Source organism: Myxine glutinosa, chromosome 10, assembly GCF_964187855.1.
Source record: "Myxine glutinosa chromosome 10, kmMyxGlut1.1, whole genome shotgun sequence".
NCBI lineage: Eukaryota > Metazoa > Chordata > Myxini > Myxiniformes > Myxinidae > Myxine > Myxine glutinosa.
Window position 1 is genome coordinate 57,783,983 of NC_136270.1, and position 72,089 is coordinate 57,856,071.

Here is a 72,089-nt window from a genome sequence, read left to right on the forward strand (position 1 = left end):
CGCTGTGGTCCATATATGGCTGACGTGGATAGCCAGACTGTGAAACAGAGAACTCCCTCTTCAACTCCCCACACCATCCCCCAAAAATTCCATCCCCTCGTATTTTATTCGCCATTGTCCCCCATTATGTGCACTAAATGTACCCCCATATTTTATTCGCCAGTGCCCCCCATTATGTGCACTAAATGTACCCCCGTATTTTATTCGCCATTGCCCCCCATTATGTGCACTCAATGTACCCCCGTATTTTATTCGCCATTGCCCCCCATTATGTGCACTAAATGTACCCCCGTATTTTATTCGCCATTGCTCCCCATTATGTGCACTAAATGTACCTCTGTGGAGCTATGCTCACACGATAAAGCCGGACAAAATGGACGACACCAGGAACGAAGTTTCACTGAGCTATTTATTTTAGCTCAAACCGAAAGAACTCAAAAGCACTGAATAGCCTGTTAACACGGGCGGCAATTTATAACGAAAGTTCACCACACAAAAGCCACGCATCTCAGGCGGGGCGGGGTATGCAAATAAGTCAGCCACACCTCTCAACGGGGCGTGGTATGTAAATCGAGAGTCCGCCCGGGTGAGGCAAGTCCGGACATGTCCGGGCGAGTCCGGGCAAGTAACCGCCCGCCGGTTACATCATCGGCCCGTGCAAGGTGATTGTGCCATGCTTCCGGTAACCGCTACATGCGCCCCCCCCCCCCAGAATTAACTTGCACCGGGAGAGTCAGTTTGAGGGGGGTCTTGATGACCCGGCCGAAACGACCCCTGGCGATTCGTGTGGGGGTGGTAGGTGGCGTGGCGGTGGATGGTCGGGCGGGGGGCTTGGTTGACGGGGGACGGCCCCGTCGTGGAGGAAGGGCCAACCGTGGAGGTTGGTCGAGGTCCAAATGGACCGGCTTGAAGCGGTCCACGGAGATGCGGTCCGGTTTGCCGCCGATGTCAATGATGAATGACTTGTCGTCCCTCTTCAGGACCCGGAAAGGTCCATCGTACGGCGGCCGGAGCGGTCCGCGGTGTGCGTCGTTCCGGATAAAAACGTACTCTGCAGTGCGAAGTGCTGGGGGGACGTGGGGTTGGGGGCCGCCATGGTGGGACGTGGGCACGGGGGCAAATCTCCTGGCGGCCTCCTGGAGGACCGAGCATTGGCGAGCCGCGGACCAGGGGCCGGTGGCGTCAGGGATGAACTCGCCCGGCACGCGCAGTGGCTGGCCATAGACCAGCTCGGTGGTGGAAGCCTGGAGGTCCTCTTTAGGGGCTGTTCGGAGGCCCAATAGGACCCACGGGAGCCTGTCGGCCCAACCGTCGTCCTGGAGGCTGGCCTGAGAGCGGCCTTCATCGAGCGGTGGAACCGCTCGCACAAGCCATTGGCTTGGGGGCGGTAGGCCGTGGTGCGGTGTAGCTTGACCCCCAAGGCCTGGGCGACCGCGCCCCAAAGCTCGGAGGTGAATTGCGGGCCTCTGTCGGAGGAGATGTCCGAGGGGGCGCCGAAACGGGCAATCCAGGTGCCAATGAAGGCCTGCGCCATTTCGGCGGATGTTGTTGATGCCAGCGGGACTGCCTCCGGCCACCTGGTGGTCCTGTCCACCATCGTGAGGATGTGGGTGATGCCCCGCGAGGAGGGAAGGGGTCCCACCAGGTCCACATTGACGTGGTCGAAGCGCCGCGCGGGCACGTCGAATGGTGCCAACGGGGCCTGGGTGTGCCGGTGGACCTTGGTGCGCTGGCAGGCGACACAGGCGTTGGCCCAGTCACGGACATCCTTACGGAGCCCATGCCAGACGAACTTTGCTGCCACGAGCTTCTGCGACGCTTTCCGGCCCGGGTGGGAAAGGCCGTGGAGGGCGTCAAAAATGTGCCGCCGCCATCCGGTGGGCACGATGGGGCGAGGTTGGCTCAGGGAGACATCGCACAGGAGAACTGTGCCTGTGTCCTCGAAGGGGACGTCGGCCAACCGCAGGCCTGTGTCCGCTGTCCGGAGGGCTTGCACCGTGGGGTCGGCGGTCTGGTCGGCCGCCTTGTGGGCGAAGTCCACACCCAGGTGGACGGCGTTCGCGCCGGACCGGGAGAGGCAATCGGCCACAGTGTTGTCCTTGTCCGCGACGTGCCGGATGTCCGTCGTAAATTCGGACACGGCGGAGAGGTGGCGCTGCTGGCGGGCTGACCATGGCTCTGCAACCTTGGCCATGGCGAAGACCAGGGGTTTGTGGTCCACAAACGCCGTGAATGGGCGGCCCTCTAAAAGATGGCGGAAGTGGCGAACGGCCAGGTAAAGGCCGAGGAGCTCGCGGTCGAAAGCGCTATACTTGCGCTCGTTAGGGCGAAGCTGCCGGCTGAAGAAGGCCAGCGGTTGCCAAGCCCCGTTCACCCACTGTTCATGCACGGCACCCACCGCATAGTCGGAAGCGTCCGTGGTGAGGGCGATGGGTGCGTCGAGCGCCGGGTGCGCCAGCATGGTCGCGTTGGCGAGGGCCAGCTTAGCGCCCGTGAATGCCTCGTCCATCTCTTTGGTCCAGACGACGTCGTGCTTGGCCGGCTTGCCCCAGAGGGCTTCGTACAGGGGGCGCATGAGTTGGGCGGCGCGAGTCACTAACCGGTGGTAGAAATTTACCTTCCCCAAAAATTCCTGTAGGGCCTTGATGGAGTGGGGGCGCGGGAAACTTGTGACTGCCTCCACCTTGGTAGGCAGCGGGACGGCCCCGCGCTTCGTGATGAGGTGCCCCAGGAAGTCGACGGCCGTTACGCCAAATTGGCATTTCGCTGGGTTGATGATGAGGCCGTGCTGGCCGAAGCGCTCAAAAAGCGTGCGCAGGTGGATGAGGTGCTCCGCCCGGGAAGTGCTGGCGACGAGAATGTCGTCCAAGTCAATGAAAAGGAAGGTGAGGTCGCGCAGCATGCTGTGCATCAGCCGCTGGAAGGCCTGGGCCGCGTTCTTAAGGCCGAATGGCATGCGAAGGAACTCGAAGAGGCCAAAAGGTGTAATTACCGCCGTCTTCGGTACGTCGGCCGGCCGGACGGGTACCTGGTGGTAGCCCAGCATGAGGTCGACCTTGGAAAAGATCACCCGCCCCGCCAAACGGGCGGAAAAGTCCTGTATGTGTGGTATCGGGTACCGGTCGGGTGTGGTGACGTCGTTGAGGTGGCGGTAATCACCGCATGGTCCCCATCCGCCACCCGGTTTGGGCACGATTTGCAGAGGCGAGGCCCACGCGCTATTCGAGCGCCGCACAATGACCAATCGCTCCAGCGCGTCGAATTCCGCCTTCACCACGGCGAGCTTGGCCGGGTCGAGGCGACGAGCCCTGGCGTAGACCGGTGGACCTGTGGTCGGGATGTGGTGTTCGACGCCGTGTTTGACGGCGACGGCCGAAAACGTCGGCTGCGTGAGGGCGGGAAACTCGTTGAGCAGGCGGGTGAAATTGTCCGCGGCCAGGAGCGCGCAGGCTAGCTTGGTTGGTGCGGAGCCGCTCAATGAGCAAGCGAGCGAGCTGAAGGTCTCCGCGTTGATGAGCCGACGCCATTTGACGTCGACCAAAAGCCCATGCGCACAAAGAAATTCTGCACCCAGCAAGGCCATGGGCACGTTCGCCGTGATGAAGTCCCACCTGAAGCGCTAGCCCCCGAAGCAGAGTGTGACGCTGCGCAAACCAAAGGTGCGGATGGAGGAGCTGTTTGCAGCGACCAAAGCGGGGCCGCAAAGCGCGGCCTGTTTGACCTGCACCGAGGCGGGTATCACGCTCAACTGAGCGCCGGTGTCACACAAAAAAAGCCGCCCGGACGCTGTGTCCGTGATAAACAGAAGGCTGCCTGAATTGCCGACACTCATGGCAGGCAGCGAGCGCCGGCCTGGTCGTTTCCTGACCTGCCGAAAGTGCACAGTGGGCGGCACGTTCTGGCCTTCTGCCCGAACCTGGCGTGGTAGTAGCACATGGTCCGCTCTGGTGGAGGCTCCGGCGGTCGCGTCGGGTTCGGTCGACGGGGCGTCACGGCAGCCGCTGCCACCAGTGGCGCTGACTCGGCCGGTGGCGGCGCCGGCCGTGGCGCGGGCGTTGCCTCGTTCGGCCCAGGGTTCCAGGCGGCCGCTCCGACGTGTCGCCTGGCCGAGAAAAATTTATCGGCCTCCTTGGCCAAGGCACGAGGGTCTGTGATGGGCGAGTTAGCCAAAGCTAACAGTACCTGCCCGGGTAGCTGCCAGTGGAACAGCTCGCGGAAGAGGAAATCCGGGCTGTAGTCGCAGAGTAGAGCCAGCATGTGGTCCATGCGCTCAGATGGACGGGCCTCACCCAGGTCCGCGAGGTCAAGCAGCTGTCCCGCTCGTTCGGTCTCCGTGAGTCCAAACGCACCGAGGAGTAGGCCTTTGAGCACGCCGTATTTGTTGGCGTTCGGCGGGTTCTGTAGGAAGCTCAAGACCCGGGCAGCAGTGGAGGCGTTGAGCGCGGAGACCACATGGTGGTAGCGAGTCATGTCCTCTGTAATGTTCCACAGGGCGAATTGAGAATCCGCTTGGGCGAACCAGACGGCCGCGTGCGATTCCCAAAAGCCAGGGAGCTTCAAAGCTACAGATGACTCCATCGCCGTGCTCTTGAAAAGGGGTCACCAATTGTGGAGCTATGCTCACATGATAAAGCCGGACAAAATGGACGACACCAGGAACGAAGTTTCACTGAGCTATTTATTTTAGCTCAAACCGAAAGAACTCAAAAGCACTGAATAGCCCATTAACACGGGCGGCAATTTATAACGAAAGTTCACCACACAAAAGCCACGCCTCTCAGGCGGGGCGTGGTATGCAAATAAGTCAGCCACGCCTCTCAACGGGGCGTGGTATGTAAATCGAGAGTCCGCCCGGGCGAGGCAAGTCCGGGCGAGTCTGGGCAGGTAACCGCCCGCCGGTTACGTCATCGGCCCGTGGAAGGTGATTGTGCCATGCTTCCGGTAACCGCTACACCTCCGTATTTTATTCACCATTGCTCCCCATTATGTGCACTAAATGTACCCCCGTATTTTATTCGCCATTGCCCCCCATTATGTGCACTAAATGTACCTCCGTATTTTATTCGCCATTGCCCCCAATTATGTGCACTAAATGTACCCCCGTATTTTACTAGCCATTGCCCCCCCCCCATTATGTGCACTAAATGTACCCCCGTATTTTATTCGCCATTGCCCCCCCCATTATGTGCACTAAATGTACCCCCGTATTTTATTCGCCATTGCCCCCCATTATGTGCACTAAATGTACCCCCGTATTTTATTTGCCATTGCCCCCCATTATGTGCACTAAATGTACCCCCGTATTTTATTCGCCATTGCCCCACATTATGTGCACTAAATGTACCCCCGTATTTTATTCGCCATTGCCCCACATTATGTGCACTAAATGTACCCCAGTATTTTATTCGCCATTGCCCCCCATTATGTGCACTAAATGTACCCCCGTATTGTATTCGCCATTGCCCCCCATTATGTGCACTAAATGTACCCCCGTATTTTATTCACCATTGCCCCCCATTATGTGCACTAAATGTACCCCCATATTTTATTCGCCATTGCCCCCCATTATGTGCACTAAATGTACCCCCGTATTTTATTCGCCATTGCTCCCCCCCCATTAATATGTGCACTAAATGTACCCCCGTATTTTATTCGCCATTGCCCCACATTATGTGCACTAAATGTACCCCAGTATTTTATTCGCCATTGCCCCCCATTATGTGCACTAAATGTACCCCCGTATTGTATTCGCCATTGCCCCCCCATTATGTGCACTAAATGTACCCCCGTATTTTATTCACCATTGCCCCCCATTATGTGCACTAAATGTACCCCCATATTTTATTCGCCATTGCCCCCCATTATGTGCACTAAATGTACCCCCATATTTTATTCGCCATTGCCCCCCATTATGTGCACTAAATGTACCCCCGTATTTTATTCGCCATTGCTCCCCCCCCATTAATATGTGCACTAAATGTACCCCCGTGTTTTATTCAACATTGCCCCCCATTTATGTGCACTAAATGTACCCCCGTTTTTTATTCGCCATTGCCCCCCCCCCCCATTATGTGCACGAAATGTACCCCCGTATTTTATTCGCCATTGCCCCCCATTATGTGCACTAAATGTACCCCCGTATTTTATTCGCAAGGTGAACAGCCTCTGGTGCAGTTGGTGGTGATGGTGCGGGGTTGTTGTTGGTCAAGATGGCGTCGCCAGTTTTCTGAGTTCTTCCGGTATTTCGTATCAAATCTCTTCCTGTGTTCGTTTGACTTCTTCCGGATTAAAGTTCTCCCTCTGTGGCCCAGTGGCCCTTCTTAGATGAGTGAGGTAATTGAGCCTGTATCCGGCGATGGTGAGGGGGGCGGCTGTGCAGGGAGTCACGAGCAGCCGCATTGGGCCTGGAAAATTGATACAGCGGCTATTCACGTGACACTTTCTGTCGTACAATATTGTATTCGTGGCAACGACCCTCGGCTATTTGGGGTCGCCTTACCACGTCCATTATTTATTTACCATCTACTGTGTAGCTGTGTTAATTTATCCTACCCAGAAAAAGTAGTGCGCAGCGCCAGTAGGATGTGTTTACCTTGATGTGGACACAATAAACCAATCACAATACCACTGGAGATGAGACGGTGCGGAGTATTTAATGGAGCACAAAAAGACAGCCAACAACAGGCGCAAAAACCAGGAACACACGCAGACGGAGGATCCCCCCACAGTGGGTCATTCATATATAATGGCGTAACCTCTGTTTTTATCTCCCTTTCACATTAAATTTCTTGTTGTATCAACTAACCATGTTATAAAGGGATGAAAAAGGATACCAAGGCTGAATAAATGCAAACAGGTACCTCAACACAGGAGGTCTCAAGCAAATACAGGGGAGCAAAGAACAACAACATTAGTATAAAGATATAACCACGTGTGTGTGAAAGCAATCCAAACAGGCATGGGCATCACCAAACCACGTACATACAGGGCCTAACATTAGGACATACAAAAGCAGTTCACATGAGTGGATGCCAATGGAATAAGAAACAAGTATAAATTGTCCGTGTGGAAAATACATTGTTGGTGCAACAGATGTTAGATACCGGGGGTCATTACAGGGGCACTATAGGGGTAGACTATCCTCACGAAACTGGGGTTTATTCTGCCCCCAAATTATTCACATCATTACTGAAGTATGTAATCTGTTAGATGTTTTGGAAGGTGTCTCTGTCGAGTTAAGTGCCTCAGTGGGTGCTGATGAAACCGGGCGAGAGGGACAAGCAAATGGCTGGGTAGGTGTTGTAAAAGCTATTGTTGTGGGATCAGGGGCCTGGACCGGAGTCTGCAGCACATGACTAGGCGAGGAAGACCCAGGCTCTGAAGCAGGTATTGGCATCTCGACACCAAGAGGCAACTCAGGGATTTGTTCCAGAGCCAGTGATTGGGGCAGAACTGGTGGATCCATCGTAGGCTGGGGAGTTTGCATAAGGGGCTCCATAGTCGCCAGCATTGGAGCGGTGGACGGGGTAAACAGCTCAACTGGTGTATTAGGGTTGATAACAACAGAATCAGTCAGAGGGGAGTGATCACTGTGACGAAGGTCGGAAGTAGAGTAAACTGTCGGGTCAGCGTAGAAGGAAGGGACTTTGTAGCACTCAGATCTCTTGACTCGATAAGTTGTGCTACGTAGCTGGGAACCGATGAATTTTTTTTCCTTTTTTTTTTGTATACAGAATCGAGGCTCGTGAAAGAGCTAACATTTATCACAAAAAAAAAAAATCAAACAGACAAACAAAATATATAAAAAGAGGGAGCGGTAGACAAGATGGGGAGAGAAGGGGAAGCACACAAACACAACATTTGAGAGCAGGGACATCGGGAGATGTGTGGGAGGGAGAGGGCTTGGGGGGAGGAGGCGTGGGAAGGGGGAGGGGGTTGGTCCAGGACACCAAGGACAAGGACAAGTATGTGTGACACCAAGGACAGAAGGACACCAAGGACTTCCAGGAAAGAAGTTGGTATTTCCAAAAAGTGGATTTGGGGTGAAATTAGCGGGGGTAGAAAAGATCAAGCTTTTGGATGGGGGAAGAGAAGAGATGGTGGTGAACAGCTGTTTTAAAGACCTGGAGGAAGGAGTGGGATTGAAGAGAGTGAGGGAGTTTGTTCCAGAGGCAGGAGAAAAGAGGAATGAAGGAGTGAAGGTGAGCAGAGAGTCTTGATTTTGGCAGTTTAACCATAGGAGGGTTGCAGGCAGATCTTGTGCTACCTGTAGGAATATTTGGGGGACAGAGACCAGAGAGAGCTGGGGGGGGGGGGGCAAGGCCAGAGAGGAGTCGGTCGAAGACAAAGACCACCAACCTGCCTGCGGTGAGTAAGTGAAAGGCCTCGGAGATAGCTTCATCGTGGGAGATTCCAATGATTCTGAACGCTTTGGTTTCAACAGCGTGAAGACGAGCTAGGTGGGAGGCAGGAGCACCAGCCCAGAGGGGGAGTGCAGTACTCCATTGAGCTGTGGATGAAAGCCTTGTATGTGGTGAGGAGCTCAGGTGTGCCAAGGAAGGACTTCGCACGACGGAGGATGCCTAGTCGGCGACTGGCTTTGGAGGCCAGCTTGGAAATGTGGTTTTCTACATTTGGAACTTGGGAATAGTGCACCCGCCATCCTCGATAGAGGTAACCACGTAGTATTGGCGGGCCTGAGATTTGTGGCGATTGGCATGAAGGTAGACCAGATCACCAATAGCAACTGACGTCAGTGTTGGTTGAACTCCTAAGGGGGCTTTGGACGTCTGGCTAAACGGGTGATTGGTCCGGCGGAGCCAATGTTGAGTCTCAATTACCCTTTCGTCAGACAGAGGAATCTGGACATTGGAGAACTTGTCTCTCTGTGTCCATAACTTTTTCGCGGAAAGCCCTTGGGAACAAAGGACTCGAGTGAGTTGAGTCGTGCAGTGACGATAGACAGGGCCAAAGGTGTAACAGGGCCTCCGTATGGTTCCTGCTGTCGAAGCTTGTCCTCCAGCTCCTGCACTGCTTTCCAGCTACAGGGTTCTTGTTGGTGTTTTTTGTTCTACTGAGCACAATGGCGATGCAGTGTTGTTGTAGCACCTTATCTCTTAACAGGCGGAGAACCCAGGGGCAGGATCAGTCCATATGACAGCTTGGGGACCGTCCAGTGGACGTAACCGAATGCACAATTGAAGCAGAGGATCCCTCAAGGAGTCATGGTATTCGTTGGCAATGATACAAGTAGCTGTGTAAGACGTGACACTCTCGTACGACTAAAATGAGTTGTCGCTCACGTTTGAGAACATCAGCTGCAAATGAGATGCCGACCACCTCTGGAGGGTCATTTAAAGACTGGGGAATGCCGGTGTGCGGGATGCTCTGGAGTGCAGTGCAAGTATAGCAGCTAGCAGTGACCTGTTCAATTGAAGCATCCATGTCAAGTGCATAGAAGTATCGGTGGGTGACCAATTTGAGTTGATGACATGACGGGTGAGAAAGGCGTAGATGGATAGCAGTGATCAGGCCTGCCAGTACACTTTGCAGAATGATAATGCATTCCCTGGAGGGGACAAGAGGCTCATCCCACCAGACGATGAGTAAACCATCTTGTGCAATGGTCGCAACTCGGAGGTAGCGTTTGAAATCGCAAATGTTGGTAAGCCTCTTTGAAGGGCGAGTACCTTGCAACAGGTGAGCATGCATGCGCCGGAGTTGTGGACATTCAAATTGGATAGTGAGCCATGCTGGCCTGCTGATGAAAGGAAGTTTTGTTGAGCCTGACACAATGTCGTCAATAGATACCTGGTATCAGAAGTTTGTTGTCAATATAATCAAAAGTCAATATCATAGATTAATTAATCAATAGATCATCAGAAGTTTGGTGTATGAAAGAACAGACCTGGCATGTGGGGGTCAGAGATCAAGCCCCTGAAATACCCTTAAGGGCCCTGAGGATCCAAAAGACCCTAAGACCCAAATGGCCCCAAAGACCCAAAACTCCCTGAAGGCCCAAAACAACCCGAAGACCCAAAAGACACCGAAGACCCAAAAGACACCGAAGACCCAAAACACCCTGAAGACCACAAGGACCCTTAAAGACCCCAAAGACCCAGAAGGACCCAAATACCCCAAATACCCAAAATACCCTTAAAGGCCCGGAGGATCCAAAATACCCTGAAGATCCAAAAGGACCTGAAGACCCAAAACAACATGAAGACCCAAAACACCCCAAAGACCCAAAACACCCCAAAGACCCAAAACACCCCGAAGACCTAAAATATTCTAAAAGACTCAGAGGAACCAAAAGACCCTTAAAACTCAAAAGCTCCTGAAGACCCAAAACACCCCAAATGACTGGAGGATCCAAAACACCCAAAGAACCAAAATACCCCGAAGACTCAAAAGACCCCGAAGACCCAAAATATCCTGCAGACCCAAAATATCCCACAGACCCAAAATATCCCGCAGACCCAAAACACCCCAAATACCCAAAATACCCCGAATACCCAAAAATACCCCGAAGAACCAAAAACACCCCGAATACCCAAAAGACCCAAACACCCTGAAGACCCAAAACACCCCGAAGACCCAAAACACCCTGGAGACACAAAACACCCTGGAGACCCAAAACACCCTGAAGACCCAAAACACCCTGAAGACCCCAATGACCCTTTAGACCCAAAATATCCTTAAATACCCTGAATAATCCAAAATACCCCAAATACCCTTAAAGACCCAGAAGAACCAAAAGACCCTTAAGACCCAAAAGCCCCTGAAATCACCAAAGTCACAAAAGACCCGAAAGAGCCAAAACACCCCAAAGACCCAAAACACCACAAAGACCCAAAATACCCTTAAAGGCCCAGAAGATCCAAAAGACCCTGAATACCCAAATGGCCCTGAAGACCCAAAACACCATAAAGACCCAAAATACACTGAAGACCCAAAAGACATCGGTATGGTAAAATATGCCTATCCCTCTGAAACCGTGTGGTGAGGTGAAATAAGGTATCAATTCACATGGTTTGGCCGCAATAAAAAATTGAACGAAAATCTTAAAAACACTATCTCTTGAACCGCTGCATTGATCGACGTGAAACTTTAATGTAATATAGCTGTCATCAAGGAGTATGAACCCCAGATCAGTACTTTATTTGAGTAAAATGAACTAAGGTATCAGTATGAACCCAAGATCAGTACTTTGTGTAAAATAAATGAAGGTATCAGTGTGAACCCAAGATCGGTACTTTCATTGTGTAAAATAAAATAAGGTATCAATATGAGCCCAATATCGGTACTTTCATCGTGTAAAATGAACTAAGGTATCAGTATGAACCCAAGATCAGTACTTTCATTGTGTACAATGAATGAATGAATGAACGAATGATCGTTTTTAGGCCATTTTCCCCCGCTAAAGCGGGGTTTAGCCTTGCGTGCCCCATGACAATCATGGTTCCCTGTTTGAGGCAATGTTTTTATGGCCGGATGCCCTTCCTGACGCTTCATTGTGTGCAATATAATAGGATATTGTTGCAGATCCCGGGTCTGTCGACGTACTAAGGGGGGGGGGGGGTTTATGACCCCGTTTCCCCTCAGACCCCAAGTCCACAGGGTCGTCGGCCGCAACTAAGTGACCCCGTTTCCCCTCAGACCCCGAGTCCACAGGGTCGTCGGCCGCAACTAAGTTCATGCCCGACGAGCTGTGAAGCAACTTCAATCGCCAATCTCCCAGCCATGCGCCGAAGGGTTGCTGGTCACTAAACCCAAATACTTTGAAGAAGTTGTGTCTTCAAAGACACACGGCCAGAAAGACCGGGTATTGAACCCATGCATTCCCACATCTTATGGTGTGCCGAGCAGATCGCACGGTGTGGATCGCGGCGTTATCTTGCAGATTTATGGCCCTAATTAAAGTCAACTCGGTTTGGATTGTGCTAGGCCAATAAAGAAAATACGATACGAACAGGTTGAGAACAACAAAATGTACACGCCTTATATTGACAAAGCACAGAAAAAGAGATGAGAGGCAGGCTTAACTTAGCAATTCTTACCTAGCCTAATCCCAACAGACGCTTTCACACACAGACGGGAATGAATCACACCAGTTAAACTCGTAGGGAGGGACCTACCAACGCTTACTTGGGTCCGCCAGCTCCCGTGCGTAGCTCACGGCCATTCAGGATGCACAGCTTGAAGGAGGTCCGCAGGACGAACCGCCGCTTCGAAGTCCACATGAACGATGATTCAGGACGGATGAATTTCAGCGCAGGAAGGACGAACAAGCACATTGGACAGTCAGCTTCAAGATGAACGCCGAGGGAGAGCTTGAATGAATGACGATGGGCACAGACCTTTATCGGGTGGAATGTCCTTCTAGAATGTTCCACGTCCTCCCAATGGCCAAGGTTGGTCACATGCGGTAATTAAGCCCGACCTCCTTCTAGGAAGGTTTCATTCCTCCTTCCCTCTTTCATTCGGGGAGGTTTTACAACCCACCATTGGTCGCCTGCCGGTGACGTGTCCACGACCCCTCATTGGTCGCTTGCTGGTGATGTAGGGTCGACCTGATTGGTCGCCTGCTGGTGACGTGGGCTTTTCTGTTAGCCCCGCCAATCACAACCGTGGTTGAACACGTTAACTGTATTTTTAGCCACGCCTCCCTGCACCCGAACCAACGTCTTCTTTCACCAGTACGAGGGGGTTGGAATCCTGCCTAACTCAACGCATATCTGCTTTAATTATTACACAATGGGAAGGGAACTAATCTTTACATTTAATAAGAAATAACTAACTACTGCAGGCTACATGTTGTCGTGCAATTAACTATAGGGGGTTTGCCTTTATTACAAAACCGCAACAATATCAATATGAACCCAAGATCGGTACTTTCATTCTGTAAAACGAATTAAGGTATCAGTATATGAACCCAAGATCGGTACTTTCATCGTGTAAAATGAATTAAGGTATCAGTGTGAACCCAAGGTCAGTACTTTAATTGTGTAAAATGAACTAAGGTATCAGTGTGAACCCAAGGTCAGTACTTTAATTGTGTAAAATGAACCAAGGTACCAATATGAACCCAATATCAGTACTTTCATCGTGTGAAATGTACTAAGGTACCAATTTGAATCAATGATTGGTACTTTCATCGTGTGAAATGATCTAAGGTACCAATTGCAATCAATGATTGGTACATTTATTGTGTGAAATGATCTAAGGTACCAATTGGAATCAATGATCGGTACTTTCTTTGTGTAAAATTAACCAAGGTACCAATATGAACCCAGGATCGGTACTTTCATCGTGTGAAATGTACTAAGGTACCAATTCGAATCAATGATTGGTACTTTTATTGTGTGAAATGATCCAAGGTACCAATTGGAATCAATGATCGGTACTTTCATCGTGTGAAATGTACTAATGTACCAACTTGAATCAATGATTGGTACTTTCATCGGGTGAAATGATCTAAGGTACCAATTCGAATCAATGATCGGTAATTTTTGTGTAAAATGAACCAAGGTACCAATATGAACCCAAGATCGGTACATTCATCGTGTGAAATGTACTAAGGTACCAATTTGAATCAATGATTGGTACTTTCATCGTGTGAAATGATTTAAGGTACCAATTGGAATCAATGATCGGTACTTTGTGTAAAATGAACCAAGGTATCAATATGAACCCAAGATCGGTACTTTCATGGAAGTATAAAACACAAGGACACTGCAAGGACTTCCAGGAAAGAAGTCGATATTTCAAGAAAGTGGATCTGGGGTGAATTAGCGGGAGTAGAAAAGATCAAGGTTTTGGATGGGGGAAGATAAGAGATGGTGGTGAACAGCTGTTTTAAAGACCTGGAGGGAGGAGTGGGATTGAAGAGAGTGAGGGAGTTTGTTCCAGAGGCAGGAGAAAACAGGAATGAAGAAGTGAAGGTGAGAAGAGAGTCTTGATTTTGGCAGTTTAACCCTAAGAGGGTTGCTGGCAGATCTTGTGCGACCTGTAGGAATATTTGGGGGACAGAGCCCAGAGAGAGCTGGGGGAGCAAGGTGAAGAGAAGTCAGTGGAAGACAGACAGACCACTAACCTGCCTGTGGTGAGTAAGTGAAAGGCCCTCGGAGTTAGCGTCATCGCAGGAGATTCCAATGATTCTGAAAGCTTTGGCTTCAATAGCGTGAAGACGAGCTAGGTGTGAGGCAGGAGCACCAGCCCAGTGGGGGGAGCAGTACTCCATTGAGCTGCGGATGAAAGCCTTGTATGTGGTGAGGAGCTCATGTGTGCCAAGGAAGGACTTCGCACGATGGAGGATGCCCAGTCGGTGACTGGCTTTGGAGGCCAGCTTGGAAATGTGGTTTTCACAGGAAAGATCATGGCAGATAGTGAGACCCAAAAGATTGAGTGACAGAACTTCTTGGAGAGGATTGTTCAGAAAGTAGATGGGAGGGTTGTCCAGTCAGTCTTTTCGGAGAGACATCGTAAGAGTGTGAGATTTGTCCGAATTGAAAGACATGTTGCACTTGTTTGACTAATCACTTCACCAATCACTTCTTTGCAATCACTTATTTCTGTCTGTGTGTCGCTGGTTGTTATGTCCATTTGCGGGTTTCAGAAGGTGGAACGGAGTCCTCCCAGGATCCAAAGTATCCAAATCCTCTTAGGTAAGGGATCACGGTTCATAGACCAAATTGTTCACCTTTTCAGAGTTTTGTCCCAAGGGCTCTTTTCACGATCGTCACCGAACCCCGGATTGCCTCCAGTTGTAGTTCATTTATAGTGGTAATATTCCCGGGGATGGTTTTCAAAATCTTAGTGAGGTTCTTCTTCATCATTCCTGTTGCTCCACTTATAATTGCAGCAACTTTTATTGGACTATTATAATTGGAGCATTTATTTTGTCTTTCAGTACCCAGCGAATTTGGCCTAAAAATGCAGAAATCAAGAAAATGGCCAAATACCAGGAATGATCATTATCATTGGTACAATTTCGATGCTCTTTAGCTTCCAAGATCTCTTTATCTCATTTTTGACATCCTGGTATTTGGTAATTTTCTTGATTTCTGCGTTGTTTAGGCCAAAATCGCTGGGTACATGATATCTCAATCATCAATGTTGTCTTTCCCTTTTTGTCCCTGAGTACAATGTCCGGACGCAATGCTTTGTTTTCTATGTTCACGCTCGATGGAATCAGGTCGTACATGAGCATGACGTCCTCATTTCAATGATTGTCCTTGGGTTGTGTTTCCATGAGTTTTCTGAGGGGGGAAGGGGAGGGGGGAGGGGAGGGGGAGGAGAGGGGGGAGGGGGAGGAGAGGGGAGAGGGGAGAAGAGGGGGGAGGGGAGAAGAGGGGGGAGGGGAGAAGAGGGGGGAGGGGAGAAGAGGGGGGAGGGGAAGGGGAAGGGGAAGGGGTAGGGGGGAAGGGGTAGGGAAATGGGGGGAGGGGAGGAGAGGGGGGAGGGGAGGAGTGGGGGGAGGGGGAGGGGGAGGGGAGAAGAGGGGGGAGGGGGAGGGGTATGAGGGAGGGGAAGGGGGGAGGGGGAGAAGGGGATGGGTAGGGTGGAGGGGGAAGGGAGGGGGAGGGGAGGATGGAGGGGGGAGGGGGAAAGGGGAGGGAAAGGGAGGGCCAGTCAACAATTACGTTGCAGTTCTCATGGTCGGAGAGCAGCACAACAATCGCGACATCGTCCTGCATCTTCGCAACAGCACGAAGCGGATTTTGGAGACTCACCGATCCTGTGACGCCCTCCAGTACCGGCGTTGCCGGGCGGGGAAGGGAGACCCGTACATTCCCAACCCGTACATTCGCCCTCTCGACTCAAGCTCACTCGGACAAAAGCCTCGCACAAATTACACCGTGAAGGCCCAATGGCCATGTCTATGCCACAAATCAAGTACGTGAGGGAGTCGGCCACACTGAATTGAAAATATATAGAACGATCATACTCCGTGAAAAGTGAAGCCGCCGTGTCACCATCTTGGTTTGCACGACTCGACCAACTCGCTTCGTGGCGGCGGGGATGGAACATCACGTGATCGCTCTGAGCGAATCAGCGCACTGCTCTGCCACCGGTCAGATTCCGTGTATAATATTCCTCCCTGAAATGCGCTGAGGTAAAAATATGGTAAAAAAATATATGAAATAATTTTTTTAGGTAGGCCATGTCTATGCCAAATATCAAGCACGTGAGCCTCTCCGTTTAGGAGTCTATCGGTAACATTACACACACACACACACACACACACACACACACACACACACACACACACACACACACACACACAAACTGTGTTTTATATATATAAGATTATTCGACTCCACACACAGTAACATTCATCAAAAACCACAAGTAAATAAAGACAAGTAAGATGCAGGCAATACTTACTTTGTTTGTAGTAACTAGATCTCAGCCTCAGTAAACAAGTGAAAGCACGACTGTGAGATTGTGAACTGTCGACACATGCGAAAATCAAATTTCTTGGATGTGAAAAAATTGGTTTTCTGGTACATTCTTGAATGATTCAGAATAAAAATGAATATTTAGCAACAGAATATAATAAAATAAACTCCAATGATAAAACTAATCTAACAGTTATGAATGTATAAAAATCTAACATTTAAATTTAAATAAAAACATTTAAAGAATAAAAACAGTGCATTCAATAATTAAGCTCAAAACGCTGAAATTACAGCGCCATCTATAATATCGCATTCATATAAGAGTGCAACCTAACGACAGGCTCCTCGCTAGTCTGCTTGATGCACGAGTATTGGCCATGAACGGACTCGAACATTATTATATTAAGGCATATATGGATGCTCTTGTGTCCAGCAACTACCGAAACATACTTATGGTAACGTCAACGGTTTAATCCAAAATCTCAATAAAACACAGCATGCTCATTAGGCCTCAAAAAACCCCATTTTTCTTAGCTCCTCCCACTCTACAAAACCAACCATCACTTCCATTACCCATACACTACGAGTCAAAAGCTTTACAACGCCTTAATTTTTCCAGTTTTTTATTGAAATTAACCCAGTTTAATGTCCAGTGAATAACCTGAAATGGTACAAAGGTAAGCAGTAAACTGCTCGAGGTTAAAAAAAAAGTTTAGGTTAGCAAAACGGCAAAATAATGTAAATTGCACATATAGTCACGTGAAAAAGTAAGTACACCCGATGTAAAGTTTTGACTTTTTCAACATATTTCAACATACAGCTATTTGATCTTCATTTCAACAATATTGACAGATAAAGGTGATATAATATAACAAATATCATGAAACATTTACATTTTGTAGTCCATTGTATAATTTAAATAAACATAAATGCAAATTTCGCATGTGGAAATAGTAAGTACACCCCTACATTTATCACTACTTCAAATACCTAAAATTAGAATCACGTGCCCCAGCTCAGGTGCAAATGATTAGAACATCGTTAGAGAGGATCTTGGAGGAACCTGCCTTATTTGAACCTCAGACATTTAGTTTGGTTTGCTCTTTGTTGTTGAAGTGCGCGGCGTCACCATGCCTAGATCAAAAGAGCTCTCTGAGGCCTTCAGAAAGAAGGTTATAGATGCCTATGAGTCTGGGAAGGGATTTAAAAAGATCTCCAAACAATTTGAAATCAATCATTCGACTGTCCGGAAGATCATCTACAAGTGGAGAAGATGCCAAACAACTGTCAACTTGTTCAGGCCAGGCCACCCCAGCAAGTTCAGCCCGAGAGCAGACCGCAAGATGCTGAAAGAAGTCTCTAAGAACCCCAGAATGTCATCATGGGACCGACAGGTAGCTCTTGCCACTGTTGATGTCAAAGTGCACGAGTCTACCATTAGAAAGAGGCTGCACAAATTTGATCTACATGGGAGGTGTGCCAGGAGGAAACCATTGCTGTCCAGAAAGAACATCAGGGCAAGACTAAAGTTTGCCAATGAACACCGAGGCAAAGACCAGCATTTCTGGAACAATGTGCTCTGGACAGATGAGTCAAAGGTAGAGCTATTTGGCCACAGTACCAGAAGACATGTTTGGCGAAAACCCAAGACAGCGTTTGACCACAAGAACCTGATACCAACTGTAAAGCATGGTGGTGGAAATATTATGGTTTGGGGCAGCTTTGCTGCATCAGGGCCTGGGCAGCTCACCATCATAGAATCCACAATGAATTCTTCATTGTACCAGAGGGTGCTTGAGGATAATGTGAGGCCATCTGTCGGAAAGTTGAAGCTCAACCGAAGGTGGACCTTGCAACATGACAATGACCCTAAACATACCAGTAAATCCACCAAGGAATGGCTGAAAAGAAAGAAATGGAAGGTTCTGGAATGGCCAAGTCAAAGCCCAGATCTAAATCCCATTGAGATGTTGTGGGGGGGATTTGAAACGAGCTGTGCATGCAAGAAACCCCTCAAACATCACACAGCTGAAATAATTCTGCATGGAAGAGTGGGCAAAAATTTCTCCCAGTCGATGTCAGAGACTGGTAGACAGTTATAAGATACGCCTACTTGAGGTTGTTTCTGCCAAAGGGTGCAATACCACCTGTTAGAGCCAAGGGTGTACTTACTTTTTCCAAATGTGAAATTTGCATTTATGTTTATTTAAATTATACAATGGACAACAAAATGTAAATGTTTCATGATATTTGTTATATTATATCACCTTTATCTGTCAAAATTGTTGAAATGAAGATCAAATAGCTGTATGTTGAAATATGTTGAAAAAGTCAAAACTTCACGTGGGGTGTACTTACTTTTTCACGTGACTGTATATTGTTAAAAAATAAAAAGGCCTTCTTCAGGGAACAACTAATGGGTTAACAACTTACAGCTGTTCTGCAGCAATGTAAGTAAATTAAGCCTTGAAAGTTGATGCAAACAATTTTTACAGGTATACCAACCTCTGCTGATTACTCGATTACAAACCCCCTGTCTGTATAAAAGCAGTATTGGAACAGACTGTTATTACACCCTTTGAAGCATTATTTGGACAATATTGCACTGCAGGAAGTAGTATATTGGAAACTGGAGGAAACTCTGACAGGAAGAGGTCTGGCAGAACCAAAGCCACAACAGAATCAGATGACAAGTTTCTGAGAGTGAACAGCTTGCGTGATATGCGGCTCACAGGACAACAGCTTCAAGCACAGCTCAACACTGGTCGAAGTAAGCAAGTCTCAGTTTCAACTGTGAAGAGAAGACTTCGAGCTGCAGGTTTGACAGGTCGAGTGGCAGTAAGAAAGCCATTGCTAAGATGGCAAAATAAGAAAAAGAGGCTTGCCTGGGCCATGAAGCACCGCCAGTGGACTACTGAAGACTGGAAGAAGGTCTTATGGACCGATGAATCAAAATTTGAAATCTTTGGTTCATCACGCAGGGTTTTTGGACAACGTCGAGTAGGCGAAAGGATGGTTCCTCAGTGTGTGACACCAACTGTCAAACATGGAGGAGGAAGCGTGATGGTCTGGGGCTCTTTTGCTGGATCCAGAGTCGGCGACTTGCACAGAGTGACTGGCACCCTGAACTAAAAGGGCTACCACAGCATTTTGCAGTGCCATGCAATACCCTCTAGTATACGCCTGGTGTTGGCTTAGCGGTTGGGGCACTGGCTTGGGATCCTAGGATCCTGAGTTCGAATCCCGGTCGATCGCTGAATTAACACCAGGGTGGTTGACTCAGCCTGTCATCCTTCCGAGGTCGGCAAATTGAGTACCAGCTTGCTGGGATGAATGATCCGGTGTGTTCCCCGATTTAGAATAGGTACACCGTATCCCTGTGCATCGTAAGAGGCGACTAAGGGTTGGCGTCAGGAAGGGCATCCGGCCATAAAAACACTGCCTCAAACAGGCAACAATGGGGTCATGGGGCCCGCAAGGCCAACCCCCGCTCTAGCGGGGAAAATGGCCTTAAAACGATCATTCATTCATACGCCTAGTTGGTCAGGGGTTCATCCTACAGCAAGATAATGACCCTAAACAAACCTCCAGGCTCTGTCAAAACTACCTTCAAGGAAAAGAACAAGACGGTAGGCTTCAAATCATGGAATGGCCAGCACAGTCTCCAGACTTAAACCCCATCGAGCTGGTTTGGGATGAACTGGACAGAAGGGTGAAAGCAAAGCAACCTACAAGTGCAACACATTTGTGGGAACTACTGCAACAGAGTTGGGAAGAACTTCCCGAACAATATTTGATTTCCATTGTAGAAAGAATGCCACGATTGTGTTCGGCGTTTATATCTGCAAAACGTGGCTACTTTGCTGAGTCAAAATTTTAAATTAAATTTTGTTAAACAAAATTATTCTATGATTTATTTTTTATCTCCAATTGTTTATTTGTTCTCTTCTTAATTTCAGAGTACATTGAGACATTAAACTGCGTAAATTTCAATAAAAATTGGAAATATTGAGTTCTAAAACTTTTGACCGCTAGTGTACATGTGAACTATAACATGTGAATTCCAAACATAAATTACATGTGAATTATAACACCTGAATTCCAAACATAACAGATGCTATATTATCCACAACTATTCTACTCTAATTACTATTTCAATAATCCTTCATATTGTGCCAGTGAAGTCATCCCCTTATAACACTGTAATATTTCTTTTTTTGAGACCGTCCAGCGACCCTCAGGAACACCCTTACGATCCTCATTTGGGTCGCGACAATGGGTTTGGGAACCACTGAGCTAAAGTAAGAATGGAGTCATCCTCATAAATGATGGTTTTAATGCTGCTATGACTCCATGGACTTGCTGTTATGTTCATTCAGATAAAGCATTCATTTATTAACCTAATCAGCAATTTCATTAGAAAAGGAAGTGTAGTTGTAAACTTCCTTTGAGTAGTCTTCTTCATACTGTCCCCAGTTTTCTTATTGGATTGGCAGTGACGAGTCCAGTTCATAAGTCCAGGGATTACGTTCTTTGGAGTCATGGTCATGTTTTCTTAGTGATTTTAAACAATACGAGTCTGTTTGAAGACTAAGAGCAGCTCCTGCCATTTGAGACGCAGATGAAGCGTTGGAGAATGAAGTGCTCTGCAAATTGGTTCATTTGATGTCTTTAATTTCTAAAATGGCCCCAAAGGATAAAAGTCCTTCAGGAAAAGTGTCCCCCAGACCTTGAAATGTGGTGGGCAAAAATCATGCCACGTTTGTGTACATATTAAACATGACCCCAAAGGAAGAGCAGGAAATTTTAGGATTGAAGGAGACACAAGAATTGTAGATGGTGCACCATTTAGCAGATGTGGAAGGAAAAACAAGTGTGTCTGTATAAACAGCAAATGGATTTATCAAACAGTTTGAAAATAGTTATTACCAAAACAAAATGATGTTTGTTGAAATGACATTTCATCATGATTATGGTGAAAATCTCTCCATTGTGATTTTCAAAAGTCGAGGTGACAAAGGTTATATATTTATATATTTTGTCCTTATATTTTTAAATTTTCATTTTGTCCTTTTCTTCATTGGCACATAAAATATGTAGAAACAAAACACAGAGATCTAAACAAATAAAGCGCAAGCAGACAGCTATTTACACACTGAAAATGTTTCCATTCTGTATCATTTCTCAAAGCAGAGTTGGTTGTGTTGTATAATTTGTATAATTTTGTATAATTTTTGTATAATTTTTCAAAGTAGGGTTGTGTTGTATAATTTGCATAATTTTTGTATCATTTTTCAAAGCAGGGTTGTGTTGTATAATTTGTATAATTTTGTATAATGTTTGTATCATTTTTCAAAGTAGGGTTGTGTTGTATAATTTGTATAATTTGTATAATTTTTGTATCATTTTTCAAAGCAGGGTTGTGTTGTATAATTTGTATAATTTTGTATAATGTTTGTATCATTTTTCAAAGTAGGGTTGTGTTGTATAATTTGTATAATTTTGTATAATTTTTGTATCATTTTTCAAAGCAGGGTTGTGTTGTATAATTTGTATAATTTTGTATAATTTTTGTATCATTTTTCAAAGCAGGGTTGTGTTGTATAATTTGTATAATTTTGTATAATTTTTGTATACATTTTCAAAGCAGGGTTGTGTTGTATAATTTTGTATAATTTTTGTATCCTTTTTCAAAGGAGGGTTGTGTTGTATAATTTGTATAATTTTGTATAATTTTTGTATCATTTTTCAAAGCAGGGTTGTGTTGTATAATTTGTATAATTTTGTATAATTTTTGTATCCTTTTTCAAAGGAGGGTTGTGTTGTATAATTTGTATAATTTTGTATAATTTTTGTATCATTTTTCAAAGTAGGGTTGTGTTGTATAATTTGTATAATTTTGTATAATTTTTGTATCATTTTTCAAAGCAGGGTTGTGTTGTATAATTTGTATAATTTTGTATAATTTTTGTATCATTTTTCAAAGCAGGGTTGTGTTGTATAATTTGTATAATTTTGTATCATTTTTGTATCATTTTTCAAAGCAGGGTTGTGTTGTCTAATATTGTATCATTTTTGTATCATTTTTCAAAGTAGGGTTGTGTTGTATAATTTGTATAATTTTGTATAATTTTTGTATAAATTTTCAAAGCAGGGTTGTGTTGTATAATTTGTATAATTTTGTATAATTTTGTATAATTTTTGTATCATTTTTCAAAGCAGGGTTGTGTTGTCTAATTTTGTATCATTTTTGTATCATTTTTCAAAGTAGGGTTGTGTTGTATAATTTTGTATAATTTTTGTATCATTTTTCAAAGCAGGGTTGTGTTGTATAATTTGTATAATTTTGTATAATTTTTGTACCATTTTTCAAAGTAGGGTTGTGTTGTATAATTTGTATAATTTTGGATAATTTTTGTATAATTTTTCAAAGTAGGGATGTGTTGTATAATTTGTATAATTTTGGATAATTTTTGTATCATTTTTCAAAGCGGGGTTGTGTTGTATAATTTGTATAATTTTGTATAATTTTTGTATCATTTTTCAAAGTAGGGTTGTGTTGTATAATTTTGTATCATTTTTGTATCATTTTTCAAAGCAGGGTTGTGTTGTATAATTTGTATAATTTTGTATAATTTTTGTATAAAATTTCAAAGGAGGGTTGTGTTGTATAATTTGTATAATTTTGTATAATTTTGTATAATTTTTGTATACATTTTCAAAGCAGGGTTGTGTTGTATAATTTTGTATAATTTATGTATCATTATTCAAAGCAGGGTTGTGTTGTATAATTTGTATAATTTTGTATAATTTTTGTAACATTTTTCAAAGCAGGGTTGTGTTGTATAATTTGTATAATTTTGTATAATTTTTGTATCATTTTTCAAAGCAGGGTTGTGTTGTATAATTTGTATAATTTTGTATAATTTTTGTATCATTTTTCAAAGCAAGGTTGTGTTGTATAATTTGTATAATTTTGTATAATTTTTGTATACATTTTCAAAGTAGGGTTGTGTTGTATAATTTTGTATAATTTTTGTATCCTTTTTCAAAGGAGGGTTGTGTTGTATAATTTGTATAATTTTGTATAATTTTTGTATCCTTTTTCAAAGGAGGGTTGTGTTGTATAATTTGTATAATTTTGTATAATTTTTGTATCATTTTTCAAAGCAGGGTTGTGTTGTATAATTTGTATAATTTTGTATAATTTTTGTATCATTTTTCAAAGCAGGGTTGTGTTGTATAATTTGTATAATTTTGTATAATTTTTGTATCATTTTTCAAAGCAGGGTTGTGTTGTCTAATTTTGTATAATTTTTGTATCATTTTTCAAAGTAGGGTTGTGTTGTATAATTTGTATAATTTTGTATAATTTTTGTATAAATTTTCAAAGCAGGGTTGTGTTGTATAATTTGTATAATTTGTATAATTTTGTATAATTTTGTATAATTTTTGTATCATTTTTCAAAGCAGGGTTGTGTTGTCTAATTTTGTATAATTTTTGTATCATTTTTCAAAGTAGGGTTGTGTTGTATAATTTTGTATAATTTTTGTATCATTTTTCAAAGCAGGGTTGTGTTGTATAATTTGTATAATTTTGTATAATTTTGTATAATTTTTGTAGACATTTTCAAAGCAGGGTTGTGTTGTATAATTTGTGTAATTTTGTATAATTTTTGTGTAATTTTTCAAAGTAGGGTTGTGTTGTATAATTTGTATAATTTTGTTTGATTTTTGTATCATTTTTCAAAGCAGGGTTGTGTTGTATAATTTGTATAATTTTGTTTGATTTTTGTATCATTTTTCAAAGCAGGGTTGTGTTGTATAATTTGTATAATTTTGTATAATTTTTGTATAAATTTACAAAGCAGGGTTGTGTTGTATAATTTGTATAATTTTGTATAATTTTTGTATCATTTTTCAAAGCAGGGTTGTGTTGTATAATTTGTATAATTTTGTATAATTTTTGTATCATTTTTCAAAGTAGGGTTGTGTTGTGTAATTTGTATAATTTTGTATAATTTTTGTATCATTTTTCAAAGTAGGGTTGTGTTGTATAATTTTGTATAATTTTTGTATCATTTTTCAAAGCAGGGTTGTGTTGTATAATTTGTATAATTTTGTATAATTTTTGTATAAATTTTCAAAGCAGGGTTGTGTTGTATAATTTTGTATAATTTTTGTATCATTTTACAAAGTAGGGTTGTGTTGTATAATTTGTATAATCTATCTATAATTCCAGTAATCTCTGTGTGTGTGTCTGTGTGTATGTCTGTGTGTCTGTGTGTATGTCTGTGTGTCTGTGTGTTTGTCTGTGACCGCTGTTTCTCGACAACCACGGGTCCGATATACTTGAAACTTGCCAGGTATATTGCTGGGGACCCGAGGATGTGCCTTTTCAAGGTTTCATATTAATCGGAGAAGTAGTTACCGAGCTATGGCGATTTCTTTACCAAACTCCGCAAGCCGTTCGCTTTGGACCAAACCATTTCATGTAAATAGAGGGGGGGGGGGGGGGGGATTGTCACCGTACTCGCAAGCCGTTCGCTTTGGACCAAACCATTTCATGTAAATAGAGGGGGGGGGATTGTCACCGTACTCGCAAGCCGTTCGCTTTGGCTTTGCGAATGGACCAAACCATTTCATGTAAATAGAGGGGGGGGGGATATAATTTTAGATATATATATAGTACGGGCATGCCCTAGTTTTGTATAATTTTTGTATAAATTTTCAAAGCAGGGTTGTGTTGTATAATTTTGTATAATTTTTGTATCATTTTTCAAAGCAGGGTTGTGTTGTATAATTTGTATAATTTTGTATAATTTGTGTATAAATTTTCAAAGCAGGGTTGTGCAAAGGGCACACTCATGTTGTGTTCTGTGGTTAATTGTGTTGCGGCCGGTACAGGCTCATATCAAAAGCATTCCGCTCGCCTTATAAACTCCTTGTCCTCTGGCATTCCTAAGAGCTTCGCTGCCCGATGCCTGCATTCTTTCAACAAGGATTCTGCAAAATGTTCCACGAATTTCCTGGTTCGGGTGTGGATGTGAATCAGTGCTCAAAAACTAGATCTGCTTTTTGTAAGCTTTGTCTTTCTGCAATGAAAATAAATACTCTCCTTTAAAGTTACACTTCATTTGCTTGATATTCCTGTATGGAAACCTTTTTCCTCCAACTCATTGGCACCAAATTAAATTGCATGGTCAGGGAAACAAAACACCTTTAAGTTTCAGAAAAAATAACAATTATTACCCTACCCATGACCACATATGATACGGACACCTGGAACGCTTCCGTAATATGAGGCTGCTTGAAACAATCATCTTTTCTTCTTCTAAAACACCTCAAAAGTGATTGTTTGAATCAGAAAATCTGCCCTAAGCCTTTCTGAATATGCTCTATCAGCAGTTTTCAAGAGCACCGCCTTGTAAGTTAGTTGTGGCATAATTCACTTTTAAAAGGTTAATCACTGTCTACGTTGGCGAGTAATGTCCATAGAGGCTGTTTTTTTTAGAGGCTTTTTGAAATAATTTGTATAAGAACAGGGTTAACTTGAGAAAGTTAATTGTTTTTAATCAGAACATTCATTTTACAAGAATTACAACACTGATGATACTTAAAAACACCAAAGCAATACATCAAAGGCAAGAAGACAGCATCATCAATCAAAGCATCTTTGTCTTACAACTCAGTTTAGTGCCAATCCTTGAGTTCACTTGAAACTTTAATTGCCCAGCGCTTCTGAGAATTTTATGATTATCAATAACACCACCTTCTGCTAGAAGCCAATGAAGGAGAAATATTTCACCTCAGTGAAATTGCTGTCATCAGGTAGATTACACTCATTGTAATTGATGATATTTAACGCAGGAATGCCTTCCAAGTTCTTCTTCAAGTAATTTAAGTGCTCTTGGATCTCGCTTCTTGACTGCTGCCTGCACAATCATATTGTGATACATTCAAAGGAATCACTTTTGCAGTAGTGCACTTCGCTTTGAGAAAGCTGCCAGGTAATCATTGCCAGGTAAGTTGTTTTTAATTCGCTGTCGAAACGTGTGTTGAAGATGTTGAGTTGAAGATGGAGAACTTGTTGGACATTTAAAGGCAAGTCAGGCTTAGAGGGCAAGGAAGGAAATGTGGCAGCTTATGTCTGAACAACAGGCTCTGATGAGGGAGCAGACAGTCTGAAAGTGATACTGAAACAGGAAGATTAGACGTTAAAGGCTCAAGGTTGAAAGGGTGGTGGGGGGTGGAGGGGGGTGGGGGACAAGAGGCTCGAGCCTGAAAGACAGAGAGAGAGGGGGGAGGGGAGAGAGAGAGGGGGAGAGGGGAGAGAGAGAGGGGGGGAGAAGGGAGAGAGAGAGGGGGGAGAGAGAGAGAGGGGGGGGAAGAGGCGAGAGGGAGAGGGGAGAGAGAGAAGAGGGGCAGAGAGAGAGAGAGGGAGAGAGAGAGAGGAGGGGCAGAGAGAGATAGAGAGAGACGAGGGGCAGAGAGAGGGAGAGGGGAGAGGGGGAGAGGGGGGAGGGGGAGAGGGGAGAGAGAGAGAGAAGAGGGGCAGAGAGAGAGAGACTGACTGTTTCTTCCTTTTATTGCAAGAGTACAAAAAATCAGTTATGTTCAGTCATAAAGAAACAAAACACAATAAAAATGGTCTCAAGGAACAGTTATTATCAAATCATCATCATCAAGTGTGCATATGACATCATTAAAAACCCACTTTTCTTTAAAACATGTTAAATTCTTGTTCATTTTAAAAAACCGGTATTCTAGCTTTAGTCTTGCATTTACAAGAGCCTTAAAGGTGAGCAGTACATCATATGACGAGTCAGAAGCGTTTCCCATTTTTTTCTTCCTGGATTTATAAATTGCAAACTTGGCCTGGCCAATTAAAAAATTCATTAAAACCACATTTCTAAGGGAAGACGGTCCTAAAACACCATAAATAAAAACATTGTGATTGAAGAGGGAACCAAGCTTCACAAAGCGTTCCTGAAGGAATGTAAAAAGAGGTTGCAATCGTTCACACTCAAGGTATATATGCGGTAGGGTTTCAACGGGTGCACAGAAAGGGCATAGATTAGAGTTAGCAGTAGAAAACCGGTTCAGTAAAACATTATAAGGTAAAATCCAGTGTACAAGTTTCCATTGAATATCTCCAACATACTTTGGAGTAGGCAAGAGATAAAAACTTCGCCAATTGGGGCAGTTGGGGGGTATTGGGGGTAAAACATCCCGCCATCGAAGCCTCGGGTGTTCAGAAAATGTTTTTGCGTATAAAATTTTAACGTACGCGTTGTACAAAGTTTTCTTTGGAAAGGCGGGAAGGGATAATGCAGTATCATCAGGGCTGTTCAGGCCAGGGGACAGATTAAGTGGCGGGCTGAAGACTAGGAGTTTGGGGAAGTCACCCGCTGTTTCCTCGGGGGAAGGGCCAAGTTCCTCGCAGGTATTACGATACGTTGTGGATATCCCTTGAAGGAACCGAGAGATGATCCTGACGGATTTTATTCCGGTTTTTTGTGCCACAGCGGCAGCACTCAGCCGGCAGCTCCCAGACTCTGTCATGAGGTCTTTCACTCGCAGCAGCTTGGCATCAACAAAACGTTGAACGAGTCCCCTATTATTCAAGCTGTTTTCCAGGAAGGGGTTGTAGCATAGGGGCTCATTCAATAACATTTCCATGTTGTATGTTGCCATTTCACGGGAAAAGGTCAGGGCTTGCCAGGCGTTCATCACCCCTTGGAAAAGGTGGGCAGCAAGGATGAATCGATTTGATGAGGGTTCATCAAGAAAAGTTCTCGGTCGTAACCCAGCTTGCATGTAAGTTGCAATATGCAGTTAGCCAGAGGCCTCCAGAGTAGGGCTTCATCTCCATATACAAGTTGGCGCACGATATGAAGCCGGAAGACCATAATCCGGCTGCGGATATCAATAAGACCTTGGCCACCTTCAGTGAGTGGTAAGTATGCCACGGGGGGTTGGAGCCAGTGTTTCCCGCTCCAGAAAAAGTCGACAATGCTCTTTTGCAGTGTAATAAGAAGGCTCCCGGGCGGTTGTAGGCATATCATCTTATGCCATAGCATAGAGGCGACAAGATTGTTAATGACGAGAGTTCTTCCGCGGTATGAAAGTTGAGAAAGAAGTCCTTTCCAGCGGGCCAGTTTTGCCATTACCTTGTCCGGTAATCCCACCCAGTTCTGCTGCTCAAAGGTGTTGTCTCCTAGGAAAATACCGAGGTATTTAATGCCACTTTTCTGCCAGTTCACTCCTCCTGGTAGGACAATTGGCAGGCAATCTCCAGGTCCTATCCAAAGGGCTTCACTCTTCTTCCAGTTTACCTGGCCTGAACAAGCCTGACAATATGTCTTTAGTGCCTGAGCCACCGCAGTGACGTCAGCACTATTTTTTATATAAATACAGACATCACCTGCATAGGCAGAGACTTTTAGCGGTGTGGTAAGAATTGATCCAGTGAAGCCAGAAATGTGCGTACGTAATTGGAGCAGAAGAGGTTCGATGGCAAGAGAGTATAAAAGTCCAGATAGCGGGCAACCTTGCCGTACTCCCCGTTGTACAGCAATGGGGCTACACAATACTTGATTAATTTTAAGAACACTGGATGTATTACAATGACAGAACGAGGCGTTCAAGTGGAGGACTAATATAAAACTTGTCCAAGCGAGCAAGTACAATATTACCCTGAATGCATCGACACCATGTGTATTGCCTGATTGATGGGTGCTGTACCCGCCATATATCTGTCAAATTCATTTGTTTTAAAAATTTGGTGAGAGGGATTGTGGAGGCAGGATGGGGCTCTGCAATGTTCCTGTCTAGTTGGGGTTGGAGGGTGCAATTAAAATCTCCACCAATACAAACATGATTGTCTTGGTTTTTTAGGGCGTTTTGGCTGTCGAGGGACGTTAGGTGTGTCCCAAGGGCATTAAATAAAACTCGCCGAGCTACAGGCGTACTTGGGGCATAGATATTAAAAATAGTATAGAAATTTCCACAGTAGTGGAATTATAGGGACTAGGGCATGCCCGTACTATATATATATCTAAAATTATATCCCCCCCCTCTATTTACATGAAATGGTTTGGTCCATTCGCAAAGCCAAAGCGAACGGCTTGCGAGTACGGTGACAATCCCCCCCCTCTATTTACATGAAATGGTTTGGTCCAAAGCGAACGGCTTGCGAGTACGGTGACAATCCCCCCCCTCTATTTACATGAAATGGTTTGGTCCAAAGCGAACGGCTTGCGGAGTTTGGTAAAGAAATCGCCATAGCGTGCACAAACGCGCAGGAAAGCGAAAGAATCGCAAATTAGTTTTAATTAGTTTTAAAACATAGTTTAACGCCAACATAGTTTGCCAACGTGAAATAAATGAATACGCTCTCAAATGTGCCGTCCGAGGCAGAGTCTGTTCGGCACGTTCGGCACACGTGATAGCTCGCTGCTCTCTGATTGGTTGAATCGTTTTTTGGACATAGCTCGGTAACTACTTCTCCGATTAATATGAAACCTTGAAAAGGCACATCCTCAGGTCCCCAGCAATATACCTGGCAAGTTTAAAGTATATCGGACCCGTGGTTGTCGAGAAACAGCGGTCACAGACATACACACAGACATACACACAGAGATTACTGGAATTATAGATAGATGCTAGGGATCCCTTGTGTATTTCGTCGAATTTAAGCGATGAAGGCGAAAAGGAGGGGCTAAGAATTATTGCGACACCGCCTTTGCGGGAGTCACCGTTACTAAAAAAGGACAGGCCGGGGAAGAGCCTACACCACTCTGCGACACAGCAGTCGTTGGCATGGGTCTCTTGTAAGAGGGCAATGTCAACTTTCTTCTGTAATAAAAAATCCCTTACTTGAACTTTACGGACAGAGCTACATCCTCCGTTAATATTCAGGCTACAAATGGAAAAACTCATTACAGCTACAAGGAGGAGTGACCACCACTCAATTTTTTGATAGCACTTCATTCTTAGCTTTTTGCAACCACTTCTTTAAACGGTGGCGTTGGGAGGAATTGAAATTAAAAACGTGGGGCCGTTTTACCATCAATCTAGCGGAATGTATAAAATCAGGTAGCTCCGGAAAAAAGGTTTCTATAACAACATTCCTTTTTCGGAATGTGTCCTTAAGAAACCTTTTTATCTCTGAGGGAGGGATTGGAGGGGCTTCTTCTTCCTTAAGGCTACCACATTCACTAACAGAGTCATCTATATCAGATGGCTCAGATGGTGTGTCACACTGGTTTTAATCATTTATCTCCTCACCATCATCACATCCCTCCACGTTATCGGATGGGGCATAGTCCATAGAGGGAGGGGATGGGGAGGGAGAGAAATGAGCCATCTTCAGGGGAGGGGGGGGGGAGGGGGGGGGGGTACTAATTTTTGCGGTTCAACCATATCAGTTTCTAGGTCAGTAGACAAGGGCGAGGATTCATCCACATCTATGTCCTCCAATACCGAGAAACGATTTTCTGTGACGAGGGACAAATCTAGGGCAGAGAGGAGGGGCTGTCGGTTTTCAGTTGTAGGTTTTTTAAAGAGATGACCGTTTTCATCTGCTGTTTGCAGATGTCTTTTTCCTTTTGGGCAGACTAATTGAAACTCGTCCTGGTTAGTGGGAAGAGATTGCAAGGGTTTGGGGGGAGGGGGAGGGGGGGGGGAGGACGTGATCATCGGGAGGGGATTCCCATCGGCTACCACGGCGAGAGAGGTAGGATCAGTTATAGCAGGCAACAAGCTGTGATTGGAGAATGTCGCCTGGGGGGTGAGGTCTATCGTTAACAGGAGATGGCTGCAATTAGATCCTTCAGTAGAGGGAGGGGCCCCTGTTTCAAGGGGAGGGGAAGGGGGTACGGCGGGGGGGTTTGGGTCGGTGCTAGGAGGGCTTGGGTCGGTGGTAGACAGATTGGGATCAGTGGTGGTAAGGCTTGGGTCGATGGTGGGAGGGTTTGGTTCGGTGGTGGGAAGGCTTGGGTCGGTGGTGGAAGGGTTTGGATCGGTGGTGGGAAGGTGGGGGGGTTGCTTATTCCCGGTTCGGCGGGGAGGTTACATTTGTGGAGAATTCTCTTTTCGGGGGCAGTCATGCTTAACATGCCCAAATTGTCCGCAGCCAAAACATTTTAGAACGTTGGTGGACACGTACACTGTATATTCGTTCTGTTGATGTTTTAATTTTATTATAAGGTTTAAATCCTTCTGGGAATTTTTTAAAATCATAAACACTTGCCGCCGGAATGAAACCACGTGCCTTAAATCGTTGTTTCGTGACCCAAAGGGAATCATGGAGATACGAGACACGATGGTACCGTATCGGGACAACTCTTTAATTAGTACATCGTCAGATACAAATGGGGGGCAATTGGATATCACGACTTTTATCGCTGGGCTATCTAGTGGGGAAATCATAACAAATAAATCTGGATCGATTGTCAAACCCTGTTCGACAATTTGTGGGACACAATCCACGTCGGACAAAAAAATAACGGATCCGCTTGTTCATCCGCGAAGTGGCAACAACCTTGTCGATCCCGACAACACGACCGGTTGCGAGGACAACGTCCTCGACACTAACCTCACGTTCCGGAGGTACACAAAAGAACCCGTGCTTACGGGTCAGGCTCTGAAAGGCCGTAAATCGAGATAGTGCAGCTGCCATGCTGGAACAGCTGCACTTACAACCCCTCCCCAACTCGGGGAGGGTGAATATATAATATAATCTTCCCTACCCGAACTCCGGGAATGGGAAGTAATCAGACCTCTCCGATTTCCCTAACTTCGGAAAAGGGAGGCAACAAAACAAACTGAAGGAAAGATAAACGAAAGGAAAAAAGGGAATAGAGGTTTAAGATGAAGGAGCAAACACCGATCGGGCGACGCCCGAAAACGGCGAACCCTTACCAGCGATCACCCTGTGCTCTCCGGCTCTCTCTCCTGTCTCAACGTATATGGGAATCACCAGGAAGACTCCACGAACAGGCACAAGGACACAGAGGGGGGAAAACGGGGGGGGGGGGGAATGGAGTAACAACACAGAGCACTCACAGGCCTCCACAAGCAGACGCCATGACAGTACAACCAGCATCCAAACGGCCAGCAGGTGGCGACAGAGAGAGAGAGAGAGAGAGAGAGAGAGAGAGAGAGAGAGAGAGAGAGAGAGAGAGAAAGCGGCGGGGCAGAGAGAGAGGGAGAGAGAGAGACGAGGGGCAGAGAGAGGGAGAGAGAGAGAGAGAGAGAGAGAGAGAGAGGAGGAGGGGCAGAGAGAGGGAGAGGGGAGAGGGGGAGAGGGGAGAGGGGGAGAGGGGAGAGAGAGAGAAGAGGGGCAGAGAGAGGGAGAGAGAGAGAGGAGGGGCAGAGAGAGAGAGAGAGGAGGGGCAGAGAGAGGGAGAGAGAGAGAAAGCGGAGGAGCAGAGAGAGAGGGAGAGAGAGAGACGAGGGGCAGAGAGAGGGGGAGAGGGAGAGAGAGAGAGAGAGAGAGGAGGGGCAGAGAGAGGGAGAGGGGAGAGGGGGAGAGGGGAGAGAGAGAGAAGAGGGGCAGAGAGAGGGAGAGAGAGAGGAGGGGCAGAGAGATAGAGAGGAGGGGCAGAGAGAGAGGGAGAGAGAGAGAAAGCGGAGGAGCAGAGAGAGAGGGAGAGAGAGAGACGAGGGGCAGAGAGAGGGGGAGAGAGAGAGAGAGAGAGAGGAGGGGCAGAGAGAGGGAGAGGGGAGAGGGGGAGAGGGGAGAGAGAGAGAAGAGGGGCAGAGAGAGGGAGAGAGAGAGAGGAGGGGCAGAGAGAGAGAGGAGGGGCAGAGAGAGGGAGAGAGAGAGAAAGCGGAGGAGCAGAGAGAGAGAGAGAAAGCAGAGGGGCACAGAGAGAGAGAGAGAGAGAGAATTTTGAATTTGAACAGCGTTTATTTCCACAAAATGCACAAGCATGTCATTCTATACCGCAAGGGTATTTACAAGCAGAGGCAGAGAAAAAAAAGGTACAACAAAACCAAAGCATCACACTCTTGATGCAATTCTTAAAACATCATGACGAGTTTCGAGTCCTGAACCACACACAAGGCCTCGTTAGTGCACCATTTCCATTCAAAAAGTTCAACATTCTCATTACTCATATGGTGATCAAATTCCAGCCTTAATCTTGCTGACACCAGCCCTTTAAATATTGGAATGACGTCATGACCATAAAATTTATCAATCTTAATTTTCCTTGACTTATAAATTGCATATTTTGCAATGGCAATCAGGAAATTCATCAAGGCACCAGCATTTTTACAAGAGGAGGTAAAGGGTACACCAAAAATAAACATATGCAAGGTAAAAGTGAAAGATAATTTATAAGAAAGGTGTGCAATCACAGAAAATAGAGGTGCTAACCTCCTGCACTGGACATATGCATGAAAAAGATCCTCCTCCTGCTCGCAGAAGGGACAATTTACAGGCACCGAAGCATTTAGATGGTGAATAAAAGTGTTTGAGGGGAGAGCCCAATGTGTTAGCCTCCATTGGATATCCGCTAAGAACCCATAGATGGGTGGAACAAACATATTATGCCACAGTGGAGTAGAGGGAAACCCCGGCCCTAACCGTTCTGACCACAAGGCCATACGTGTCGCTCCAGACAGGCATTAGACTTCTTTCCCCCTCACGAGTTTAAGGACACCAGCCTTAGTTACTAAGTGAAAGGGAGAGGGAAAACCATCATCATTGGACTGGACAGAGGGCAGCACCTTGATTTCGGGGAAAGATAGCCGAAAATCTTCGACAATTCCGGCGCCTTCCCAGCCAATGTTTAGCTGCCTGAATTTTTTTACGACTACCTGTTTGATTTGTTGAACAACTCGAACAGACGCTACACAAACACCTGTCGCCACCACCCCAGCAGACCTCCACTTGGTTCCAGATGCATCCCTTAGATCACTCACTTTGCTTACGCCTCCTTGAATGAATTTTTGAATTAAAGCATGGCTACGAGGAATACATGGGAAAAGGCTGTTATAGAACAGAGGTTCTTGGAGGAAATTACGACAAATATATGCCTCAAGACAACGTTTAACCTCATGGCCTTTCCATGCATCCAGCAAACTCCGATAAAAAGCGGGAAGTGAAGCACTGCTGACACAATCAAGGTCCACCAAGAGAAGGTGCCGATCATAGTTCAGTTCACCAGCCTGTTGTAATAGAAAATGTGCAAATGGGCGCCAGGGCAGCTCCTCCGCATACAGTAGTTTCTGCACAGACTGCAGGCGAAAAGCCATAAGCTGCCCAGAGACATCAATGACTCCTTGGCCACCCTCCTTTCGAGGGTGGTACAGTATACTGGGCCGCAGCCAGTGGTAGCCGCTCCAAAAAAAATCTATCAACTTCCTCTGGATGCAAGGGATCAGCTCCTTGGGTGGCTGCAGGGTAATGACTTCATGCCACAATCTCGCTGCAATCAGGTTATTGAAAACAAGAGCGCGGCCTCTGTATGAAAGAGACCGCAGTCGTCCTTTCCATGATTTTAAACGGTATGCGATTTGTTCCAAACCTCCTTCCAATTCAAGCAATCCAGGCAATGGAGAGAGTAAAAGCAGATGTCATTCTATTGCAAGAGACCCATGCCACAACCAATTTGGCAGCTGAATGGTGTAAACTTTTTAAAGGGCAATGGTGGCTGAGTGGGGTTTCCACACCCAGGCTGCTGTTGCCATCGCCTTAAGTCCCAGGCTTCCCACTCAGAGTGTTATTTATAGGGAGGTCTATAAGGCACATTTGATATCGGTGGAGTTCTACTGCAATACACAAAAGCTTATTATAGTAAATGTGTATGCACCAAGTGAACCTATAGAAAGAAGAACATTCTTTTCCACATTGCGGGACTTTGTAGAGGGACTGGATCCAGCTGCTCTCACCTGTATCGCAGGGGACTTTAACTGTACAATCCAAATTCCTCATTTCCATTTCATGGTTTCCAAGATAAACTCCAAGATATTTGACCCCGTCTGTTTTCCATACCAGATTTTGTGGGAGTGATGGTGGTGATATGACTGAGGGGTTACCTGAACTACACCACAAGGCTACACTTTTACTCCAGTTTACTTCACCAGAAGAGGCTGCAGAGAAGTCTTTTAAGCACTGCTGTACTGCAGCTACACTGCCCGGACCTTTAAGTAAAACACAAACATCATCAGCATAAGCTGTTACGACAAATTTTAACCCCTCTACCCCCATATCCTGAGGCAATCGTTTCCTGAAGGATGCCAAAAGTGGTTCAAGGGCAATTGTGTACAACAGTCCCGAGAGAGGACAGCTTTGGCGGATACCCCGTCGAAAGGGAAAGGGGGAGCATAAGTTATTATTTACTTTCAACATACAGAAAGTGTTTGTATATAACAGTTTAACATATGCTGTGAAGGTTTCACCAAAACCCATCCCCTTAAGAACCGAAAACAAGTATGCATGATCAACACGATCAAAAGCCTTTGTTTGATCCAGAAACAACAACCCAAAACTGGCAGGCACATACTTTTTACAGGAAATAATATCTCTTACCAGAAACAGATTATCATGCATGGACCGTCCAGGAACACAGTAGGTTTGATCCGGCTGTATGACAGAGCTGATCACCTCTTTCAGCCGATTCGCTAATACTTTAGACAAGATTTTGTAGTCAGTACACAGTAAGGAAACAGGTCGCCAGTTCTCAATGAGTTGAATGTTCCCAGGCTTCGGCAAAAGGCATACGACCGCCCTTCTACAGGACAGAGGAAGGTCTCCAGCACGAAGGCTTTCGTCAAGGACTTCAAGCAGATCGGGTCCCACAAGATTCCAAAATGTCTTATAAAACTCTCCAGGCAGCCCGTCAATCCCCGAGGCTTTACCATCTTTCAAGCCTCGCATGGCTGCTTCAAGTTCATCAGGTGAAATTGACGATTCCAGTGTGTGCTGCTTGTCCTCCTCGACTTCTGGGAGCCCAGCAATCAGCTCCTGTATCGCCTCACTGTTGATACTCTGGGCAGAATACAGGTCAGAGTAAAATGCTTTCAAGGCCGCTTTAATCTCCAGTTGGGAGGTAACCGTTGACCCATTAGCAGGACAGAGCTTATGAATTTGCTGCGAGTTTTTCACCGAATTCTCCAAGCTAAAGAAGTCCTTATTTGGCATATCCAAAGTCAAGTAACTCATCCTCATACGCACCAAGGTACCCATTGCCCGCTGCCTCACCATTTCGGTCAGTAATGACCTTTTTGTCCATAGTAACTGATCATATCCCAAATCTTTCCCAGCCCCATTACGATTCTGTTCCAATTCTGCAATTTCGGCCTTTAATGAGTCAATTGAGAGACTTTGCATTTTAGTAGTAAACAGACTATACTGTTGACAAAACGTTTTAACTTGACACTTTGCAAGGTCCCACCATATGCGAAGGTTGGCATGCTCAAGCTTAGAGGACCGGATTTTCCCCCACACGGTTCGGAAGGCATCTTTAAATTTCTTATCACTTAACAACCGAGTATTGAGTGACCAGTATGCGCTACCTCCTGATGTCAGGGGTAATTTAAAGGACATTGCCACTAAATTATGATCTGAAACCCCGGTTGGGAGTATTTGGGTAGTGGACACCACATTCAGCATTGGCTTATTGATATAGATCCTGTCCAGCCTTGCCCTTGATATGACGCCATCATGACATCTGCACCATGTGTAGGCCCGTGAAGTTGGATGCTGCAACCTCCACACATCCTCAAAACAATAGTTCTTGATGAGGCTCGCTAACACCTTTGCAGAAGCGCCGTGGGGTTCATGTCCATTCCTGTCAACTGAAGGATCAATTGTACAGTTAAAGTCCCCTGCGATACGGGTGAGAGCAGCTGGATCCAGTCCCTCTACAAAGTCCCGCAATGTGGAAAAGAATGTTCTTCTTTCTATAGGTTCACTTGGTGCATACACATTTACTATAATAAGCTTTTGTGTATTGCAGTAGAACTCCACCGCTATCAAATGTGCCTTATAGACCTCCCTATAATTAACACTCTGAGTGGGAAGCCTGGGACTTAAGGTGATGGCAACACCAGCCTTGAGTGTGGAAACCCCACTCAGCCACCATTGCCCTTTAAAAAGTTTACACCATTCAGCTGCCAAATTGTTTGTGGCATGGGTCTCTTGCAATAAAATGACATCTGCTTTTACCCTCTCCATTGCCTGGATTGCTTGAATTTTTCGAAAGGGGGCACATCCCCCATTGATGTTCAGGGAGGCAATATGTATTTCTCACGTTGTCATTCTAAGGTGGTAGCTCACCGTCCGCCTGCAATTCCTTATTCGCCTTTGTTACTGCTTTACGAAGACGTTGAAATTGAGGCTCCGAGAGCATGGGGTCATTTTTCTGTAAAAGAGGTTTCGAAACCTTAATGAAAGCTTGAACATCAGGGAAATGATCTCTAATTACAACATGACGTTGTCTAAACGTTTCGTTTAAGAAATCAATGACCTTCCCTTTTGTCACCTCTGCTTGCCTCACCTGCTCCTTCTGAGACTCACTCAGGGCAGCAAGACTGCATCCTTCCTCATCAGCCTCGACCCCACTCTCACCCAGTGGTGTGTCAGATACTGGCACCTCATCTGTGTCATTGTCACCATGGTATTTTTGTTGCGTCTGCATGGCACCAACTACCCCATCGTTGTTGTCTGCCACCGACTTATCAATCTCTTTCTCATCATCTTTCGTTGAGATGAGGGTCCTTAACTGCTCGTCGCATGGTGCAGGGTGTCCACCATCACACACGGTGACACGCTCGGTAATGCTTCGATTCTCTTCATCCTGTGAAATGGGCAGATTCCCATCTCTACCTATTGCATTACCATTTTGCTCATGGTCATCAGGTTGGTCTGTATTTCCATCTGCCTGCACGAGAACCATTTTGTTTCCTTTTCCTCCATTCTCATCGCTCGCAAGAGAGCGTTTCAAGTTTCTCCTCGACTCGGTCTCCATCAGCTTCACCTCCTCGAAGTCCCTTTGTTCTTGAGGTTGCAGCCTCTCCTCCACATATGGTTGCTCCACTACCGTATGGGCTTCTCCACCAGCACCACTGTCACCCGCACCCTCGTATTCCGGTGTTGACCTTTTTTCGACACCTGGCTCATCTACAGGGTCGTTCAAGTCATTTACAGGGGGAGGGGGGGGCTGCCCCAGCTGCTGTGGCATAACTCTTACTCACATCAGGACAATACTGCCGAGTGTGTCCGTATGCCCCACATGTATAGCAAATCAAGGTCTCAGTAGCTGCAAAGATCCGGTAATCATGATCTCCTATTTTAAAATTTATAGATATGTTCAGCTGTTTTGCCTCATCCTTTAGTACGACGAAACAAAAACGTCTAAACGACTCTACATGCTTCAGCCTTCCGTTCCTGGTTCGCAGGGGGACCGTGATAATTCGTGAGACGACAGTCCCATGCTCCCCTAATTTATGTAGGATTTCTTCATTCCTCAGAAAGGGCGGAACGTTACTTAAAATAACTTTAACCGCCGGCGTGTCCATGGACGATACCGGGACAAATTGGTCGTTCCCCAACGTTAACCCGTTTTGCACCACGATGTCTGCAAGGCTAACTTGTGACACGAAAACCACCACTTTGTGGTTCATTCGAGACGCAGCACGGATGTTATTCACCCCGAACAAATCCCCGATTGCAAGTAGAACATCGTCCATTTGCACGTCTTCCGGCGGAACAAGGCACAGCCCGTGCTTACGCGATAACACCTCATCGCTAACACGATCAGCAGCCCTTTGACTATTCCTATTAGCCATTTATCGGCAATCAACTAAACAAACTAAACAGTAACAATGCAATAAACTAACCAAACAAATCAAAATTAGTTAAATAAGTAAATAAATAAATAAATAATCGGCACGATATAACCAACCCACGTTATAAATTAATACAGGTGGCTAACCGTTACCGTGCTGTCTCTCTCTCCCTCTCTTGTCTCACGAGCAGAAGGGAAACACGGAGAAAACTTCACAAACTCGTACAAGGACACAAATGGAGTGAAAGGAGGATAGGAAAGACCACCAACACAGCACCGTACTCACAGCTCAACACCCACAGCCGCCATGATTACCACACCCACGCACGACTCACAACCATCCAGAAGGGGGCGCGAGAGAGAGAGAGAGAGAGAGAGAGAGAGACTTTGACTTTTGAAGCTCTTTTATTATAAAGGTAAGAAAACCATACAAGTCATGCAAATAATAAAGTCACCACAATTCAAAACATGTGCAGCCAAACAACAACAATAAAAACACCAAGCACTAAAATAAAAAACTTAACAAACCATGATCAAGTTTACAAAACCCACCCTTTGCACACCATTTTTCCACAAAGGTTTGTAAATCATCTTTCATTTGGCAAAAGGAAAATTCCAAGCATAACCTTGCCATGACTAGAGCCTTAAACACAATTACCACATCACATAAAATATCAGCATTTGCCAGGAGCTTTGCTTTTCTTGTTTTGTAGATTGCTAATTTTCCAATAGAAATTAAGAAATAAGCAAGAGCAGTCTCAGAGCGTTTTTTATAACTAAGTGGTGTTCCAAAGATAAAAACACGTGTAGAAAAAGAAAAGTTCATACGATTAAAAAAAGTTGATAAAAAACCAAAGAAGGGAAAGAGTCTTGCACAATCTACGTAAGCATGGAAAAGGTCTTCAGAAATCATACAAAAGGGGCATTCCACTGAATTATCCTCATTAAAACGATGTCATAAAACATTGGAGGGCAACACCATATGGGCGAGTCTCCAAGCAATATCACCAGTCCTTTTAACAATCGGTGAAACATACATTGAGAGAGAGAGAGAGAGAGAGAGAGACAGAGAGAGACAGAGAGAGACAGAGAGAGAGAGAGAGAGAGAGAGAGAGAGAGAGAGAGAGAGAGAGAGAGAGAGAGAGAGAGAGAGAGAGAGAGACTTTGACTTTTGACGTCCTTTTATTCCAAAAAATATAAAGTGCATGGATGTACAGTGTATAAAATCAACAAAGCCAAAAACAAGAGAAAACGATGAAGCGAGGAAACAATACAGATACATGCGTTGATCAGTTCAAATTTTACTGAAAACAAATGCAATCTACTGCAGCAATACTACGAAGTGTAGAAATTATGAACAATCAAGAGAAAAATAATACCAACTCGTTTTGGCGGACTTCACAGACACTTTTCAAACACCATTTTTCTACAAATCCATCAATTTCACCCATGATCTTGGAAAACTCAAACTCATGTTTTAGCCTTGCAGCACACAGTGCATTGAAAAACGTCATGACATTGCATTGATGAATGGGCTTACCATACCGCTTCTCCTTTCTGGACAGGTAAGTAGCAAGCTTTGCTGTAGCTACAAAAAAGCACAACAGTTCATATTCTTTGTTGTGTTGCCGTCTCTTTGTGAGCCCAAAAATAAAGGATCGAAAAGTAAATCTGAAATTCATTTTGAACGACACAAAGTCTAACCATTCAAATAAAGGAAAAAGTCTTTCACAACCAATAAAAAAATGAAAAACATCCTCATTTACAGAACAAAAGGGGCAACATGCAGATATTGGGGCAAAATTCCATACATATGTATTGCATGGGATGATCCAGTGGGCAAGGCGCCACTGAAGATCACCTGTTCTTTTGTTAATCAGCTTACAATACATTGATTCCCATACAGGTTCATTGGGGGGCCCGGCAGGGAGTAGCCTCTTCCATCGTGCTACTCCATTTAGCGGAGGAATACCAAGAACTTGAGATAACCACCACCTATACAGGCTCTTGCTGCTCTCAGCGTGCAATACACTTGTCCCTGTGCTAACAGGTGGAAGTTCCTTGGGAAAGCAGTCAAAAATCAGTTTCGGAAACAGGGACTCGTTGGGGTGTCCAAAAGTATTCCAAGTCCAAAGTTTCTGTAGCTGATGACGTTTTTGAACAACTTTCCTCAAAATCGTTCCAATTGTCCTCTTGGACCGAATCGCCGTCAAGGTTGAAATTTCCTCCACATTCCTCCACCCGACACCGGAGTTTGGCCAAAGGTGCCATACTTTGTTTATGCCTGCCTCAATAAAGCGTTGGCACAAATGACGACTCTTGAGAACATCAGGGAAGAGAGGATTGAAGAACAGGGGTTCAACCTCGAACATCCCTGGGGAGTAAGTGTCCGCTTTACGGCTCACGGAAAGTCTTTCCCAGGCACTGAGAAGGCTCTGGTAAAATATGGGGAGCGTTGATGTATTCACGTACTTAAGGTGAATCAGGAATACTTCGAGACCATAGCCGAGTCTACCCGCCTGCTGTAAAATATGGCAAGCCAAGGCATGGTTTGGCAGGTTTTCACCAAATAGGAGGCGTTGAATGGAGCACAGGCGAAAAGCCATGAGACGGGATCTCACGTGAACAAGGCTCTGACCACCTTCAGATGAAGTATGGCATATTACGCTTGGCTGCAGCCAATGATGGCCTCCCCAAAAAAAGTCCACAAGTTTGGCCTGTATCCTGTCCAGCAGCACTTCTGGTGGTTGCAGGCAAATAAAGCGATGCCACAACGTTGTAGCAACCAAGTTGTTTGCCACTAAGACTCGGCCCTTAAATGAGAGGTGCGGCAGGGTTCTTTTCCACAGGTTCAGCCTCCTGTCTATTTCTCCAGTCACACCTTCCCAATTCCTTTTCTCAAATTGTGTAGAGCCCAGGGACACACCAAGGTAATCAACACCATCTGCTTTCCACTCTAAGTTTTCTGGAAGAGCAGGCAGATGTGTTGAGACAGGTAGGCAACTATTAAGGTATGGCACCCAAAGAGCTTTGCTTTTCGTCCAATTAACCTTCAGAGATGAAGCCATGAAAAAGGTTCTTAAGGACTTTACAAGAGCAACAATGTCTTGGTGGTTTTTTATAATGACGCAAACATCATCTGCATAGGCCGATATAGTCATTGGTGGGCTTCCAGGAAAACAGGTCAGGCCAGAGATATTCTTTCTCAGTGTGCAAAGTAATGGCTCCATTGCTAATGCAAAAAGCAAACCTGAGACTGGGCAACCCTGCCGTACCCCCCTCTGAACCTTTATGGGGGGAACCAGTTCATTGTTCACCTTAATTACACTGGAGATGTCAGTGTACAATAGAGTTATAAAGGCCCTGAAAATTACCCCAAACCCACATGCTTCAAGAACATGGCACAAGAAAACATGGTCAATGCTGTCAAAGGCTTTTTCAAAGTCTAGAAAACATATTCCAAAATCATTTTGGTCATGGCGAGCATACATTAAATCCCGCACGAAAAAAATGTTGTCGTAAATCGAACGACTGGGGATGCAGAATGTCTGATCAGGTAAAACCAGATCACCAATGACTTTTTTCAAACGATTTGCCATTGCTTTCGAAAACATTTTATAGTCAGTGCACATTATTGAAACCGGTCTCCAATTCTCCATCCACCGGAGATCTCCTGACTTTGGGAGAAGACTCACCACTGCTCTCCTTAGACTTAGTGGCATTACACCTTTTCGCAAGGATTCTTGGAATACAATCAATAGTTCCGGGCCCAAAATGTCCCAAAATTCCATGTAAAACTCAGCTGGCAGGCCATCAATTCCCGGAGCCTTTCCAGATTCCATTCCAACCAGGGCACGCTGTAACTCATCAAGGCTTAAAGGCACATCCAGCTCCAGGCATTGAGTCTCAGTTAGGGTTGGGAGATGGGAGGTAAAACATTTTATTTTATCCTCATATATATCTTTTTTAGCAAATAGTTCAGAATAATACTTTCTAATAGTGATTTTTACCCCATCAGAACTTGTAATTTCATTCCCACTGGGGTCCTTAACTGATAAAATAAGCCAGGGAGGCTTCATTTCAGCTTCTAAATGAAAGAAGGCTTTGCTAGGACTATCCGATACTTTAATGCTTTTTACTCTCAGTCTAACTAGTAGTCCTGCAGCCTTCTCCTGTAATAGTTCCCGGAGTTGGGTCCTTTTTTCAAGGAGCAATTTATAATTTGTCTCATTTTCTTGCTCTGCCATTTTGTTTTGCAGTTTTAGAATTTCGGTTTCCAACCGTGCCAATGTGATTTGACTTTCATGAGTGATGTGGGAATTAAACTGTTGACAAAACAGTCGTATATGAGTTTTCATATTATCCCACCAAAGGTTAGTGGAAGCAAAGAGGGGCTTTTTTCCAACTATAGCTATCCATAGGATGCGAAAGGCTTCCTTAAACAGGGTATCATCCAAAAGACTTGTATTGAATTTCCAATAGGCGCTCCTCCGTTTGAATTGAGGGAAAGATAGGCCCATCGTGACCATGTGGTGGTCAGAGAAGATGGAAGGGGTAATAGTTGAGGAGGTTACAATATTCCTTAATCGTGGGGTGATGTACCAGCGGTCAAGCCTCGCTAAGGATACTTGGCCATTGGAGCATCGACACCATGTAAACTGCCGGTCATTTGGGTGCATCAATCGCCATACATCCAAAAAAGCCCCACCTGAAAGAAACTGGGAGAGGTCACCATGGGACTCGGGATGTGGTTCCGGTGAATTTCTGTCTATTTTGGGCTCTAGCGTACAATTGAAATCTACCCCCATGCATATGCACTGATTTGGGTCAAACAAATTTAAATGGTTTATCACTTCAGTAAAGAAGGCTTTACGGTCAGTACTCTCACTTGGTGCATATACATTAAAAAATAATAAGCTTCAGGCTATTGATCACCAATTCTAGGGAGGCAAAACGTCCCCGAATCACCTCCTGAAAGAGGCAAGATTCAGGTACAAGTCCTGGTTTTAACAAAAAACCCACTCCAGCAGATACAGATGACATATTACTGAAGAAACATTTACCTTTGAACATGCTGCACCAGTCATGTTCAACCTTCTCAATAATATGAGTTTCTTGCAGTAATATTACATCAACTTGTTTCCGTTTGAATAAACGATTCACTTGGATCTGGCGGACGTGACTGGCCCCACCACCATTTATATTGAGTGTTGCAAGATTAAGCGTCTTCATCACTCATTAGTAAATTTTGTCTGACACTGTGAGTGTCAGACCTGGTGTTGGGCCCTAGTGTTGGGCAAGCGGCTAGGGTGAGGGCTTAGGATCCTAGGATCCTGGGTTCGAATCCCGGTCAATCGCTGAATTAACGCCAGGGGGGTTGACTCAACCTGTCATCCTTCCGAGGTCGGCAAATTGAGTACCAGTTCACTGGTAATTCCCTGTTTGCCGTAAAAAGGTGACAAAAAGGGTTGGCGTCAGGAAGGGCATCCGGCCGTAAAACATTGCTTCAAAAAGGGGACCAAAAAACAACAACGACCACGGTCCCCGTGACCAACCAACCAACCAAAAAAGGCCAACCCCCGCTTGCGGGGAAAAATGGCCTCTAAAGGTGGTTATTATTATTTATTTTTTACTGTGAGTACTCACTCTTTGCCTTTGTTATGATTTTCTTTAGTCGATGAAATTGCGATTTTGTTAGGTTTAGTTCCTCAGATTTTTTTATGACTAGTTTTGCAGCCTGAATAAAGGGAGCCAAATCAGGGAAATGATCCCCAATGATGACATTTCGCTGTCTATACGTTTAATTGAGGAATGAGAGAACAATATGGGGAGGGGTTGGGGGTTGATCTGCCATTAATTGTGATAATGCTGTTACCTCCACCTCCTCTTCCGATTCTGATAAATCAGAAAGTGGTCCAATGGGGTTTGGGTCAATACCGTTTTCTTCTCCTGCTATGCAACCTAGCCTTCCCTTGTCTGGGGGGTCCACGCAGTGCTGTGTTTGGGAAACATCAGCACATTGATTACTGATTTCCTCAATTGGCATGAAATCATTATTCCCACATTCCTGTGGATTTATGTTTCCACCCTTATCTGCTATATTGGCAGATTTATTATGGATGTCAGCCTGTTCGGCGACATTCGCTTGGATCAATGATGCACCATTCACGGTATCGTGGCCTGAATTATTTACATCATTAACGTCGTCTGTGTGAGTAATGGAAGCACGTTGTTTTAGCGGCTGAACCCTGATACTCTTTTCTGGGTTTTCCTCTTTATTTATTTGGTCCATGCTTTGTAGAGAGATTCCAGGTGCATCCTGAAGAGTTTTTCCACCAACAACCTGCAAATCGAGCACAACCTTTTTACCTGCTCCAGATGAGTCACTATCATCCGGAGCCCTTCGTTTACTCGTCCCCACTTTACTATCAGTGTCCATTTCAACATTTTGCTGAGGAGGAATAAATACGTTCACGCTTGGAACACTGGATTCACCCTCATTAGGAATTTTAAGCGGTGGCAATGCGTTAACCTCCCCCCCCCACTGGGAATCTCAATTAGTGGAGCAACGTTAACCTCCCTCCCACTGGGCGTATTCATTAGCAGAGCAACCTCCTCCTTACAAACGATGGCAGTGTGACCTATCTTGCCACACCTGACACACGAGGCTTTGGGACAAGAACGTTTTAAATGTCCATACGCTCCACACTGAAAGCATGTTAAGGTGGTGGACGATGCGTATAGCTGGAAATTTGCCTCTTCAAAATTAATTTTGAAAGTGATGTTGAGGCCTGTGTCGTCCCCACGGTCTGGAAGGACCATATACACCTGTCTGCGGAAGCTCATTACGTGCTTAACACGTTCATTCCGACACCCAAGAGGGATTGTTGAAATCCTCGATACCATTTTACCGTACCGTGATAGCACGGTCATTAACTTGTCATTTGGGATAAATGGTGGTACGATAGAAATAACCACTCTCGTCACGGGAGTTAATAGCGGCTACGCCATCATAAAGTGACCGCTTTCCGTGGTTATTCCCGCACTTATCACGTCATGGACGAGTTCCTCGTCCGAAACGAACACCACCACTTTCTGGTTCATACGCGAAGCTGCACGTATATTTTCATCCCCAACAATACTCCCCACAGCGAGGATGATGTCCTCGACAGGGACTCCATCCGGAGGCATGCACACAAACGCGTGCTTCCTGGTTAAGCCTTCAAAGTCATCGCGACGAGAGCGTGCATTCGCCATTTCGGCGAAAATACCCCCCCCCCTCCCCCCGCTTGTCCGAGCCGGACAAGAGGGTATCAAACCTAAATAAACGAACTAAAGTAAATAATAAACGTGCATTATAAGCACAGAAATGGCTTACAACGCGCCGTCAACGCCAGTAGGCCGCACCCAAAATGGGCCCGCTCTCAATCCTCTCTCTCTCGAAGGCAAAGATGTAGAACAGATGAAAACAAATGCCAAAGCACACAGGATGGAAAAGGAGAGGGAGGGGGGGGGGCAGGGGAGGGCAGGAGAGGGGGGGAAAACTCACGACGAACTCACCAAAACACAGAGCAGTTGCTCACAGCCGCCATGACGCTACACCCAACGCACCGACAGCCGATAGGTGGCGACAGAGAGAGAGAGAGAGAGAGAGAGAGACAGAGACAGAGACAGAGACAGAGACAGAGAGAGAGAGAGAGGGGGGGCGACAAGAGAGAGAGAGAGAGCGACTTTGACTTTTAAACTCTTTTTATTATAAAAGTATAAAACAAGAGTACCACCAAAAGCAATTCATCCAGGAAAATCAGTAAAATCATAGCAATCCCGGAAGGAAAAAACAATCGGTGCACTGCAAACCAAGCGACAGAAAAGGTGCAAATACCAAAAAAAAACACGAGGAGAAAATCTAGGCGTAATTTCTAAACTAGGCATAATTTTACATGTACAAATTTACAATCGCATCTGCAATCCTGAGGAGAGACTTAAGAAAGAAAGAGTAGGTCAAGACCAGGGGGAGAAAAAAGCCGGCAAGGAGAAGCATGGAACAGTGTATAAGAAACACCCGCACTGTATTATAAAGAAATTAACAATTTGTTAGCTTGGACCTCACAAATCCCTCCAACACACCAGGTCGCAACAAAATTTGCAAGGTCGTTTGCAGTTTGGACACAGCCAAATTCAAGCTTGAGCCTTGCTGACACCAACGAACTAAAAAACACCATAATACTGCATTCCTGCATGGGTCTGCCGCCCAGCTTCGCCTTCCGCGACAGGTATACGGCCAGTTTAGCGGTAGCGGTTAGGAACCCGAATACAATAGATGTGGTTCCCTTTTTGGGAGGAAAGCCAAAGATGTAAGCTTTCAAAGAAAAGGTAACCCGCAATCTATGGGAAATAAAATTTAACCAATGAAACAAAGGAGAAAGTCTTTCACAATTAATGAAAGCATGAAACAAATCTTCCCTCGCCGGACAAAAGGGGCAACAGCCGGAAATGGGGGAAAAAAAACGAATGGCAGCATTGGAAGGAACAATCCAGTGGGCTAAACGCCACTGAAGGTCACCTGTTCTTTTAGAAATAAGTCCAGCATACATTGTATCCCATAAAGGCTCAGAGGGGGGACCGGGAGGCAAGAGTCCTTTCCACCGGATAACCCCAGCTAGAGGTGGGTCCCCAAGAAGAAGTTTCACACAAGACCTATAAATACTCTTGCTGCTCATAGCATGGAAGGGGGGTGACCCTGCGCTCATGGGGGGCAGCTCGTTTGGGGTAAAAGCGACACCTAATTTTGGGACTGTGGGCTCAACCTCTGCGTCCTGCGTCCAATGTAGGCCTAGCTGGTGGCCCCTTCGGATCACCGCTCTTAGTATGTTCCCGATTTGCCTCCTGGACCGAACACCTGTTAGGTCCGCCAGCTCGTTCGCAGGCTTCCATCCCTGTCCAGAGTCGTGCTTGAGATGACACACTTTCAGGATGTTGGCCACTATAAAATGCTGGCAGAAGTCGTGACTCCTCGGGATATCGGGGAAAAGTGGGTTGAAAAATAAAGGCTCATGTGCATACATGTTAGTGCCATACGAGTCTGTTTGGCGACTTATCGAAACGCCCTGCCAGGCATTCAAGAGGCTCTGATAAAAGACTGGGAGCAGAGATGTATCGACGTGTTGAAGGTTGGTCAGGAAAAGTTCCTGTCCGTATCCGAGCCTCCCAGCTCGTTGAAGAATGGAGCAGGCTGAGGGCTTTCCTGGTAGGTGTTCTGCATAAAGCAAGCGTTGGATGGAGCGGAGCCGGAAGGCCAACAGGCGGCATTTCACATCGACTAGGCCATGACCACCCTTGGCCGAGGAACAACATATAGCGCTGGGTCGAAGCCAGTGGTAGCCTCCCCAAAAAAAATCCACCAGTTTCCTCTGGATAGCTTGGAGCAAAACCTCCGGTGGTTGCAGGCAGATGAACCGGTGCCACAAAAGGGTAGTGACGAGGTTGTTGACAACTAGCGCGCGACCCTTATAGGAAAGGTGGGGTAGAGCTCTTTTCCATCGGCTCAAACGCCCATCTACCTGGTCAATGATCCTGTCCCAATTGTTCTGGGCATACTGAGGAGGACCGAGGAAGACGCCCAAATACTTGATGCCATCGTTTGCCCACACTAGCTCTGCAGGAAGGGGAGGTGGTGGTAATAACGGTGGCATAGGTAAGTCATTTTTTGGAAAGGGGATCCACAGAGCCTTGCTTTTCCCCCAATTACACCTTAATGATGAGGCAAGGTTGAAGTCCGACAAACACTTTGCCATGGCGTCACTGTCACATTTTCTTTTTATAATGACACAAAGGTCGTCGGCATAAGCTGACAGGGTCAAAGGTGGGTGTCCTGGAGAAAGGACAAGTCCAGGGATATCCTTTCTGAGGGCGATTAAGAGGGGCTCCAAGGCGAGGGCAAATAATAGACCTGAAAGTGGACAACCTTGCCTTACCCCTCTCTGAACCTTTATGGGTGGGCAGAATTCGTTAACTTTGATCAAGCTGGAGATGTTTGCATATAACAAAGCTATGTCGGCTCTAAAATTAGCACCGAGCCCGCAAGCTTGTAACACATGACACAAAAACTCATGATCAATGCTATCAAAGGCCTTTGCAAGGTCAAGAAACACCAATCCAAAATCATCTTTGACACATTTACCAGTTAACAAATCTCTGACTAGGAATATGTTGTCATAGATGGATCTGCCAGGGATGCCGCAACTTTGATCAGGTGACACCAGGTCCCCAATAACTGTCTTCAACCGCAAGGACCTTGGAAAACAGTTTGTAATCCGTGCACAATAAGGAGATCGAACGCCAGTTTGACAGGTGTCGGAGATCGCCAGTCTTGGGTAGCAGGCAGAGTACTGCTCTTCTAAAACTGAGCGGTAATTCTCTGGATAAAAGGGATGCATCCAGAACATTGAGCAGCTCTGGGCCCAAAATGTCCCAGAATGCCGAAAGAAATTCGGCCGGTAGGCCATCGATGCCAGGGGCCTTTCCCGACTCCATCTCAGCAAGTGCACCGGTTAGCTCTGGAAGGGTAATTGGAGCATCCAGTTCCAGATGTTGGGCCTCAGCCACAGAAGGAAGATGAGAGGTCAAAACATTCATCATTTCGTGAGAAACTGTTTTGGCCTTGAAAAGTTCAGAAAAGAAATCGATTACATTTAATCTTATATCACTCGGATTTGTTAGGATGTTCCCCCCTGGGTCCAAAACCGAAGATATAAGTCGTGCTGGTTTCTCTACAGTTTCTAGGTGAAAGAAAGCCTTAGTTGGGGTATCTGAAACCTTTATATTCTGTATTCTTAGCCTGACCAGTGTGCCGCTGCTTTTTCATGGATCAAATCCCTTAATTGGGCCTTCTTCTCGAGTAGCAACCGATAGTTCACTGGGTTGATCTCATTGGCCAACTTGCCCTCTAACCTTAAGATGTCTGCTTCCAAGCAAGCCATCGTGATATGTTTTACATTGGTACAGTGCGAATTAAATTGTTGACAAAATACTCGAATTTGGGCCTTTAGGTTATCCCACCAGAGACTAATTGAGGAGAAAGAAGATTTTTTTTAGTACTCATTTCAGCCCAGAAATCACGAAAGGAGTCTGTAAATAAACTATCTTCTAAAAGTTTAACGTTAAACTTCCAGTAACTATTTCTGCATGTGGGTTGAGGAAAAGAAAGATCTAAGGTTACCATATGGTGGTCTGAAAACAATGACGGAAAAACAACCTGAAGAGGCCGCGACGTTCCTAAAGGGTACATTAATGTACCAGCGGTCGAGTCTTGCCGAAGACACCCGGACATTGGCACATCGACACCAGGTATACTGGACTATGTTGGGGTGATGCAATCGCCAAACATCCAGTAGACCGGCCTTCTTAAAGAAACGGGATAGGTCCGCATGGGACTCGGGGTGGGGTTCTGCAGAGTTTCTGTCCTTCGAAGGGTCAAAGGTGCAATTAAAGTCACCACCAATGCACACACATTGGTTGAGATCAACTGATTTCAGGTGGTTTACCATGGAGGTGAAGAAGGCCTTTCGGTCCCTGCTCTCACTAGGTGCGTACACATTGAAAATGGTACAGCGGAAGTTTTGATGTGCAAGCTGAAGGGAAATAAGCCGGCCTTTTATGACTTCCTGAAAATGACAAGACTCAAAAGCTAGACCTGGCTTTAGAAAAAACCCAACCCCAGCAGATGAGGCTGACAGATTGCTAAAATAGCATTGCCCTTTGAAAGTTTGGCACCAGTCATGTTCCACGTTAGGTGTGATGTGGGTCTCTTGCAGTAAAAGAACATTTGCCTTTTTACGATCAAACAAGTTTTTGACTTGGGCCTGACGGAGGTGACTTGCACCCCCACCATTCATGTTTAAGGTCGCAAAGGAAATGTTTTTCATTCCGTGGTAATGAAATTGCCCTGTGCTTGGGAACACTCCGTACCTGCTCGGGTAACAAACTTTCTTAACCTGTGGAATTGAGATTTCGTCAGGTCAAAATCCTCACGTGCTTTGATTATTGACTTTGCGGTGCAAATGAATGCAGCCAAGTCAGGGAAATAGTCTTTAATGGCAATGTTGCGGTGACGATACGTTTCGTTAAGGAAGGTAAAAATGAGTTGAGGGGATACCTGCGAGTGACCTGTCATCGCTTGTGACAGCGCGGTTGCCTCAATGTCATCTTCGGACTCAGACACGTCAGATAACATGTCAGGATCTGGGGTATTACCCGCTGCCCTCGCGGTCTTGTCTGGAGGCACCTTCACAAGTTTCCCAAGGTGTTCCCGAGAGCACTCGTTAACACTTTGGTGGATATTTGTATCTGGGGTCGGAGCTTGGGTTTGAGATCCCAGCAAACTCGGATTTACCGGCCCCGTTTGTACAGTGGGAACGTTTATTGAATCCTTAGTCTGCTCGGTATTTAAAGGGGGGACAAGCGGAAAAACATTTCCCAGCTCGGAAATGGTAATACTTTCACTGGAGGTTTCGCACTCGGAAACTTCCAGGTGAGAGGTACAAATTTTATTTTTCGGCTCATTTACATAATGAGACTCGCTGGTGTCATTGACAACGGTATTCATGTACTCAGTTAGTGAGGGAATGTCAGAGGGACACTCGGACACATGTGCACTGGAAATGGTGCCGCCCATGACCGCCTTCTTTGCAGCACCAGCGAAATTGCTTGGCGCTGGTGCTCTTCGCTTTTTAGCATACACTATGGATTCTTCGTTCATGGGTTCGGGAAAGGGGTCAATGCTAGTTGTGTCAGTCACATCGGTGGGTGTCATCACATTGGAATCGGAAAGCACCGGTGTGACAGACGACTCAGTCGGGGTGTCAGAAGGTACGGTCGGGGTGTCAGAAGGTACGGTCGGGGTGTCAGAAGGTACGGTCGGGGTGTCAGAAGGTACGGTCGGGGTGTCAGAAGGTACGGTCGGGGTGTCAGAAGGTACGGTCGGGGTGTCAGAAGGTACGGTCGGGGTGTCAGAAGGTACGGTCGGGGTGTCAGAAGGTACGGTCGGGGTGTCAGAAGGTACGGTCGGGGGGTCAAAGGGTATGGTCGGGGTGTCAGAAAGTACGGTCGGGGTGTCAGAAGGTACGGTCGGGGTGTCAGAAGGTACGGTCGGGGCGTCCGAAGGTGCGGTCAGGGTGTCAGAGAGTACGGTCCGGGTGACGGAAGGTACGGTAGGGGTGACAGGAGATACGGTCCGGGTGACGGAAGGTACAGTAGGGGTAACAGGAGATACGGTCCGGGTGTCAGCGAGCATGGTCGGGGTGTCAGAAGGTGCGGTGGAGGGATTGGCCTTTTTACAAACCCTTTCGTTATGTCCCGGTTCACCACACTTCGGACAAGAGGCCCTAGGACAGAATCTTTTAACGTGTCCGAATTCTCCACAATTGAAGCATGTTAAGGAGGCTGAGGAAGCATACATGTGGTATTCCCGATCATCCAACGATACTTTAAAGGATATATTTAAACCTGTATCGGCTCCGCGATCCGGGAGAATCATGTACACCTGCCTCCTAAAGCTCATTACGTGTTTGACACGATCGCTGCGACACCCGAGCGGAATCATTGAGATTCGGGAAACAATTTTACCGTAACGAGACAGAACGGATAGGAGTTTCTCTCCTGGCATAAACGGTGGAACGTTGGATATTGTTATCTTGGTCGCTGGCGTATCCATAGGGGATACCGTAATATAATGACCCCCTTTTATGGTTAGACCGTTACTAACGACGTCATGAACGAGTTTTTCTTCTGACACGAAGACAACAAATTTCTGGTTCATTCGCGATGCCGCACGAACATTACCATCTCCTATGATGGATCCCACGGCAAGGAGAATGTCCTCAGTAGGAGCTCCTTCGGGCGGAACACATGCGAATGCATGCTTACGCGTTAAATTTTCGAACGTCTCGTAACGAGAGCGTGTATTCGCCATACCAGCGAAATTTCCTCCCCCCCCCCTTGTCCGAACCGGACAAGAAGGTATCAAACCTAAATAATCGAACTAAAGTAAATAATAAACGTGCATTATAAGCACAAAAATGGCTTACAAAGCGTCGTCAAAGCCAGTAGGCCGCACCCAAAATGGGCTCGCTCTCAATCCTCTCTCTCTCGAAAACAAGGGTGCAGAACGGATGAAAACAAATGCCGAAGCACACAGGATGGAAAAGGAGAGGGAGGGGGGGCAGGGGAGGGCAGGAGAGGGGGAAAAACTCACAACGGACTCACCAAAACACCGAGCAGTTGCTCACAGCCGCCATGACGCTACACCCAACGCACCGACAGGTGGCGACACAGAGAGAGAGACAGAGAGACAGAGAGACAGGGAGACAGGGAGACAGGGAGACAGGGAGACAGAGCGACAGAGAGACAGAGAGACAGAGAGACAGAGAGACAGAGAGACAGACAGACAGACAGAGAGAGAGAGAGAGAGAGAGAGAGAGAGACTGACTGTTTCTTCCTTTTATTACAGAGGTGAAAAGGATCAGTTATGTACAGTCACAAAGAAAGAAACACAATAATTAAAATGGTCTCAAGGAGAAATTATTATCACATCATCATCATCAAGTTTGCATATGACATCATTAAAAGCCCACTTTTCTTTAAAACATGTTAAATTATTGTTCCTTTTAAAAAACCGGTCCTCTAGCTTTAATCTTGCACTTGCAAGAGCCTTAAAGGTGAGCAGTACATGAAGAGTCAGAAGCATTTCACATTTTTTTCTTCCTGGACTTGTAAATTGCAAACTTGGCCTGACCAATTAAAAAGTTCATTAAAACCACATTCCAAAGGGAAGACGGTCCGAGAACACCATAAATAAAAACATTGTGATTGAAGAGAGAACCGAGCTTCACAAAGCGTTCCTGGAGGAAAGTAAAAAGAGGTTGCAATCGTTCACATTCAAGGTATATATGCGGTAAAGTTTCAACGGATGCACAGAAAGGGCACAGATTAGAATTAGCAGTAGAAAACCAGTTCAGTAAGACATTATAAGGTAAAATCCAGTGAACAAGCTTCCATTGAATATCTCCAACAAACTTTGGAGTAGGCAAGAGATAAAAACTTCGCCAATTGGGGCAATTGGGGGGTATTGGGGGCAAACGGACCCACCATCGAAGCCTCAGGTGCTCAGAAAATGTTTTTGCATATAAATTTTTAACGTACGCGTTGTACAAAGTTTTCTTTGGAAAGGAGGGAAGGGATAATGCAGTATCATCAGGGCTGTTCAGGCCAGGGACAGATTAAGTGGCGGGCTGAAGACCAGGAGTTTGGGGAAGTCACCTGTTGTTTCCTCGGGGGAAGGTCCAAGTTCCTCGCAGGTATTACAATACTGTTACGGACGCGGTTTGGATGTTCTTTTTGACCGAGCGGTTGGTATGACCGCGACCGAACAGTTATTCCCCGACTAGACCCCGATTCCACCCAGACGTTGACCAAATCGCGCTATGCTAAATCAATGATGGAAAGGACACAACGACTGGGATAGATGAAACAACGCAAGGGTACAGTTCTCAAGACCTCCGGAGGAGGGTATAATTACATTGGTGGAGAAAAGGGGATAGATTACACGGTAGTGAGGTAAAGACACAGAAGAGATAGGCACTTAATTACAGTCTTATCTTACCCCAGACAGACCACAGACAAACGGAACAAGGCTGACTTACACAGGGATTGATGGCAGGAAGGGACAGGTAGTCGATAGCACAAGGTGCACCTTGGCTCGGGGACAGGATAAAGCACGGTCCAGTCCAGAGATGCGGGGAGGCCTCACAGCGCTCGGAGGGTACGTCTTGCTTGCTCCAAGCTCAGCGCGCATCTGACGTCACCTCCCTCTTCCTGTGCATGCTCAGCGGGGAGTGACACGCCCTCGGCTGGTTGGCTCCGCCCCAGATGGGACCGGTCCGCCGCTTCCATTGGGTGCGGGGGTTACCGGGCTCCGCCCTTGACGAGGAGCTGACAGGGAGCCCCTATTTGGTAACCCCGTCGAGCACATGTTCGATGGCGGCTCGTTGGGAAGGCCTCATGCCCTCCCAACACCCCCTACCAACCAAGCCGGAGTGAGGACGCGCACTCCCTGTGCACGCCGCCGCCGTTGCTGTTGTTGTTGTTGTTGTTGCTGAACCGTGAGGAAGAGCTGCGGGGAGGTATTGGGAGGTCCTAAACTTCCTAACGGTGCCATACAATCACATTCTGGTGCAACGAAGGGTCAGAATTAATGGAAACGAGTCCTTAACTGACATAGACTAGGAATAACTAGCAAGATGTCCTATAGTTGTCTTACATGAGATGCGGTGAACCTGGGCACGACATTTAATGGGGGAAATAGGGGGAGGTCAGGTCTACAGAGTGTTGTTTACAGAAAATGGGACTAGGGAATGGGGGATTGGGGATAGTTGGGAAGTATTGAGGAAATAGGGGAATATTTACAAGCGGATATGGATGGATGCAAATCCCATATCCGCAACATTGCACCCTTCTCTACCTCGGGGCGTCCCGACCCGATAAATTTTTACCTACTTTAGTGTGGCACTCAGATGTAGTTCCCTCTATTATTAACTCAACCCTGAGTGCGACAGTTTTACAGATGTTCACAAATGAGTAAATATGTCCCCCTGCGACGTTGCACCCTTCCCCTAACAGAAACACACCCACAGGATAACCGAATCGCAGAAAGCATCCTCAAACTAAACATACAGCTGGTAGGGAGCATCATTTATACAAGACTACACTGATATTTACACTACGATCCAGGACCTGTTCTTTGAGGAACACATGCAGATGTTATGCATAGGGAGAGCACGCATGCCAGCATCGATACACCAACCCACGAGTGCCCTGTGGCCCTACGGCCTTTAATACTGTGCAGAGCACCCCATCCAAGCACCAAAAGCACCACCCCATTACGCACAGTCAGCACCATCCGGTGCACCAATAAAGTGTTCATAAAAATGCACAATTAAGTGTCCATGGTCACCGGTGGTGTCGCAGCCGGCCGATGTTCTGCCGCTGGTCTTGCCTTCATGGAGTGCACTTGGCCTTCTGGCTTCTTTAGAAATAAAGAAAGGCGCCAACCGCGTCCATTTCTTAATTGTGGCCGTCAGGGGGCCAACTAAAAGTGGTTCACCTGTATGGCATAGGTGCCACGTTGACCCAGAGGTCCATCCACGGGTGGTGCTTGACCGCAAAAGAACTGCGGTCCATTGTGGGCGGCCACAAAAATTGCGGTCCATATGGTGTATCGATCCAGGCAGCAAGCAGCGGAAGTACAGGCCCACAACTGCGGAGCCAGCACCTCTCTCTCCTCTCTCTCTGCCCCAAAGCCAGATCCTCGGAGGTGGGAGACAAAAGAAGACAAGTGAGTAAGGTGGTAAGGGCGCAAAAGTGCACGCAATTCAAGGTGATGCACACTGGGGGCACATGGGAACCAGGTGAGACAGGTACGTTCCTACCGTACGCCCCCCCCCACCAGGTAACCTACATTGCCCCTCCCTTACTCCTTACTGTATCCACAAAACACAACACTACCCATAAACATCTACTTTACACATCACCAACGTCCCTACTGTCTTCCCCGTTCCTCCCATAAACCAAATTCGTCTTCTCTCCCTCCTAACCAATCAAATTTGCCATTTCCAACTCTCATCAAAATCTGCCATCTCCAACTCAACATCACAATCTGCCATCACCAATTCATCATCAGTCCCTCCTAAGGAGGGAGAGATGGAATCACCCCAATGTCTCATCCACGTCGTGATGCGTCTCACAAATCCAAACAGCAATTCTCATTTCCTGCAACACAAAACAAAGAAAACACAGGTGTGGAGTCATCATCATCACCTCAGGCAAGTGGCTGCGTATGGTGCGACAGGTTCATCAATCCTAACTATTTCCTAAATGACTTTAACAACTTTACATTACCCGGGGTCTTTCTCCTGCCAAACCATTGGCCCTCATTACTCTATGTGGTTCGAAGAACCAAAATCCCATTGACCATCTGTGGTGCACACCATCAATTTGGGTCTCACTCCCCGATTCAACACTCGGTGCCCCCGCACAATTTCGGTGGCTGGGTCGTGTGACGCTCCCAGCTGGTCCGCCCACCTGCACACCTCCACCACTGTTGTTGCCTACCGAGCTCACCTGCTCCTCACCCTAACCTAACTAACTGGGGAAGGCCCTCTCGCACTCTCACCCCCTCAGTGCCCTCTCTGGCACGGGCTGCCCGTTCCACACCCGGGATCCTCAGGCACCCACTGACACTAACGGCTCCCAGAGCCCACCTGCGGCCTCACCTGGCCGACATCTAACAGTGGCGGAGTGCCCAACCATTCACACTCATACTAACAGGCCACACGACCAGCCAATTTCACCACACCAATGCACCCATCCACAATACCATTCTGCAACCGCACCACAAATGCCAATATCCAACCACAATTTACCTATACCTTCTAACAATCTTTAAACTACCCTCCCCGGGTACTCGTGAAAAGGGGGTCCACTCTTCCCCCATCCACACCTTCGCACCATGCACACCACTCCGTACCACTTACTCCAACTCTCTCCACACCACTCATTCTCTGCTCCATATATTCCACACACCTGTACTTGCACACCTGTGCTCTCATACTTGGTGCCGCCTGCACCCTTCTCTCCCCCAAGCGCATTCGCGCTGATCCACAACACTCACTACTCACCATGACACTCATCCGCAATGCTCTCTCATTCATCACTTGTACACTCACACACACCTCGGAGCATTGCCTCACCGATGCCTCATTTGAAGCTGCTCACCAGCACTTCCGTTCACACTGCATCATCTGCCCTGTCTACTCCCTTCTAAAACTCGCGCTCCTCCGTCTTCCCTTACACTCAGCGCTCCCACGTCATTATCATCCACACTAATCTACCTGCGTCCCCTCTACAGGTATCCTTGTCACTAACTAACCTTAACGTTACCGAATGTCATTCTCTAGATCCCTAACAATATAACCTAACCCACCCGGGCTAGTTTTCACTGCCATACACCCCATAATCTATAGCGCATTTGCCCCCAGTTTGTGAGGGATGACAGAGTTGCCATCCCACCACATCGGGCATCTCCCACTACCAATTTTGCACATCAAATTTCAACAAATCAAAAATTTGCCAATCACTACCCATCATCTGCCAATCATTACTGCCAATCCTTTGCCAATCATCAAATTTTGTTTTTCTAATTTCGGGGCCAAAACACTAACCTCATCACTCGTCTACTTATTAGATCCTCTCGGTGCGCCAATTCCCTTCTAAAGCTCGGCTTCGTGCAGCCAAGCCATGAATGCGGGTTGTTTGGTGCCAGCGGCTGGATACGTCCCGCATTCGGTGCAGGGCAGGAGGTTTACCCGGGCCGAGGTCCCACGCACCATCTCGGCACGGAGCCATCCCATGGCCCGATCTCGACCTGCCGGAATGCCTCAACAAAAAGTGGTCGCCATGACGACCCTTCCTATCGGGCTGCCCGCTCCGCCTAGTGGAGCACGGACGCGGCCGTTCAAAGCGAGGCCCAGCGTGGATCGCGTACGGTGGTCCTTTCGAACCCGCCGTGGCTCGGATCCCCGCTGGTTCTCGCGGCACGCGAAGCCCGGCACGCACCGAGGGCCCGATTCGGCTATAAGTCGCTCTAACCGCTAACCCGGTTACCGTCGATGCCTCACCTGCATGCTTACACGCATACGCTACCCCTTTCTTGCTCATACATCCAGCCGTTTCCCTGCTCTTGGTCATTGCACCTTCTCTTACACACCCAGGTACACTCATTCCACTCACAGACTTGGTCACACACCTGACCACCGAACACCTTGGCACACATTCGTCGCTCGCACACCTCACCAACACACCTCTTCACGCCCCCTCCTCGGTCACCTCCTCTGTGACGATCACAGGTGTGCTCTCACTCGCACACCCAACCACGTGCCTCACTACCAACTCAAGTGTGCATTCCCACACACGCTCTACCATTCCAGGTGTGCATCCTTCCATTCCAGGTGTGCTTCCTTTCTCACCTGTCACAACCAACTCACGCTCCGTGTCACTCTTACTACTCTCACCTCCACTCTTGACAGCGCACTCACCCTTACTCTCGACAGCGCACTCTTTCCTCATGCACCCGTCCGTTACACACCTTTCTCGCGCACACTCTCCCGTTACACCCTCTGTAACACTCACCACAGGTGTACACTCTTCCTTACTTTTGACAGCGCACTCTTTCCCCATGCACCCGTCCGTTACACACCTTGCTCGCGCATCCTCTCCCGTTACATCCTCTGTAACACTCACCACAGGCGTGCATTCTTCCGTTACATCCTCTGTAACACTCCTCACTACGCGCTTCCATGTGCTCCCTCGCACACGCGCTACGACCGACTCACTCTCGACAACACCCTCACTCCTTGGCGCGCACTTTTTCCTCACACACCCCAGAGTCGGACTTTCTCGCACACCTCCTTTTTCGCACACCAGACCTGTCGCACACTTCACCAACGGCCTCTCACGAACATCCGGGTCCATCACGACCCCCAAGCTTATTAAATCACCTGGCGCATCATACGCCCGACCATATTGGTCACCACTTACACCGCGTCCTCTTTCTCTTCACTTCTCCTCCATCACCTGCGAATCCCTCATCCGGTTAATGAGCCCATCATCACGATCCGAACACAGACTTTGGACCAATTCTTTTACTTCCTCCTTTATCTCTTTCTTATCCTCTCTCCGTCGCTTCTTAATTTCGCTCACCCCTTCTTCCACTTCTTCTAATTTCTGCTTCACCTCCTTCATCTCCTCGTGTGCCCCCTTAAGTTCTTCCTCTAACTCCACCTTATTTTTTTATATGTGCTCCCGCACCTCCCGCTCTTTAACCTCCATCACCTCTACCACCTTGTTCATTTTCCTCGTCAGGTCCTCATGTACCGTCTGACACTCTTTTTTAATTACCCCTACGTCCTTTTTCATCTCCTTCTGTGTCGATTTTAAACCCTCTATTACCACTGTGTTCTTCTTTACCTGGTCCCCCAACTCCTTTTGTCCCACTGTCAGTTGTTCTACTCCCAGCGTCAACTCCTCTATACCACCTTGCAATTTTACAGTCCCCTTTCTCACCTCCTTCTCCATGCGCTCCTCACAGTGCCTCACCTCCTCGCGCACTCCTCCGACCTCCTCACTCACACCTCTTCTGATCTCCTCTCCCAACACTTGCATCTCCTGCCCAGATGCCACCTTCATCTGCTCCATTTCCTCCCTGTGAGCATCCAATTTAGTTTCTACCCCCATTCTGACCCCCTCTATCTGCTGCCCCATTTTTTTAACTTCCCTTTCCGCTTGGTCCCTCATGTCCCTCAATTTGCCTTCCATACTGTTTTCTAACCCCTCTAACCCGTTTTTCATCCCTTCCATGTGATTCTCTTGAGCGGCCATTCTGTTTTCTACCCCCATTAACCCATGTTTCACCCCTTCTATTTGATTCTCTTGAGCGGCCATTCTGTTTTCTACCCCCATTAACCCATGTTTCACCCCTTCTATCCCATTGTCTAACCCCTCAAATTTCTTGTCTAATCCCTCAAATTTCTTGTCTAATCCCTCACCGGTACCCCTCGCTTCGTCCCTCATTACCCACATTTGGCCCTCCAATCGCTCACCCAGTCGCTCAATTTGGCTCCCCATACTCATCTGTACAGCTGCCTGTAGCTGCGCAATGAGGGCCTGCATGTCAATCCCTCCCACTTGTGCAGCGGGCGCGGCCGCCGTAGCCATCTGCGAGGCGCCATTTTGCGCGCCCGTAACCTCGTGCGCGAGGACGCCATTTTGCGAACCTGCCGCCCTCACTGCTTCGCTCTCATGTCCCTCAATTTGGTCCTGGATCGACCCTGCCTCACTCTCCTCTACCGGAACCCAGCCGTCTTGATCTCCCATAGCGCGACTTCCAAAATTCGGGTTTTTTGTAAAACAAAATCAAATTTCGGTGTCTTTATAATTTTGACCAAATTTTTTCCTAGATGTTTTAAAAAAAAATTTGGTTCGGGCCTCGAATCTCACTCCTCGACACCAATTGTTACGGACGCGGTTTGGATGTTCTTTTTGACCGAGCGGTTGGTATGACCGTGACCGAACAGTTATTCCCCGACTAGACCCCGATTCCACCCAGACGTTGACCAAATCGCGCTATGCTAAATCAATGATGGAAAGGACACAACGACTGGGATAGATGAAACGATGCAAGGGTACAGTTCTCAAGACCTCCGGAGGAGGGTATAATTACAGTGGTGGAGAAAAGGGGATAGATTACACGGTAGTGAGGTAAAGACACAGAAGAGATAGGCACTTAATTACAGTGTTATCTTATCCCAGACAGACCACAGACAAACGGAACAAGGCTGACTTACACAGGGATTGATGGCAGGAAGGGACAGGTAGTCGATAGCACAAGGTGCACCTTGGCTCGGGGACAGGATAAAGCATGGTCCAGTCCAGAGATGCGGGGAGGCCTCACAGCGCTCGGAGGGTACGTCTTGCTTGCTCCAAGCTCAGCGCGCATCTGATGTCACCTCCCTCTTCCTGCGCATGCTCAGCGGGGAGTGACACGCCCTCGGCTGGTTGGCTCCGCCCCAGATGGGACCGGTCCGCCGCTTCCATTGGGTGCGGGGGTTACCGGGCTCCGCCCTTGACGAGGAGCTGACAGGGAGCCCCTATTTGGTAACCCCATCGAGCACATGTTCGATGGCGGCTCGTTTGGAAGGCCTCATGCCCTCCCAACACCCCCTACCAACCAAGCCGGAGTGAGGACGCGCACTCCCTGTGCACACCGCCACCGTTGCTGTTGTTGTTGTTGTTGTTGCTGAACCGTGAGGAAGAGCTGCGGGGAGGTATTGGGAGGTCCTAAACTTCCTAACGGTGCCATACAATCACATTCTGGTGCAACAAAGGGTCAGAATTAATGGAAACGAGTCCTTAACTGACATAGACTAAGAATAACTAGCAAGATGTCCTATAGTTGTCTTACATGAGATGCGGTGAACCTGGGCACGACATTTAATGGGGGAAATAGGGGAAGTCGGGTCTACAGAGTGTTGTTTACAGAAAATGGGACTAGGGAATGGGGGATTGGGGATAGTTGGGAAGTATTGAGGAAATAGGGGAATATTTACAAGCGGATATAGATGGATGCAAATCCCATATCCGCAACATATGTTGTGGATATCCCTTGAAGGAACCGAGAGATGATCCTGACAGATTTTATTCCAGTTTTTTGTGCCACAGCAGCAGCACTCAGATTCTGCCATGAGGTCTTTTACTCGTAGCAGCTTGGCATCAACAAAACGTTGAACGAGTCCCCTATTATTTAAGCTGTTTTCCAGGAAGGGGTTGTAGCATAGGGGCTCATTCAACAACATTTCCATGTTGTATGTTGCCATTTCATGGGAAAAAGACAGGGCTTGCCAGGCATTCATCACCCCTTGGTAAAAGGTGGGCAGCAAGGATGAATCGATTTGATGAGGGTTCATCAAGAAAAGTTCTCGGCAGTAGCCCAGCTTGCATGTAATCTGCAATATGCAGCTAGCCAGAGGCCTCCAGAGTAGGGCTTCATCTCCATATATAAGTTGGCGCACGATATGAAGCCGGAAGACCATAATCCGGCTGCGGATATCAATGAGACCTTGGCCACCTTCAGTGAGTGGTAAGTATGCCATGGGGGGTTGGAGCCAGTGTTTCCCGCTCCAGAAAAAATCGACAATGCTCTTTTGGAGTGTAATAAGAAGGCTCCCGGGCGGTTGTAGGCATATCATCTTATGCCATAGCATAGAGGCGACAAGATTGTTAATGACGAGAGTTCTTCCGCGGTAAGAAAGTTGAGAAAGAAGTCCTTTCCAATGGGCCAGTTTTGCCATTACCTTGTCCGGTAATCCAACCCAGTTCTGCTGCTCAAAGGTGTTGTCTCCTAGGAAAATACCGAGGTATTTGATGCCATTTTTCTGCCAGTTCACTCCTCCTGGCAGGACAATTGGCGGGCAATCTCCAGGTCCTATCCAAAGGGCTTCACTCTTCTTCCAGTTCACCTGGCCTGAACAAGCCTGACAATATGTCTTTAATGCCTGGGCCACCACAGTGACATCAGCACTATTTTTTATATAAATACAAACATCATCTGCATAAGCAGAGACTTTTAGCGGTGTGGTAAGAATTGATCCAGTGAAGCCAGAAATGTGCGTACGTAATTGGAGCAGAAGAGGTTCGATGGCAAGAGTATAAAAGTCCAGATAGCGGGCAACCTTGCCGTACTCCCCGTTGCACAGCAATGGAGCTACACAATACTTGATTAATTTTAAGAACACTGGATATATTACAATACAAAAGCTTAACATATGAGATAAAAATAGGTCCAAAACCAAAATTCTCCAAAACTCTAAAAAGGTACATGTGGTCAATACAATCAAAGGCTTTGCCTTGGTCAATGAAAAACAGACCAACATTCTTGTTAAAATTGTTACAAAACCGAATGGTATCACGGATAAGAAAAACATTATTAAAAATAGTACGTCCAGGAATACAAAAGGATTGATGCTCTCCTATTAGTACATTCATAAAAGGTTGCATTCGATTAGACAAGGCTTTGGCTAAAATTTTATAATCCGTACATAAAACAGAAATAGGACGCCAGTTCTCTATAAGTTGAGTGTCTGCTTTCTTAGGAATTAAAGTGGTGACTGCTCTCCGGCAACTCCACGGCAGTTGTCCGTCCTCTAAACATTCATTCAATACCTGCAGTAGGTGAGGTCCAATGGCATCCCAAAAAACCTGGAAAAATTCGCTAGTCAGCCCATCCAGTCCAGGGGCTTTATCGGGTTCCAAGGCCTTCAAGGCAGCGGTGAGCTCAGGTAAACTAAGAGGATCCTCCAACTGCTGCTTCTGATCCTCCGCCAATGTTGGAAGGTTAGAAACAAGTTCAGATATTGCATCCTGGTTAATGTCATGCTGCATAAACTGTTGTTTAAAATGCTTCCGGGCACATTCCCTGATTCTGCCATCTTCATGAAGGAGTTCCCCATCATGCAGCAATGGTGTAATCATTGACGAAGAGTCCCCCCTTTTAAGGCTGAAGAAGGATTTAGTTGGAGCATCAAGGTCGTGTATGTTCCTCATCTTCAGGCGCAATAAAGCATTTTGTGCTCGCCTTTCAGATATGGAATTCAGTAAGGCCGTTTTTCCATGAATTTGCTGCCTCATTCCCTGGTAGCTCACACTTGCAGTTCCCTGGAGCTGTTCCTGTAATTCCAGGATTTCATCTTCAAGTAAGGTTGTGGGTTTTCTTTCCTCTTGAACACCATACGCACGATATTGTTGGCAGAACAGTCTGATGTGCGTTTTGGCATTATCCCACCATTGTCTGAGGTTTGAGAAATTCCCTTGGGAGGCAACCAGGATATTCCAAATTTCCGGAAAAAGGTCCTTAAAGGTACTATCATCAAGTAAATTGTTATTAAATTTCCAAAAGACACTCTTGTGTTTCGGGCAGGGGGCAGAAATTTTGAGAAATGTTGCGCTGTGGTCCGAGAATCCTGATGGGCAAATTTGGGATGACAGAACGAGGCGTTCAAGTGGAGGATTAACATAAAACTTGTCCAAGCGAGTGAGTACAATATTATTCTGAATGCATCGGCACCATGTGTATTGCCTGATTGATGGGTGCTGTAGCCACCATATATCTGTGAAATTCATTTGTTTTAAAATTTTGGTGAGGGGGGTTGTGGGGCAGGATGGGGCTCTGCAATGTTCCTGTCTAGTTGGGGTTGGAGGGTGCAATTGAAATCTCCACCAATACAAACATGATTGTCTTGGTCTTTTAGGGCATTTTGGCTGTCGAGGGACGTCAGGTGTGTCCCAAGGTTATTTTAAAAATCTCGCCGAGCTACAGGCGTACTTGGGGCATAGATATTAAAAATAGTATAAAATTTCCGCAGTCGTGGAATTCCAGGGATGCTAGAGATCCCTTGTGTATTTCGTTAAATGTAAGCAATGATGGCGAAAAGGAAGGGCTAAGAATTATTGCTATACCGCCTTTACGGGAGTCACTGTTACTAAAAAAGTAAAGGCCAGGGAAGAGCCTACACCACTCTGCGACACAGCAGTCGTTGGCATGGGTCTCTTGTAAGAGGGCAATGTCACCTTTCTTCTGTAATAAAAAATCCCTTACTTGAACTTTACGGACAGAGCTACATCCTCCGTTAATATTCAAGCTACAAATGGAAAAAACTCATTACAACCACAAGGAGGAGTGACAACCACTCAATTTTTTGATAGCACTTCATTCTTAGCTTTTTGTATACATTTCTTTAACCGGTGACGTTGGGAGGAATTGAAATTAAAAACATGGGGCCGTTTTACCATCAATCTAGCGGAATGTATAAAATCAGGTATCTCCGTGAAAAAGGTTTCTATAACAACATTCCTTTTTCGGAATGTGCCCTTAAGAAACCTTTTTTTTTATCTCAGAGGGAGGGATTGGAGGGGTTCCTTCTTCCTTAAGGCTACCACATTCACTAACAGAGTCATCTATATCAGATGGCTCAGATGATGTGTCACACTGGTTTTCATCATTTACCTCCTCACCGTCATCACATCCCTCCACGTTATCGGATGGGGCATAGTCCATAGAGGGAGGGGATGGGGAGGCAGAGAAATGAGCCATCTTCAGGGGAGGTGGGGGGGGGGGGGGGTACTAATTTTTGTGGTTCAACCATATCAGTTTCTAGGTCAGTAGACAAGGGCGAGAATTCATCCACATCTATGTCCTCCAATACAGAGAAACGATTTTCTGTGACGAGGGACAAGTCTGGGGCAGGGGAGAGGGGCTGTCGGTTTTCAGTTGTGGGTTTTTAAAAGAGATGACCGTTTTCATCTGTTGTTTGCAAATGTCTTTTTCCTTTTGGGCAGACTAATTGAAACTCGTTCTGGTTAGTGGGAAGAGATTGCAGGGGATTGGGGGGAGGGAGGACGTAATCATCGGGGGAGGATTTCCATCGGCTACCTTGGCGAGAGAGATAGGATCAGTTGTAGCAGGAAACAAGCTGTGATTTAACGATGTCGCCTGTGGGGGGAGGTCTTTTGTTGACGTTCCTGCAGTAGAGGGGGGGGCGTTTCAAGGGGAGGGGAAGGGGGTACGGCGGGGATGCTTGGATCGGTGGTAGGAAGGCTTGGGTCGGTGGTAGAAAGACTTGGATCAGTGATAGGAACGTTTGAGGCGGTGGTGGGAAGGCTTGGGTCGGTGGTGGGAGGGCTTGGGTCGGTGGTGGGAGGGCTTGGGTCAGTGGTGGTGGGGAGCTTGCTTATTCCCGGTTCGGAGGGGGGGTTGTACTTGTGGAGAATTCTCTTTTCGGGGACAGACATGCTTAACATGCCCAAATTGTCCGCAACCAAAACATTTTAAAACGTTGGTTGACACGTAAACTGTATATTCATTCAGTTGATGCTTTAATTTTACTATAAGGTTTAAATCCTTCTGGGAATCTTTTAAAATCATAAACACTTGCCGCCGGAATGAGACCACGTGTCTTAAATCGTTGTTCCGTGACCCAAAGGGAATCATGGAGATACGAGACATGATGGTACCATATCGGGACAACTCTTTAATTAATACATCGTCGGATACAAATGGGGGGCAATTGGATATCACGACTTTTATTGCTGGGCCATCAAGTGGGGAAACCATAACAAATAAACCTGGATCGATTGTCAAACCCTGTTCGACAATTTGTGGGACACAATCCGCGTCCGACAAAAAAAATAACGGATCCGCTTGTTCATCCGCGAAGCGGCAACAACCTTGTCGATCCCGACAACACAACCGGTTGCAAGGACAACGTCCTCGACACTAACCTCATGTTCCGGAGGTACACAAAAGAACCCGTTCTTACGGGTCAGGCTCTGAAAGGCCATAAATCGAGATAGTGCAGCTGCGATGCTGGAACAACTGCACTTATAACCCTTCCCCGACTCAAGGAGGGTGAATATATAATATAATCTTCCCTACCCGAACTCCGGGGATGGGAAGTAAACAGACCGCTCCGATTTCACTAACTTCGGGAAAGGGGGGCAACAAAACAAACTGAAGGAAAGATAAACAAAAGGAAAAAAAGGAAATAGAGGTTTAAGATGAAGGAGCAAACACCGATAGGGCGACGCCCAAAAACGGCGAACCCTTACCAGCAATCACCCTGTGCTCTCCGGCTCTCTCTCCCGTCTCAACGTATATGGGAATCACCGGGAAAACTCCACGAACAGACACAAGGACACAGGGGTGAACGGGGGGGTGGGGGGGAGGGGGGTGGGGGGGTGGGGGGGGTGGGGAAGGGAGCAACAACACAGAGCACTCAGAGGCCTCCACAAGCAGACGCCATGACAGTACAACCAGCATACAAGCGGGAGAGAGACAGAGAGACAGAGAGACAGAGAGAGAGAGAGAGAGAGAGAGAGAGAGAGAGAGAGAGAGAATTTGAATTTGAATTTGAACACCGTTTATTCACACAAAATGCACAAGCATTTCAACCCATACCGCAAGGGTATTTACAAGCAGGGGCAGAGAAAAAAAAGGTACAACAAAACCAAAGCATCACACTCTTGATGCAATTCTTAAAACATCATGCAGAGTTTCGAGTCCTGAACCACACACAAGGCCTCGTTAGTGCACCATTTCCATTCCAAAAGTTCAACATTCTCGTTACTCATATGGTGATCAAATTCCAGCCTTAATCTTGCTGACACCAGCCCTTTAAATATTGGAATGACGTCATGACCATAACATTTATCAATCTTAATTTACCTTGACTTATAAATTGCATATTTTGCAATGGCAATCAGAAAATTCATCAAGGCACCAGCATTTTTACAAGAGGAGGTAAAGGGTACACCAAAAATAAACATGTGCAAGGTAAAAGTGAAAGATAATTTATAAGAAAGGTGTGCAATCACAGAAAATAGAGGTGCTAACCTCCTGCACTGGACATATGCATGAAAAAGATCCTCCTCCTGCTCGCAGAAGGGACAATTTACAGGCACCGAGGCATTAAGATGGTGGATAAAAGTGTTTGAGGGGAGAGCCCAATGTGTTAGCCTCCATTGGATATCCGCTAAGAACCCATAGATGGGTGGAACAAACATATTATGCCACAGTGGAGTAGAGGGAAACCCCGGCCCTAACCGTTCTGACCACAAGGCCACACGTGTCGCTCCAGACAGGGATGAGACTTCTTTCCCCCTCACGAGTTTAAGGACACCAGCCTTAGTTACTAAGTGAAAGGGAGAGGGAAAACCATCATCATTGGACTGGACAGAGGGCAGCACCTTGATTTCGGGGAAAGATAGCCGAAAATCTTCGACAATTCCGGCGCCTTCCCAGCCAATGTTTAGCTGCCTGAATTTTTTACGACTACATGTTTGATTTGTTGAACAACTCGAACAGACGCTACACAAACACCTGTCGCCACCACCCCAGCAGACCTCCACTTGGTTCCAGATGCATCCCTTAGATCACTCACTTTGCTTACGCCTCCTTTAATGAATTTTTGAATTAAAGCATGGCTATGAGGAATACATGGGAAAAAGCTGTTATAGAACAGAGGTTCTTGGAGGAAATTACGACAATTATATGCCTCAAGACAACGTTTAACCTCAAGGCCTTTCCATGCATCCAGCAAACTCCGATAAAAAGCGGGAAGTGAAGCACTGCTGACACAATCAAGGCCCACCAAGAGAAGGTGTCGATCATAGTTCAGTTCACCAGCCTGTTGTAATAGAAAATGTGCAAATGGGTGCCAGGGCAGCTCCTCCGCATACAGTAGTCTCTGCACAGACTGCAGGTGAAAAGCCATAAGCCGCCCAGAGACATCAATGACTCCTTGGCCCCCCTCCTTTCGAGGGTGGTACAGTACACTGGGCCGCAGCCAGTGGTAGCCGCTCCAAAAAAAATCTATCAACTTCCTCTGGATGGCAGGGATCAGCTCCTTGGGTGGCTGCAGGGTAATGACTTTATGCCACAATCTCGCTGCAATCAGGTTATTGATAACAAGAGCGCGGCCTCTGTATGAAAGAGACCGCAGTAGTCCTTTCCATGATTTTAAACGGTATGCGATTTGTTCCACACCTCCTTCCCAATTCCTCATTTCCATTTCATGGTTTCCAAGATAAACTCCAAGATATTTGACCCCGTCTGTTTTCCATACCAGATTTTGTGGGAGTGATGGTGGTGATATGACTGAGGGGTTACCTGAACTACACCACAAGGCTACACTTTTACTCCAGTTTACTTCACCAGAAGAGGCTGCAGAGAATCCTTTTAAGCACTGCTGTACTGCAGCTACACTGCCCGGGCCTTTAAGTAAAACACAAACATCATCAGCATAAGCTGTTACGACAAATTTTAACCCCTCTACCCCCATATCCTGAGGCAATCGTTTCCTGAAAGATGCCAAAAGTGGTTCAAGGGCAATTGTGTACAACAGTCCCGAGAGAGGACAGCCTTGGCGGATACCCCGTCGAAAGGGAAAGGGGGAGCACAAGTTATTATTTACTTTCAACATACAGAAAGTGTTTGTATATAACAGTTTAACATATGTTGTGAAGGTTTCACCAAAACCCATCCCCTTAAGAACCGAAAACAAGTATGCATGATCAACACGATCAAAAGCCTTTGTTTGATCCAGAAACAATAACCCAAAACTGGCAGGCACATACTTTTTACAGGAAATAATATCTCTTACCAGAAACAGATTTATCATGCATGGACCGTCCAGGAACACAGTAGGTTTGATCCGGCTGTATGACAGAGCTGATCACCTCTTTCAGCCGATTCGCTAATACTTTAGACAAGATTTTGTAGTCAGTACACACTAATGAAACAGGTCGCCAGTTCTCAATGAGTTGAATGTTCCCAGGCTTTGGCAAAAGGCATACGACCGCCCTTCTACAGGACAGAGGAAGTTCTCCAGCACGAAGGCTTTCGTCAAGGACTTCAAGCAGATCGGGTCCCACAAGATTCCAAAATGTCTTATAAAACTCTCCAGGCAGCCCGTCAATCCCCGAGGCTTTACCATCTTTCAAGCCTCGCATGGCTGCTTCAAGTTCATCAGGTGAAATTAACGATTCCAGTGTGTGCTGCTTGTCCTCCTCGACTTCTGGAAGCCCAGCAATCAGCTCCTGTATCGCCTCACTGTTGATACTCTGGGCAGAATACAGGTCAGAGTAAAATGCTTTCAAGGCTGCTTTAATCTCCAGTTGGGAGGTAACCGTTGACCCATTAGCAGTACAGAGCTTATGAATTTGCTGCGAGTTTTTCACCGAATTCTCCAAGCTAAAGAAGTCCTTATTTGGCATATCCAAAGTCAAGTAACTCATCCTCATACGCACCAAGGTACCCATTGCCCGCTGCCTCACCATTTCGGTCAGTAACGACCTTTTTGTCCATAGTAACTGATCATATCCCAAAACTTTCTCAGCCCCATTACGATTCTGTTCCAATTCTGCAATTTCGGCCTTTAATGAGTCAATTGAGAGACTTTGCATTTTAGTAGTAAACAGACTATACTGTTGACAAAACGTTTTAACTTGACACTTTGCAAGGTCCCACCATATGCGAAGGTTGGCATGCTCAAGCTTAGAGGACCGGATTTTCCCCCACACGGTTCGGAAGGCATCTTTAAATTTCTTATCACTTAACAACCGAGTATTGAGTGACCAGTACGCACTACCTCCTGATGTCAGGGGTAATTTAAAGGACATTGCCACTAAATTATGATCTGAAAACCCTGTTGGGAGTATTTGGGTAGTGGACACCACATTCATTCAGCATTGGCTTATTGATATAGATCCTGTCCAGCCTTGCCCTTGATATGACGCCATCATGACAATCTGCACCATGTGTAGGCCCGTGAAGTTGGATGCTGCAACCTCCACACATCCTCAAAACAATAGTTCTTGATGAGGCTCGCTAACACCTTTGCAGAAGCGCCGTGTGGTTCATGTCCATTCCTGTCAACTGAAGGATCAATTGTACAGTTAAAGTCCCCTGTGATACAGGTGAGAGCAGCTGGATCCAGTCCCTCTACAAAGTCCCGCAATGTGGAAAAGAATGTTCTTCTTTCTATAGGTTCACTTGGTGCATACACATTTACTATAATAAGCTTTTGTGTATTGCAGTAGAACTCCACCGCTATCAAATGTGCCTTATAGATCTCCCTATAAATAACACTCTGAGTGGGAAGCCTGGGACTTAAGGCGATGGCAACACCAGCCTTGGGTGTGGAAACCCCACTCAGCCACCATTGCCCTTTAAAAAGTTTACACCATTCAGCTGCCAAATTGTTTGTGGCATGGGTCTCTTGCAATAGAATGACATCTGCTTTTACTCTCTCCATTGCGTGGATTGCTTGAATTTTTCGTGAGGGGGCACATCCCCCATTGATGTTCAGGGAGGCAATATGTATTTCTCACATTGTCATTCTAAGGTGGTAGCTCACCCTCCGCCTGCAATTCCTTATTCGCCTTTGTTACTGCTTTACGAAGACGTTGAAATTGAGGCTCTGAGAGCATGGGGTCATTTTTCTGTAAAAGAGGTTTCGAAGCCTTAATGAAAGCTTGAACATCAGGGAAATGATCTCTTATTACAACATGACGTTGTCTAAACATTTCGTTTAAGAAATCAATGACCTTCCCTTTTGTCACCTCTGCTTGCCTCACCTGCTCCTTCTGAGACTCACTCAGGGCAGCAAGACTGCATCCTTCCTCATCAACCTCGACCCCACTCTCACCTAGTAGTGTGTCA